The 66,819-nt window shown below is 39.2% G+C and overlaps 1 protein-coding gene across 10 annotated transcripts; it reads right to left on the bottom strand.

The window, feature by feature from the left end:
• Positions 1 to 6,145: 6,145 nt before the first annotated feature.
• BNIP2 (BCL2 interacting protein 2) lies at positions 6,146 to 37,156 on the bottom strand. 10 transcript variants are annotated; one of them, XM_074966177.1, is made up of 12 exons: positions 36,983 to 37,155; positions 32,782 to 32,815; positions 23,699 to 23,832; positions 22,144 to 22,211; positions 20,522 to 20,683; positions 18,056 to 18,232; positions 17,103 to 17,205; positions 16,737 to 16,868; positions 15,420 to 15,506; positions 15,188 to 15,286; positions 12,434 to 12,469; positions 6,146 to 7,968 (listed from the first exon to the last, which is right to left on the bottom strand). In XM_074966177.1, exons 3-12 carry the CDS (start codon positions 23,746 to 23,748, stop codon positions 7,920 to 7,922), a joined length of 963 nt encoding a protein of 320 aa, XP_074822278.1. In that variant the 5' UTR covers positions 23,749 to 23,832; positions 32,782 to 32,815; positions 36,983 to 37,155; the 3' UTR covers positions 6,146 to 7,919. The 10 variants fall into 10 exon arrangements, with proteins under 10 accessions (XP_074822278.1, XP_074822271.1, XP_074822279.1 ...); XM_074966170.1 differs by having other exon boundaries at positions 32,778 to 32,815; positions 36,983 to 37,083; XM_074966178.1 differs by lacking the exon at positions 12,434 to 12,469.
• Between the last annotated feature and the right edge of the window lie 29,663 nt (positions 37,157 to 66,819).

The following is a 66,819-nucleotide window of genomic DNA, read 5'->3' as shown; positions in this document are numbered from 1 at the left end:
TATAAATCGGATTACAGGGATACTAACAAGATGTCGTCAAAACAATAAAAAGCAGCACAAGTGAATGTTGATTTCCACCCTCTATATACTGGCTTTGATTAGTGATATTCAGACCTCAGAGGTTCAGGAGCCAAATTAGCAATTAACATTACCCATAAGAGCCACAGTAGTGTGAATTCATTTACTATACATTCATATTTAAATAGTATGATGGGGAAAATATGTAGAGTGAATATACACACACACACACACACACACAGCAAAACGATGGACCAAGTATTATTTTATCAAATACAATTGGTTACCATAGTAAAAGTATCCTGATTGTTTAATAATTAAATTACAGAATGTTTTACTATCAGTGCTGCAGACAGCTGCACAAGACACATTGAAGAGCTACTTGAGGCTCGGGAGCCTCAGTGCTTTAGATCGTGGCTTTCTGGTGGAGGGACTTTTGTTTTGCAGACAGATGTGAAGACACCAGGCTAACACTGTTTGTTGTTATTCAATCAGGAGCTTAAATAAGGAGAACTTTTAGAGAAGTATTTTCAAAAAAGTATTTATTGAATTTTCCACATTTAACTTGTTATTTTAGCTAATTAAAAATACACGACTCATAGTTTCCAACAAGTGCTAGGGGACGTGTTCAGAAATACAAGCATTCCTCACATTACTCCATGACAATGACAGCTTGTAAAGTTAAGAAAATAGGGAAAAACATTGGTTCATTTGAAAAGGAAGGAGCTTAGTACAGTCATCAGATGTAGGTGAAAAAAGTACTTTCCTCAAACCAGTTGAAATTAAAGGGGCAGAAGAGAAATAGTACAGGTACTTCTGTGAGGAGCAGTGGTGATCATTTAAGACTTGTGCTCCAGATGAAGGTGTTGCCTTTGTAACTAATTCAGAATCTAGAAAGTTAGGATTAAATACTGGGGACTCAGTACTTCAGGCAACGTTACAGCATCTGAGCAATGCATAAACTTTCAAATGTCAGACGCTTTCCACATATGGTTTTGGAGAGGTGAACGTTATTTAAAGATTATATTGCAGTAGTGCCCAGACGCCCCAATGAGTACCCTCATTTTACTAAGCATTGTACAGACACATGGTCCCTGCCGTGAAAAGCATAAAGGCTCAGATGTACCAGATGTTCCATCCTTTAACAAAATGGATCTCAAATGTGAAATGACTCCACACTTCAAAACATATCTAATGTTCAGACCAGTTTAACCCCACTTCTTGGGCTTCTTTATTCTAAAGCACCTTTTTGAATGCAGTAGAAGCGCCTCAGTCATTCCCTTCCCCAATGAGCCGCAGAACAGCATTGACTGAAACATCAAAATTTCTTCTATGAATGTTTACTCTGGATATTTACTCAAAATTTTATAGAAAATAAAGGCCAACCACACAGTATGTAATGGTAAGGCTGTCCAACAAGACAACATTAATGCTGTCTTAATGCACACCAATAGATTCAGTACTGAATAATCAGGATGCCTCATAATACTGATGCACAAAAATCCATCAGTACTCTAACTGAATTGTGAAATTTTGAAGACGACAGTTGTATTTCATTGAAGTGGAACTATTCCCGTTTTGGTCTTAATGCTGTCTCTCAACAATGAGAGAAAAGAAAGCAACTTGAAAGAGTATATACTACAAAATACTGCACTCTTATTTTCGAGGTGCAATTTCTAGAGCTGTGCTAATTGATTTTTCAGCTCACTGGTAGTCCTGAAAAAAACATTCTGCGTAGAACAAAATGTTTCATGCAACTCAACCCAAATTTTTTTGTTTTGATTCAGTTTAGGTTGTTCTTTTTTTCAAATAAACTTGAAGGAAATTTCAGAATAGTTTTTAGTAAAAAACAAAACAAAAAAACAAAAACACATTGACTTCCACAATTTTTTATTTTATTTTTTTGTTTCCTGGCCAAAGCACTTTGGTAAATTCAACTCAAATTTGTAAAATGTTTGGGTTGACCGAAAATTTTGCTCAGCTCGAGCAAATGTATTGCTGTGTTTGCTTATGTTGTACTGAGGATTCATATCAATGGAAACCTTTTAGCACAATCTAGAATTCTTAAGTTTTACAAAGGGGCAAAATTCCTATCTTGTTATTCATGCTGAGAGAAATTAATCCTTAAATTTGAGCGCTCCTCTGAGGAAAATGGGTTCAGTATCTTTTAAAAGAAGTGCGGTATAACAGATGGAAGCATAGTTCTTCAGAAACCTCCTAGGATCTGCTCATAGAACTAAAAACCTCCAGAAAATGACCTGCATCCACATGGATAATTCAGTACTAGAGTTCTAATGGGAACTTTATAAAACATCAGTAAAAACATACTAGCTGCCAATTACTTATTGGCCACCTCTATAAAGGAGATTAAGAAGTCGTATACTTTTAATCTTCAAAGCATTTTACAAACAAACAATAATTTGTGTTCCTGACAGACTACAGTTAAGCCATTTTCTAACAGCAGAATATACACGCTGAAGCTCCATCCGCAAAGAATGTAGAGATGTTAATCTGAAATTGAAGAAAAGTTATATCCTTGAGCATGAATCTGCTGTTGTGACTCCATAAAGCTTAAATTGACCCGGTTTACATCACTTCCCCACCTCCTTTTTGCTTCCTAGAAATCCTATTTAAATCTCTTATGCTATATCTCACTAGAGAATTTTCCAGCAAATTGGAGATTAACTGGCCAAAACTTGGCAAATGAGAGCTTTTATACTTTGTGGAGGTAGATTTTTGGATAATCATCTCAAAAAGGCTCTATTAACTCCAAATCGGTCTTACCTAGTCTTAATGAAAACTAAACCTTTACAAAGTTTAAAAAGTCTGAAGCAAAAAATTTCAAACTTTGTCAATGCATCAGTAATCCTTATAAAGTCTGTGATGCTCAGTTGGCACAAATAGCTTTGCTGACATTTGTTCAACCGCAGTAAGCAACAGACAGTGTTTTACTAATTTACTGTCTAGAATGTAGTCTGCAATACATACTTCCACAGAAAATACCATCTCTTTCCCTTGATCACTGAAAACAAAAGCAAGTCACAGACCAGAAAATATATCAAGAAGGGGTTTAAGGCTGTGAATACAAATTACAAAATTTTTAAAGTAACACTATAGTTATGTGTTTGGAGGCCAGTAAATTCCAAGTGTAAAAAGGAACATTTTAAAAACCCGGGTGCTTCATGATCAGGGTTTCAAATTGACTAACTTTGGCTGTGTCTCAGTGCTACCTCTTAGTCTAGCCAACATCTTTACACCTAGCCACCACGCAATATTACTACTGTACTTCCAATGGAATATCAGCTACAAACCCTTGCTTACCATACAGGGTAAATTTTTCAGAAGGGCCCAGATGACATAGGAGCCAAAATCCCACTGATTTTCAACAACACTCAAACTTCTAAATTCTTAAGTCACTTTTGAAAATGTTACCTATTGTAAACACAAATCTACAAACATCTTATATCCATCACCATGGGCCATCAGCCCAAATAAGATCACCTCCACTTCAACCATACTGATAGCAGCAAAATAAAGTTGTTAACATTTTGCTGCCACATACTTTATATTCCAGAAACACATTGAGCAGGTCAGCCCAAGTTATATAATGACAGCAATGCCTCTTTATTTGCCTCTTGACAGAACTCAGAATCCGCACCCGTAGAAAACTATTCCTGCATCTCCTGCTGAAAGGAAAATTCACATTACAAGACAACACAAATCCAAGTCTCCTGTCAGTAAATCATGGGACAGTGTAAAGCAAGTGGGTGGGAATACTGGTTGAAAATGAAAGTTGAAGTCTTAGCTGTAAATCTTTCCTGTTTTTAAATAGAGATTATGACTTTCCAATAAAGTTTGTCATTATTATAATTTAATTCCATCACAGAGATGTCATTAAGAATATAGAAAAGTTTTAGACCATCAGAATATTTTGACAGCTGCCTGCTGTTATTGATGCTGCTGTTTCAGCAAGTATTGGCATTTTGTTGATACTTCAGACTGATCCAGCTGCTGGGAAATGAGTTGAGACTAGTATTTACAGCTTACCACTGAAATGCATGATAAAGTTTTTTTATTTGAACTACTGATCGGCAAAGTCTTTGGATTTTAAAAGAAATCTGGCAATTGAAATGAAACAGAAGTTCTTATTTTGAAACTGCCTTTGTGTTCCAGTGGTGAGCTGCATTTTCTCTACATCAAACAAACAATCATAATGGTAGCTTTAGAGCATTTACTATGTGAAGTGATTTTTTTTTTTTAAATAGTCAGCTGTTTGTAGATGTAGCCTTTGGAATCTCATTGCAATACAGCAGGACTTGGTTTTGAGTATAATACCCCATGTACAATGTTTGAGAAAGTCCCAGAATTCATTTAAAATAGCTTTTTAAAAACATGCACTTGAATACTTCATCATTAAAAGTGAGGGACTGGGTGGGAGGAAAGATTCTTCGCAGCAATTGCCAACTTGGTTCCCAAGCTATGTTGCTTTAGAAGGCAGTAGAATTATGAAAATGAACATTTCTATTTATACACAAGCTTATAGAGAAATAGCAAGTGACTATGGATCAGTGTGTGCATACATTTTACAGTTAGTATTAATGCAACATTAAGATTGAGAATCAAGTACTCATTCGTCAGGTAATACAGAGCTGAACTTGAAAATTCAACCTTGTTAGGTACCTCATGCAGTTATAATTGAAATCTAAGATGTAGCCTTCAGAGAAGTGTGTTTATTATCCTTCACTAGTGCCTGGTGCATGAAGTTTAACAAGCAGCAGATTTAAAAAAAAAAAAAAAAAATCTGTATCTAGTCTTTGCTTCCTGGTTTTTGCTGGGATTCTCATAGAAGTCCCAGAATACTAAACCCTCAGTGTGTTGGGGCGAGGGAGGTCTGAGTCTTAAAAGTTTCTCCTGCAGTTTGTTAGGCATTTGAGTTTAATTGAGGAGAAAATTTTATTTGGGTTGTATAGAACTCGTTTTTCAACACCTAATCACATTTTACTTCCTTTGCATCTCTGCTATCATAAACCAATTAATGCTCCAGTTTAGAGAATCAGTCAGAAAAACAGCATAGACAAAACTTGACTTTTTTACACATGAAAAAGCAGGCAGAAAAAAATACCCCTCAGACTTCCTTTAATCACACAATAAAGTAGAAGAAAGGTACAAACCTTCCCACCCTTTGGAAGTCACCTTTAAAATTACTGAACATTTGGTCAAGTACAAAATACAGCATGAACTATGTTTTCTATACAACATATGTACTGTTTGAACTGCTGTTTAAGATTCTTGGCATGCAACTTTTGTAGAGGTAAGAGGAAAGGAGAAGCAAGCATGGGGTTAAAGGAAGCAATGAGGAAGATGGAGAAATAATGTCTATAGCCAGTAGAAATTCTACCAACGTTTTTCTATTTGAAACATCTTTAGCTATTGTGTTCTCCACTACATACAACAAATGACATCTTTCAATAATCTGAGAGACTGATTTAACTGTATCACACTATATCAATGCAAGTCAACTGTCAGACCCTACTTCTAGAAGAACTGCTTTTGGTAGAAGTCATCTTTATCTGAAGAAAAAAATCTGAAATGAGATGGTGATCCCTTCTTATTCTCCAGGCTTTTTTGAGATCTAAATCTATTCAGCTTTAAGGCCCGAAAAATGAAATCAAAGATTCCCAATTTGCATGCATGCATACACCTTGCACTTGGCCAGTATTGGAATTTTATTTTCCAGGCTGGGGAAGGTTTCAGCCAATAAGCTGGAGTTGATATAACTTGAAAAATAGAACGAGGAATAGAAGTGATAGCACCTAGCACTTATGTAGCTGTTTTCATTTGTAGATCTCAAAATGCTTTAGAAAAAAAAAAAAAAGGTGAGTATCATCATATCCATTTTACAAGTGAGGAAATGGAGGTATAAGATGATGAAGTGACTTGCTCAAGGTTGTCCATCAGGCCCTAGCTCCAGAAGAAAGTATCTTCATTTAGGTTCTTTGCTTTCAGACCAAAATAGAAGCCTTACAAAAATGCATATAGGGCAACTTCAAAATAAGGTCGCCTATTTAGGCAGACGACATAGCATATTAATCTGCACAAACTGTTGGAGACAGACGTTGACCCTAAGCAAAATATGTATGCCTTGAGACAGATTCCCCTGAATCATGCATGTTAAACAGATCTCTGTTAAGTTCAGATGCAGACTACTGGCCTGACCTGGCATCAGAATTAGCTAGTACTGCACCTATGCATAGTTGATTAGAGACGGCGAGGAGTCTGCAAGGATCCAAAGGTTAGTAAGTCCCAGTTGTATGATTAGCCTATGAGTGTTATACCTCACTGATGAGTAACCATCTAGTTGAAACCTACCTTACTTTTGTAAGTATACCGGATTTATTTTGATTGTGTGTAAGACCTGTGATACTACTACTATTTCCAAGAATATACTGTTTAGAAGTGTGGAATAATATCAGATGGGGATTTTTGATTTTATTACTAGGACAAAAGTAGTGAGCACTGCAGTAAAAACAGAAATGAAAATATTTAATGCTTGTTTCAATGTCACTTAAATGTTTAACTTCTTGAATGGATTTATTTGCATACACCAATAGGCAAAATAGGCATGATTACCAAAAAGAAGATTTTAAAAGTTCGACATGTTTTCATTACATGATTCACCCAGAACATAGTATAATTTAGCTATGCTAATAGAACCTACGAAAGTCAATTTATGTGCCCAAGAACACCAAGTGAAAACGTGTGGACACATCTTGAATAACCACAGCAAAAAAACAGACTCATTACATTCTTTAAAGTGAATTTAGTGCTTGTGAGAAGTGCCAGATAACACTGGAGATGGAAGATCTCCGTCTACAAAGTAAAGGCGGTGCAAGATTTTCCACACCTCCTCTCCAGGGTACTTCAATCTTGGCCTGAATGGATAACTTTTATGGTTGAAAGGACAGTTCAGCTCCATGCCCAGGCAATTCTTTGTGTGTCTGCTGAGACTGAACAGAGGTTCAGTTAGTGCCAACTGACACTCATCCAAGAGTAACAGGACTGAGCTCATTTCACACTGATCACTGACTAGACAGCTTTTATCTACTAAACACCTGAGCAGAATTTAAACTAGTGACCTAATGGTGAAAAGCTCATTATGCTATTAGTCATTTGAACTATTTAGTCCCCAGTATGGCTTAACTAGGCTAAAAGGTGGTAGCCAATAAGCTGAAATTCACAGAGCTACAAATCTGTACGTTGAAGAAAAACAAAGACAAACCAAAGCTCAAACTCATTCTGGGAGTGTAAATGAGTTCTACTTGTATTAGATACATAATCATTTTTGTTCATCTTCACATTTATGAGACACAACTGCACTATGTGAACACATAAAAATCATTAGGTTTCTAAATCACTCAGGAAACGTATTAGCTATTTACAGCAAAAAACATTCATCATGCACTTTACAAAATAACGACAGCACTCATTTATGGCCTTGTCTATCTGCAAAAGAATTCATTTTGCAGGTAAACATAATAAAATATTGCTCAAAAAGTCATAAAAATATATTATCTCTTTCCTTTAACATTTAGGTATATAAATATTTTACTGAAGAACATGCATCATTTAGATAATTGCAAGAATGCCTCCTATAAACATACGGTTCTTTGACATTTAGCAGTATAAAATGATTACATGGTAAAGTAGCTATTAAAGTCAAGAATTAAACCCGAGATTTGCAAATCAATACTGTAAAGAACAGTCCCTTGTGTACAAGTCCAGAGATATATCAAGGCACCTTTTATAACAGGTTACATAATAAAGGCTAGTGAATGCATTGTAACTGCAGAAAAGAGCATCATTCCACCTGCACAGTCTTCAGTCTTGTCTGGACACCAGACTTACTGTTCACTTTTCTGTTCTTGTTTCCCATCAAGCTCTTGGTCAATTCTGTTTAATAAAAAATGTCAGAATATAAATTACAACTTCAGTAGTGTGTTACTTTCTATATTAGACAAAAAAGCTGATCTTAATAGGAGAATTGAAGTTTTTATATAGAAAAGGTTTTTAGTAAATATCATTCAACTGTTAAAAACAAAGATCAGTGAAGTGGGTTCAATTACAGCAAAATGTTAAAGATCCACCTTGTTATTGCCCCCTAAAATTATAGATTTTAAAGATGGTCAAGAAGTGTTTTCAAGCAACAACTGATATGGTATTTGGAAGAAAAGTATTAGGAAAATGAAATATCAAATTTGGCCATGTTGCAAGAGAAGCAGGTTACTCTTCCATTTATTAATAAAGTGTGACTAGGATGTAAGCCTATAAGACATGCAATAAAATGAAAGATGGTTTTAAGAACAGAATGCAGTTTATATTGTAGAACTTGAGCCTATCAAAACTGTAAACAGTGGGTTTGGTGGTGTTTTTTAGAACAGTTATATTAAATATTAAGCTGAAAGAACAGTGTGGTTGTGCCAACACTGTTTACTTTACTACATACATTTTTAAAGTTTCACAGAATTGTTTTCTAAACAATTATTACAAATAACGTGCATTGTCTTGATCTGTGCTATTCTGAAATAAGTTGTATTCAATTAATTACTATATATAGTTAGATTTATTACAAATATGGAATGCATTCTTTGTATCTAGTCTGTGTGTATACAGGATAGCAGATAGCAACTTTAGAGTCACTCAGGTAAAATATGTGCTATTCAGCTAGAATGCAGTGTGGTCTAGCGCACTGAACATGGTACTGTGTAGACCTTAATTCTAGTCCTGGCCCCAAGCACTGACTCTTTGGGGAAGTAATTTAATATCCATTCCTCTTATCCTCATCTTGCACAGGGAAAGCTGATTGGTTACGGGGTTTTTTTGTTTGTTGTTTTTCAGGGGAGGAAGCCTCCAGGCCTATTATGCATCCTCTTGCTTAATCAACTGGTGAGTGAAGGAATCTACATCAACAATTTCTGCAAAATTTAAGATTTCTTTTTAGTGAAGTTTCTGGCTCTTATGGCTGCTAGGAGAACCTCTGAAGTGTGAACTGACATGTTCTGTCCTGCTGAGTGTGCAGCCAGCTTCAGTCTACTGTTTCTCATGACAGTCCCAAAAAGCGGAATGAGGTTAACAAGACTCAGGCAAGTTTCTGCCTACAGGATTCTGAACAGCAGTTGTGAAACAGACAAGAACACTGCCAGTTTCACTATGTTGCAACTAGGGAAAAATATGAACAGTGAAAGTACTTACAGGAAAATGACTAAAAAAGGCTTGGGAAAGAGTAGAGTAGCAAACACCCTTCTTACTCTCCATCAGCCAAGAGGCTCTGAAGTTGGAGGATGAGAAAAAGCTCCTTCCAAGCAGCTAGAAAGGGACAACAGTTTTTAAATCCATCAGCCAGAGACCCACAAAAGAGAACAAGGTGCCGTCCTTGCTTATGAATCCCAGTGCCCTCTCTGTTCCCAACAACTGGGGCAGAGTTATTGGCTTCTCACCAGGCCATTGTCCACTGACATGTCTGGTGCGTGGGGGCATTCATCTTTCATGCTGCCTAAGCTTAGTTCACTTAGTTCTCTGGCTAGTAAATACCTAACAAGTTTTTCATGCCCAGACTGAGCTTTCCTTTGAGCTTTATGAAATAAAAGTGCTATGTAAGCACTGAAAGCTTCAATTACAATTATTACAGGCAGAATTAAGTCACATACTATGATCAAATATTTTTCCCTTCCAATTTAGTTTTTGGATATATCTGGTTTGTGTTAGTATTTATGAGTGCATTTTACCAACATTCCTGGCTCGTTTTAGAAGAACCTATCAATGGATTTAGAATTCTAGATCCAAATACTGCAAACACTTACATGCTTAACTTTACATAATCAGCAGTCAATTCTTCAGTGAGACCACTTCTGTACATAAAATTATTTTTTTGCAGGACTGCAATCCAATCTGTAGTACCCCTGGCGCATAGCCAATTCTGGGACTCAAACTGTCAACCAGGCAACATTTATCAGGATGTTAACAAATGACAAACAGGGCATCGGTTAAAGCCAACTCTGCGTTTCAAATACTCAGATCAATATTTGTGTGCAGAAAGATAGTCACCTAACACTTCTGAGAGATTTGTGTTTTTCATCTCTGCACACTACTAGCTACATAGTACCAAATACATTGTTGCAATGGAAGTTTCCAAAAAAAATCACCTCTCCAAAGTTTATTTACATGTACTAAACTGCATTCTAAAATCAATGCAATAAGGGTAGAGGTTCCATAAATAAACCAACATAAAGGAAATGTTGAACATAATGCATTGCCTAAAACACCAGTGACTTAATTTAAGACTATGATTGTACTTTTGTCACAGAATAACTCTTCTGGCTTAATCTAATGGCTCAACTGCTTCAAATTTTACTTAAAGCGATTACTTTTTCACAAGAGCTTTTATTGTACATGCTTACTACATTTATAGCATAATCTGATGGGGGGAGGGGAGAGTCCTCTCTTTCCTAGCCATTTGCTCTTTCGCTTTTGCAACAAATAAATGGTTTAACTGACAGACTGTTCTCTGATGTTGATATAGTCTTTGGTGAATGCAGTAAAAAAGGATCCATAGCTCCAGTGCTATGGTAGTAATACTCGCAATAGCCAAGAGCCATATTTTCATGTATTTAATATGTAATTGTTTGGGATGAATATTCTGCACCAAAAGTGATGGGGGGAAAGGGAGACTTTCATTTGGCTGTTTCGGATAGTAAATAAAACACTGAAATCTGAAGAAACAGGGTTTAGAAACTGCATGGCAGTACCTGAAAGTGTTGCTCTTTACTTGCACAGTATGTTACTCTGCAACATTTCTCAATCCAGTAGCAGAGTAGATCATCTATTTATGTGATCTCTGATTGTTTCTTTTAAAAGCGAGTTAAATAATTCCCAAAGGAAATGATGTACATCAAGTGTAACAGGATACTGGCAACTTTAAACCAAAAGCATCCACAATGATTTCTGAAGAATTTTTCATTACTGTTATTACAGTTAACTCCCATGATTATTATAACAGACTATGGGGGAAAAGTACTTGTGTTGTCAACTACACAAAGTAAACACTATCTAGTTAGTTCCATTTTTACTCCGCTATAATCAGATTTTCACACAGCAACATAAAACAAACATTTGAGAAAAAGTGATTGTAGGGGGATTATTGAGGAGAGGGACTCAATGTATGTTGAACCTGAGACCTGGAATTTAAAGTTGATATCCCTTTTAAGGGCTCAATTCTATACCCACTGCAGTCCATGGCAAACCTTGCCATGGAGCAGGATTGGGTCTACAGACAGTCAAAATACCAGGCATTAACAAGGTGAAGCAAGTTAAAGTTGCTGTGAGAACTAACTGAATTTTCTGTAGTTGGTACCTTTACAATCTCAGCTATAATACTGCAGAATTAAAGCTTACAGTTTTTCATACAGACTGACAGTTTTATGCTTTTCCACTAGCTTTTTACTTTCTTGTTTTTTTATGAAAGCTAGTAAAATCCATAGGGAAAAGTTATTTCTGACAGGTTTAATTCTTAATACCTTTTCTCTTTTCCATCTTCCTACTTACATTGACATGTTTACAGAAAGTGACTTATCCCTAAAGAGTTTATTGTTTTGCACATAGCAGCAGGAGTGCTCAGAATAAAAAGTTTAAAGTTAGAAGCAGAGCGTTTTAGTGAGGTTATTGGTAGACACTGAATGGCAATTACTCATTTGTTTTAAGTATTTTATCAGATGCGAGAATTGCTTGAATTGTTAGCAGGCCACTTAAGTTACAGCATACAGAAAATCCAATCTTAATTAGCAAGGAATCTAGGCACTGCAAATACAAACAGCACTGAGCAAAATATAAACTAATTTAGGGCCTGTGCAAGTTAGATATCTTGAAAATAATTAAAATTAGTGAATACTGAATAAAGGAAGATAGAAATTCTAATCCTGAAATTTGTAAGAAGCTGTTTTCCAAGTAACTTCTACAATTGTAGCAGTTTGGCATCTAGAAATTAAGCAAACAGTTAATTGTTATTCTTAACAACAACAAACTTAGTTTGTTCAAGCAGGTTCAAAAATGCACACGACTTTTTGCCTTTTTGAAGATGCAGCTCAAAGTCAACACATCCCCTTAATAAAAGCATCTCCAAAATGATAAAATATTGACAGATTACAAACCCATCCATGGTTTACACTTCTACATGGAGCGCTCTTACAAGTTATATTTACTGTAACTATTTCAAAACAAGCTTAGTCATTAGTGCATGTTTATATTTACAAATGCTTATTCATGTCTGCAAGCCAACCAATTGGGAAAGAGTTAGTTTGTGCAGTGCAAATGGTCTTGTCTAGATGCATCCCTAAGTAAGGTGTGCACATATATACATATATACCTTTTGTGTTTCTTTCTAAACTTTTCTTCTTCATACCTTAGTGGGGAAAAGTTTGATTTCAGTAAGTACAAGATATGAAGGCCAACCAAACTCAAAACAACAAGTGTTAAATGTTCCTCATGGAAACAGAATATCAAGTCTTGAAACTAACAGTTATTTAGCGCATAAAATCATGAATATATACCAGCTTGAAATAAAATGACAAACTAGCAGAGATTTATCTATTTATATGTTGCTGTGTGGTAACAGTAGTAATGTACACTATTTAGTCCATTCTGATTGCAATATCTACCTCAAAATCCAGAGACCTTATGACCTAATTTTGAAGTACAGCTCAAAGTGCCATATTCTCCAAAATAGAAGTATTGCAAAATGTTCTAGTATATACCTTGCCCTGTGGACCAGCAAGCTTGGTCTCTGCAGAAGATCAGTGCTTGATCATTATTGCAGCTGGTTGCGTCAAGGCTGTCTTGTAAACCTTAGGCGGACATAAGTCTTTTCATTTCGTAAACAATCTCTACTTACAGAACCGTCCTCCTTCAAATCCTGTGCTTTTGAAGAGAATTTGTTCCAGGCAGAGTGTCAGATTTACAAATTTATGTTAATTTCGTTTCTGCCTTTTCCACAGAAAGCCACATTCTGCACGTGTTACGAAATGTTTAGTTTTGCAATTTGTACCAGCTAGACATTTATTCCTGGCTATGTCTACACTACCGCGGTAAGTCGACCTAAGTTACGCTACTCCAGCTACATGAGTCGACGTAGCTTCGATCAACTTACTGTGGCTTCTACACCGCACTGGGTCGACAGGAGACCTTACTCTTCTTGTTCAGGGTGGAGTACCGGGGTCGACCAGAGAGATCTGCGATTGATCTGGTGGGTCTTCACTAGACCTGCTAAAAATCAACCCCCAGTGCATTGATCGCCAGAGCGTGGATCCGGCTGTAGTGTAGACATCGCCCCTGTGTCAGCCTTTCAACAGCAAACACATGCCTTGTGACCATGAGGTGTGATTATTCTAATGCCTTCCTTATGTGGCTTTCAGTTCAAAGTAATAAGCAACATTGCCATTACATTTTGAGTGAGCTAAAAGAAAAGGCGCACCCTTACTACCCTAGATCTTTAGGCCAGTTGTCTATGAAGTAAAAAAGTTCAACTTCAAATTGTCACTATAGGTTCTTAGGATCCTTAACTGTTGCTCTGGATGCATCAGCTCTACTTTGTGCACATTGTACTATTGAGTAACCACACAGAGCCTGGTGCTAAAAATATTCCACCCTCATACCTGAAGCCGGAAGGCAGATCTGTTTTTTCTGTGGTGGGCCAATTGGTTTGGAATGCACCCCTTTGACAGCTCTTATTTCATTGATACCCACTTCAAAAAGGGCCTTAAAAGCTTCCCCTCCCTCCAAGGATTTTTAGAATCACTATTGTTAGGCTTATGTTTATAGTCTTTTCCATCTCCTATCTCATTGTCAAATGGATTCCTTATTCGTTTGTTATATACTTGATTGCTTAGCCCAGGGGTCTCAAACTCAAATGACCACGAGGGCTACGTGAGGACTAGTGCATTGGCCCAAGGGCCGAATCACTAACACCCCCCCCCTCGCTGCCCCAGCCCTGCCCCCACTCCACCCCTTCCATGAGGCCCCTTCCCCGCCCCCCTTTCAAGCCCTTCCCCGAAGTCCCCACCCCAACTCCGCCCCCTCCCTGCCCCCAGGGGGTGCAGGAGGGATGCATTGGGGGCTCAGGGCAGGGAACTGGGGTGCGGCAGGGGGCTCAGAACATGAGGTTGGGGTGCGGGCTCCAGCCCAGCTCTGCTTACCTAGGCACCGCTCCCTGCCTGCCTGCCCTGGCCCCGCGCCGCTCCAGGAAGCAGCCAGAACCACATCCCTGCAGCCGGGGGGGGGGGGGGGGGCGGCCACAGGGATCCATGCACTGCACTTGCCACTCCCCCAGGTACCTCCCCCGAAGCTCCCATTGGCCAGTTCCCCATTCCTGGACAATGGGAGCTGCGGGGGGGCGGTGCCTGGAAGCAAGGGCAACGCACAGAGCCCTCTGCCTGCTCCACGCCAGGGCCGCAGTGCCAGCCACTTCAGGGAGCGGTGCGGGGCTTGCAGCGCCACGGGGCCAATCCCGCAAGTCGGATCTGGCCCGTGGGCTGTAGTTTTCCCACCCCTGGCCTGGAGGTAGGCAGAGGAGAGGGGGGGCGCGCCGGGAGCTTGGCAGGCCACACGAAAGAATCCCACAGGCCACTTGTTTGAGACCCCTGGCTTAGCCTGTTCTGCTTGTATTCTGCTGTACAACACCTCAAATGCTTTGGCTCAGTACGACATAAAAGGGGCTTATAATATAAGCACCTGCAAGACCAGCATTTCTCACTAGCAAGTCAAATACCGAAGGAAAAGAAGAGTTTCATAGAGGTCTTTTGTGCATTATGATTTTATGATTCCACAAGACTAGTTCATACTCAGTATAATGTAGCAATTATATAAACCATAGAGCTAAGTATTATTTCATTGCCATGCTCTGGGTACCATTATGTTGCTGCATGCAAAGTAGAAATTTAACACCATCACAACTCTAGCAGAGAGAGAGAGAGAGGGAGAGGGAGAGAGACTTTGCCTCGACAGCAAGGGTACCACTCTTCTAGATCACTGCCGATCTACAGACATGTTGAAAATCCACATATAAGTTTTCACATTTGTGCTCTACACCAAGCACACCTTTGCATGTTTGAATAATAAAACGTACTGTTTTATGCATTCTGGTATGCCAACGTATTCCATGGGGATGAGTTCAGCTAGCTCTGCCAGGGTAAAGACATATCTAATTTTTTGGCTGAATTTTGAGCTGTGGAAGAACAAATGTAAAGAACAATTAATAAAATGTTGAGTACATCTTTAAATATTAAGAATTACTTTCTGAAATTTAAGTACGAATACATTTGTACTTGCTTTAAATGAAGTAATTTCCAGAATATTACCTAATAAAAGGTTTTGTGATGGCCAGAAGTGTTCTGATAAACCAAGAAGGATGAACTATTATTAACGATTTCAGGTTTTTCCTTAACCTAAAGAATTCAAGTATTGAACACCAGTGTTAAGGAACAAAATGAGTCAAAAAAGCATTGCATTTTTAATATAAAAAAGTACAAGTGTCCAGTTATTGTATAATTGCCACTTCTCTGTGTCATATGTAATCTAATGAGTAAACTCCTAGTGAACAGAGACTCCACTGTCATATTCTTGTCTACCAAAGTTGAATAGAAGTTGAATAAAAACTAGCAAAACCAGGTTATGTTGAAATTTGTCATGAATAGACAGTTGGAGTATCAGATTGTGATGAGAAAGAACGAAGAAAAAGTTAGCCAATGAAGAGTTTTTTGACCAAATGTTAGTGGCATGCATCAAGGACCATAATAGCTAACTCATGTTTCCACACACGAGAGAAGAGAGCGAGGTTCACTTGGGAAATGGTTATCTGTATAATGAATGAGATAAAGGGCAATAAGGAAAAGAAAGTGGAAAAGGGCTGCTTTAACGATGATATGCGAGACCAACACCAATATGTTTTGCGGGGGGAAATGGACTGCTAACAGCAGCTTCCTCAGTATTTTGGCATCTGACACCCCATCTAACGTTGCAGAGTTGCGTATCCACTTGTCAGATAAGTTAAAGTTAAGTAGACTTTCAAATCCAGATTTGGTGTATAAAACTCCCTCCTCCCCATTTGTGCAACTCCCACAGAATACATGTAATCTAACTGCAAGCTCAGCAAATGGGGTCTGCTTAGACTTTTTCTGTAAACACTCATGGGAAGAGTTCAGCTGGAAAGAAGCATTTTTTGTTGCCTCTTATTACAGCTGTGCAAGAGGTTACAAGTACCTTTTCATTCTAACTAGTCTTTCCTTTTACAGTTGACACTGACCTGTTCAACTGTGTAACAACTTTCCTGCAAGATTATTCAGGAAGCTCACTTTAAATAAGACCATACAGTACATGGTGAAACCTTTATTCAGTAGTATTTCACAAGGCAATTGTACGATTGAGGGAAAGATAGTGTTGACAAGCATTTTCATTTGAAATTAAATGAAATTCTCCAGCAGTATTTCTGCCCTGGGGCTTCAGTGCCTAAATCATACAAGTGTGAAACAGGACAATTGTTGCAGGGTTCAGCATTCTCCAAAGCCTCGCAAACTTAAATTCACAATATGCTAATTAACAGTTTTCACAAATTACAGATAATGAAAGAAAAGTGATAAAGAGATTTCTAGATATTATTGTAATAGAATTTATCTTACCTTCTATCAATTTGCTGGTAACATTTCCTGAGCCAGCCTAAACTTGGCATTTTTCTCCGTGTTGTAGCACCATTTAAGTAAACTATCATATAGTTCTCTGCTACTAACAGTTCCAAAGTGCCAATAACATATCTGTAACAACAAGTAAGGAGAAAGCTTTCAAATGACAAACTGAGTGACAGTTAATGTGCAAATGAAAGAATTTATATTTTGATAAAGGCTCAAAGGCTACAGAAAAAATTCACAATTTCCCAAATATAAAATTTCATGTAAAAAGCAGAAGAGGCTGGTAGCCCTTTTTGCATTGATGGAACTCTACTATGAGATCATTTACTGACAATTCTTAATGGCAAAAAGACTACTTACTTAAATAGATTATCCATTAGATATCTGTAGTTAGGCTGATTGCTTTCAGGCATAAAGCAAACAGCAAACACAACGATCGCATTTAACCCATCACCATAATAACCTAGAAGGGGGAAAAAAAATTATTAATAGCAATAAAGTAAAAAACAAAAGTAAAAAGTAATGGAGAAGTCCGAGTACACTGATCAAATTCTACAGTAGTAAACATTGTGCTTTTTAATCTATTTCAAAGTGCTTTACAGATGGAATAATGAAGGCACAAAAAGGCTAAAAAGACCGCATCAATTTTTTAAAAGTTTGATTCCACCCCCCCACTTACTGTTACTCAGATAGCTACAGTTTACTATAAATGAAAGATGCTCTCTAATTTCTATAGCATGTTTAGTTTATGTATTTTATAGCATTTTCCATGTAGTCAATTTCCCTTCTGAATGGATTTTTACATACACAGCAGGGGAAGACAGACATTAAACTGGACAGTGACTGTAAAACCATAAAAGCTGTTACGGGGTCTACAAAGGCTGCAATAGTGCCCAAACCTATATTTACTTTTTTAAAAACTGGTTAAATTGGCAATCCACATATTTAAATCCTGGTAACTAGTCTGTCACTACAGCAAGTGTTCAGTTTGGAAGAGTTGAACATACTCCACACGTTCTGATGTTCTTTTAATTTATTTTAACAGTCACCTCTCGTTTTTTGTCCCATTTCGGTTTTCATTAGTTAAAAAGATACAATACTATCTTCATCAAGACTAGGGTAGCTTTCTTTTAAGCCAATATCCCTAATATACCCATATGCCTTGCTACTGCAGCTCAGGACGTGGAAGATCTGGAGATTCCTCAATACCTATGCCTTACCACAACTTACGTCTGTCCCTCCCCCCGAACCCTCCTCTGTTGGCGGTCGTAATTTATAGGGGCTACCCCTCAGCCCATGTCATTAATCCTTACCTCCGTGGCTGATAACCTTTTTATAGGGTTCAATTGCCTTCATGTCCACCCTGTGATCCTGTTCTCCAATCCTGAACATACGCCAGCGTCGCCCATCATCTTTCTCCTCTGCAGCAGTGTATTCAGGAAGCGATCCTTTTCTAATTACTTCAGTAGTTTTTGGTTTTGGAAGATCATCTGTCAACATTAAAATACACCTGTTATGCATGATGATCTTTAACATGACAGTACCAATCAGATTGCAAGTTAACCACTTCACTCTGTTTGGATTATTATAACTTTCTATACCACCAGCCAGAAATACCTGACTTAGTTCCATCACTAGAAGATGGACATCTAACACAGTATCTGCCAATAAATATTGGGCTTAGCATTTACATGAAGAAACTGGTCCTCTTGGCTGTATTTTATATGTAGAAGGCTTTTTACGGAAAGTACATATGCTTTTAAACATTCATTACCATAAATGCTGCCAAATTAGATACAAAGTGGTTAACTTCAATTATGTTTTGTTTGATCAGAGATTTACATGATAAAGCATAATTTAATACATTGATAATAGCTGGTAAGCAGACATGCAAATAAATCTCGTAGAAATTAAAGCTAACTAATACATATGTTCAAAATAATTGAAATTTATGCTAAAAAGAGAATCTTCAGAAAAGATTTTTCTAATAAAATCATGATTCTTTGAATTTTAGTGGCACAGACCTTACCAAAAGTGAGAAAAACCTACTGCATGTTAGTTGTCTGTTTCCAAGACAAAGCTGTTAATGGAAACTATCCTTCCAGGAAAATGAAGACAGCAGCATTAAAGGAAGAAAAGACAGAAACCCTTTTCAGCAACTTTTTGTAACAAATGAACTGGAATATTTCCTGAATCATGTTATAAAGTTATCCATAAACACCAAACCATATTCCCTAAGGCAGTAAAATATGGCCAGCCCACCACACACGTGCACCCATATATTCCCTACTCTCACTTCCAATGCATTTAACTTAATCTAAGATGCTTAAAAAAAATTAAGCTTTTTTTAAAATGGTTTCCTAGTTCACATTACTCTTTCCTTCCCTTCCAAAGGATTTTTTCTCCTCTGTCCTGCTATATTAAATGCAGTAGCATTCCTATTTATGCAAGAATGAATTAATATCTTACAGTACAATAGAAGTATCTAATAGGAACAAGCTTTTAGCAATGTTAAAGAATTATGGATTTAAAATTTCACTTGACATTTTAATAGATACATTCTTAAAGCAAGAAGAGAAATTATCAGAATACTGAAATATAGATAATTGTCAACTTCTGTATAAATTCTTAAGAGTCCCAATGCCAGACAGAAGGATTCTTGAAAGATGCCCTTTAATGTAACCATATTTTGATAACATAAAATGCACTTAAATTTAGGTCCCAATCCTGCAGTCTGATCCTTACATGTGGATTTCTGCACCTGTGCGGAGCCCCATTGAATTAATGGAGATTTGGTACAGGCATAAGGTTCACCTCTAGGAATCAGACTGTGGGATCAGGGACTTACTTCCCAATTTTAGAGTAACCATATCCAGTTAAATAGAGCTTTAGAAGTCCAACAGGAAATGAATTTTCTATTATCTTAAAGATTTTAAATGCAAAGGCTGTATGCGTACCTGTTCCACGACCACTATTCTGAAACTGAAAAGCAAACTGTTAATTAAGTTCTGTAAAAGCTACTGACCATTTGTCTTGCTTATTAGTGAACCAAGTGATCATGTGTTACGTTAATCAATTTTGACATGTTTCCCAAATATTTTTTAAATGGTAGTTTACATCTTTTCAGCAATTTTTTATACTCTTGCAAAAAGGGAAAAGTAACTGCTCCTTTTTTGTTCTATCTGAACTAGTGATTGATTTTTAATTTTTATTTTTTTAAAAACTGTGGCCAACTGAAGACTCAAAGAAAGTGTAGTAGTAATTACCATCCCATAAAACTAATTTCTATCCTTTGAAAAATATTACCTATTAAAATTATATGGTCCATCTCCTAGCCAATTCAGAAGTGTGCCCTACAGTTCATTTTCTAGTGTTCTGTTCAGTCCAGTTTTGGAAATACAAAGTCTCCAGTGACAATTCTGTAACTTAATATGACTTTCACATAGCTTCTTCTGACATTCAGCCTAAAAAAGTATTAGTTTTAATTTCATACAATCACGCTAAATAAACTTTGTCCCTTGTTTTCTGTTCTGGCCAATAGTCTTTATAAATCCACGCTGTCTATTTTTCATGATTGAGTTTTCCTCAAGGTGTCTAATGAGCCTTAATAGTTTGCTTTCCATCTCTAAACTTCTGATGCTTGGAACCTACTAGCTCTCATCCTGTACATCTGATTCTTTGAATCTTCTAGCTCTTGCCCACTTTGGAATACTGTGTACCTTAGCATAACCATCAGAAAACATCTACTTAAATACCAAACAGAAGCAATGAACCCTTACCTTCCCATTCGAACTCATTACTGTTCTCAGATGGAGTATCATCCAAATCGACCTCCCCACTCTCATCTAAGTCATCAGACAATACCGATTCCTCGCTGTGATCCAGTGTTAAACTAATATCTGGAGCCATTAGTTTCTTCCTAACTTTGTTTCCATTCACTTCTAACGGGTTTGGGAGTGAAAGAAAAGGCAGGTTTCTTAATTTGTAGAATACAATGTATGTAGAAATGTTTATAACAAATCAGGAAAAAAAAAAAAAAACACAGTCCAGTGCTTAGAACAAAAAAAAGTCTCATTAATGCTCATCACCTCACAAACAACAATATTCCAAACGCCTCCCCCAAAATACATCAATAAAATTTTAAGGTTGCAAGAATCAGCGCTTGAGAGACCAGAATTTTCAAGTTAAGGTCGTAGATGGTCCCTTAACTGTGCCCACTGGTGTACACACGATAGTCTTTCATTATATGCAGTGCTGCTGTAGCTGTATTGGTCCCAAGATATGAGAGAGACAACGTAGGTGAGGTAATATCTTTTATTGGAGCAACTCCTGTTGATTGAAGGTACAAGCTTTTGAGCTACACAGAGCTCTTCTTTAGGTCTCGGGAAGGAAGCAGACCTGAAGAGCTCTGTGTAGCTCAAAAACTTGCACCTTCTACCAACAGGAGTTGCTCCAATAAAAGATATTACCTCACCTACTCTATCTGATTATATAATCACAGTATTTCTCAAACATCACAATACCTATTTTTTTTTTTTAAAACACAACCACAGACAGAAAAATATACAGTACTCAACATACTTAACTGGCAAGGGAGTCCAGGATACTTATCAGAATGTATATGGTAGACTGTGTTTACACAATACACGACATAAGTATACAATAGTACTGAAGTTGGGTACGTGTAAAAGACTAGTTTAATGTAACCTACTGTGTTAACTAGCTCCTGCTATTTTCTTCTATTACAGATTAAATACAATTGTTACTATAGTTAAGAGTTATATAAAGTTATTGCCTTTGAAAAGTCTTCATATGAACATGATATAATGACAGATTTCAGAGCGGTAGCCTTGTTAGTCTGTATCAGCAAAAACAACGAGGAGTACTTGTGCATCTGATGAAGTGGGTTTTAGCCCATGAAAGCTTATGCCCAAATAAATTTGTTCGTCTCTAAGGTGCCAAAAGTACTCCATGATATAATGAGTAATGGCTGACAAACTACAGTAAGATGGAAGGTTAGATATTAGGCAGGTGTATGCTTAACATGCTTTAAAAGGTCAAGGCAGATACCTGCATAAACACCACATCAGTTGAAAGCAGGGAATGAAATAAAGCAACTGATCCAGCACTGGAAATGCCAAAACTAAAGCAGACTGTCATAGTCCAGGAAACCCCAAGTTAAAAGCAGGAATATGTTAAGAAATAAACTACAGAAGCCAATGTGTGATTTTAATTGAGCTCTGAGTTTACAGTGGAAGTGAAGACAACACCTTCTCGGCCCAGTCTGTATTATAGTAAACCCATTTTGTCTCTACTACAAACTTTGATGGTATTCAAACACAAATATACTGATTTGAACACTGCTTACCCAAAACTTTCTACTATGTTAAGAGGTTCTTACCATGTGGGCCTTGTCGATCAGCTGCAGCTAGTATATCTGCTTCAACATTATCATCCTCTGGTAGGGGCCTGGTCCAGAAAAAGAAAGACACTTGTTGCAGGAAACGCAAATTATTTAGTGAAAAATCCGATATTAATCTTTAGACCAACACATATAAAGTGACATTGTGGGTTTGGAATCAGATTAAACATAGCTTGGTTTAGACCACAAACATCAGCCAAGCAGAGCATTACCATGGCTGAACAGTGATTTGCAGTTTTCAAGTGAGCCTTACCTGCTGATGTAACAAAAACTCAAACCAGTAGTTACTGCCAGTTATTATTGCAAGCACTGGATTGTTCTATGCTCTTATTAAAAATGTGATGTTTTAGAAGTTAAGCAAGACCAGAAAAGTACTTAACTTGTATTTTATTATGAAGCACAAAAGGTGCCTTAGAGGCAAATAATTTAGTTAGATGGTGCTTTAGAAACCCTATGTCCTGCTAAAAATGCACAATGTCCTAGTTTCCATCCAGGCAATCTTAACAAGATACCTATACACTAAGATGAAGCAAAAAGGCGTAATTATATATATATATATATATATATATAAAAAAGACTATTTTAACTGAATAGTTTAATTACAACTATTAAAAAAACCAACATGCCACACAAAATTGGAGGCTAAAGTGAAACAAGGTTTCTTCAAGTCTTGGGCCAAGCTCATTATGAAGCAATAAAAGGAAAAAGAGCAAGGCTGGGTAAAGTTTTAAATGACAATTTATAAAAAACAGTATATAAATGTTTCCTTCTTAACAGCTTAAACTATCCACAGTGTACATTTCAGGAAAATTTATTGTCCTATTCTAAAGCACACCTGAAAGCTCCAATTTGAAGTTCTACCACCATATCAAAGATCAAGCTCAAAATTTGACCTGATTTATATTTAAGTCTTTTTCCCTACTTGCACAGTGTATGTAATTTTCTGGGGTGTTTTGGAAGTGTTTTAATGAATTTTCAAAAAGCTTGGAAGTGTAGACAGCCCAGAATTGATTTTCAACTTAATTTCCACCCGTGCATTTGAGCACATGATACTTTTTAGTCTTTGAAAGCATTAGTAAGAATATGTAGCACTTCAGAATTATGCAAAGTTACCTTAAAGCTTTAAGGTATAGTTCTCATTGCATGAATGTGGGAAGTTCACAGACTAATATTCCTCCTTGCTTACGTGTTGCTAACAATAAGAGCCCTTCCCTACTCATTAAAAGGCAAGTTCATCCATTAAGTTCTGAGACCCTTTAAGCCGTACTATATTAGTAGAATTAGTTTTAAAAGAACATGTTTCTAGTGACTAGTTCACATGAGATCATATTAACAGCAGGCATAGGGGCAAGTGGCCCATACTGCCCAAGGAGCATACAAAACACAAATATGCTGTAGAGGCAGGATGAATGCCTAGCTGGCCCAGGTTGAAGTGCTAACTAGACTGCAGTTGATAGCCTTTGTTCTAAAGGGGCACAATTTCAGTTTAACAGATTATTGGAAAAGTTTTACAAATAAAAAGAAAATCTCTCACCTTGGAAAGTCTTCATCTTGCCACTCTTCCTTAAATTCAACACCTTCCATCCTCAGCCTTGCCTCAGTAGCTAATATGGACTCCTGGTGAGCCAGAACCTCTTGTCTTAGATATAAGGAGTTAGATGAGAAGAGCTGTGGACAAGACATTTTAAAATGTTTAACACTGCCACGTTCTCTCAATTCCCACCCACCCACTCCAAAAACAGCATTTAAGTAGTGACAGTGCACTAGACACTCAAATGACAAATGAAGAACAGTCTATCCTAGAAGAGTAAGATAGTAAAAAAATCAGACAGAAAGGCGCTAGGAGAGAGAACAGCCTTATGGTTAAAACACTGGACTACAGTTCATGAGTTCTGCATTCAGTTTTGCCACAAATTTCCTGTGTGATGTTGGGTAAGAACCTACTCTGCCTCAGTGTCCCATTTTTAAAATAGAGATAGACTTGTCTATCTCACAGGGATGTTGTGAGGATCTGATGTTTTAGGAGATACTCAGAGAGGAATGGAATAGTATAAGTACCTACAAAGATCAAATGGAGATTACTTAAATTTTTTTTTTTTTTTTTAAATTGGGATGTTGAGATGTTGTCATGGGTTAGTGTTTGTGGGCCTTCAGTTTTCAGAAATCAGTTGACTGAAAACAGAGATCTTAGCACGCTGTTCCTAACATTGTGGGCAACATTATAAGAAATAAAGGAAACAATGAGAACGACATGAATAGCAAGAGTATAAGGGGAACAATGGGAAAAGAGACATCAGCAGATACACAAACTGCGGGAACATTATGCAGAGAACTAAAGAAAGGATGAGAGCATCAAGTTTGATTTGCTTAATGAAGGAAAGCCACAGAAGAATGATATGAAGAGGGGGACATCTGATCATGGGACAATTATGATTTTGATAGATAAAACCAGTTCTCTTCAATGTCCCTGCCATGATGGTATCTCCCATTCCTGAAAGGTGAACAGTATATCTGAAGAACATACGTAAGTATTTTTTTGGCCTGTCCATTTTAGTATCAAGTTGTAAAATAAAGCAAGAACTTAGCCTTCTGAAGCACTGTTGGCCTGTGTGTCAGTTTCTGGTGTTCTAAATAATATCCTATCTGCTGGATTTTGGAAGTTATCCTAGTCTTCAATAATAGTAAAATTCTGCTCTCACAGCCACAATCCAGCTTTCAAATCACACCTTGTCACCCCTACATGGACCTGCCTCACAGATGGGAGAGCAGAGTTTAGTCTACAGAACTGCAGAATGAAGGAATTAAAAGGGATATGAAAGAATGGACTACTTGCAATTAGTCACATGAAATGCTCCTGGGGAAGATGCCTGACACTAGCACCACATGGGAAATCTGGAAGCACAACTTGCTTAATTTTATGTCAGTCCCCTTGCCCCCCCCCCACCTTTTTTGGAAATTCTATTGGTTTAATTCAGCAAAATGAAAACTGATATTGAATACGTAATCTCTTGTAATGCTGATGATTTCTTAGAATTAGCTCAGCACAGCCCACTGACAGTTTTAATATTGCTTTCTTTGTTCCTTCCTCTCCCCCCTGCCTTACTGCCATCATTGCAGTTTTATCTCAACATCTTACTTTCCAAGACGAACTTTCACCACCTTCTCCCCTATGATGCCCCCCTAAACAGCAGCAATGGTGTAAAGGAAGGAAGCATTATATAGAAGATTTTAAAACTACTTATTCAAATGTGGGAAACAAAGAACAGAAGATACGATTTTTTTCAGTCTTCGCAGTGCCTTTCATTTCATCTGTTAGAGGTGGTACAATCAACTGAAAATCTGTAACGACTGATGGCTTTAAGATTTCTCTAGAATCTTTACCACAATTCCATCTCTGAAAACAGCATTTACTTAGCATGTAAACTTGAATCATGTGATTTCATCAAAAATTACTAATGCAAATATTAAGCTGATACACCTCAGAGTTTAGTGATGAGCTGACAGCTTAAGGGATAATTGCTAAAATGAGAATTGAGGGAAAATGTTACATTGAAAACTTGAGAATCCTGGTAATTTTGCAAAGCCATACAATGTGTTTTGGACCTTCCTGATAATATAGATCAAACTGAACTAAAGGTTCTGGCCCAGTGAATTCATGTACTGATTTAAGTCCTCTCGGTAATACTTCGAAGCTTTATATGCACCCCCATTGGATCCTCTTAATGATTTTGCTACTGTTTCTTTAGAATCTACAACTGATTGTAAATAAATCATAAGTCATATTTGAAAACCAAGGGCAACATTTTTAATGTTGTATACTTCTTCCCAGATGTTAGTAAGCTGACTGTTGTATAATTTAATGTCAAAGCTAGTTAAGAAAGACAAGAGGTTCTTGTATAGCTGATCTAAGGATTTCTTGTCATTCTGATTTCATAAAGGAAGAGTTCCTAAGTGAATCAAAACAGTAGAGGATTCAGTCTTACCTGAAGAAAACTACTAGTTTTTATTTGTGAGGAAGTAAACCTTCAAGAGATTTTATTCTTGATAGTTAACAAGAAAAGGAGATATCAATACTAAAGCACATTAAGCTTATCAGCTCCTCTCATGCTGGAGAGAGAGAAAGGAACTAAATGATTATCTTTATTTCTAGGATTTGTGCTCACCTTGGAGGTCTGTGACTTTGTCAAAGGTGACCTACATATATATGACACTGACTGCTGAAGGCTTTAACCTTTATATTTAATACACAATTTATTATAACTTTATAAACGTTATATGACTATGTTGATGAACTGCAGACTACAGCCAGGGTTAGGAATAATTTAACATGTCTGATTCAGAATATTTTCCTGGCATCTTTATAACTACGTCTCCTTTTTCATGTTAACTAATCTTGTTTTGTAAGCCACAACAAGAATGCAAACATTGCTTCAATGTGGGGAAAATATCACCCGTATATTTTTAAATTAATATCTGCTCACTGAAGCTTCCATAAGCTCCTAGCATTTTTGCAGGAGCAGTCCAAATCAGGTGCCCAATTTGGACAAAAGTCATTCCGCAATTTAGGCCAGAGAGATAGAATACTATCAATACAAAGGTAAAGCACCTGCACAAAAGGTGCTTTAAAAAAAAAGTTCTGCAAGAACTAAAAGTGTGAAAGGGTCAGATCAGCATCTCTATAATGTTTCCACTTGCAAACAGTTTCAATCATCTGTTGCTTTGCCACATATCTATATGGCATCTATTCCTTCGAGCTGACCCAGATGTTAGATATTATATAGTTAATTTACTAACAAGTACAACATGTTCGCTTAAAAACCCCTGAGAGATGCTCTAGCAGGTTGAACCTTGTAGGGAGACACTTTGCTAAGTGTCACAAGTCAACCCACAGTGTCCAGCCAAATACTTTTATGGCAGACAGCACTGAAGTGTCTCACCTGAAAATGAGAATATGAACTGAGAATGATTAGTACTAGTAACTGTGGATTATTATATCAAATAAGTTTCACTTGCTAGCTGTCTCCTAATTGTTCTGCTGGTAATTGATTAATACTTATGAGGAAACTGTGCACCAGTTAGGTTTTGAAAAAATGTCAAGTATTATTGTAAGATATTAATAGCTTTTAGTAAACTGGATTACATCAATCCATTATTGCCACAAACTATCAAACAATAGAAATCTCCCAGTAATTCTGGAAATGGTAATAAAGTTATTCTCTTCTGTCTCAGATAAAATAATGCAAAGTCTTATGGTCTAGTTCGATTTTGAACAGTGCCTTAAAGGTTTATTGGAATTCCACATTTATCTCAAAATTAGAACATTTTTTCAGATAGTTAATTTTTTTTTAAAGCAAATTCATTCTGGGACATTCAAATGAAGCTGTGCTGTTCTTTCAGGCTCACACATCACCAGTAACAAGGAGTCACATACAGAATCCAGCTCAGAATCTCATAGCTATGTTGATTTTACAGGATTGACAGGAGTTTGCTGCAGTAAGAACTTATCACTGAAGAAAGCATGAGATGCACAAGAGTCAAATTTATTGATTAAGAAGGTGCCATTGGACTGCACTTTGAGTTACATACCACCACAATGGAGAATAAACTTTAAATCTGATCATGCAGCTAAAGCAGCCAGACTAATATAAAGGGCTAAACTGCCAGAAAATTGTTTTGTTAATTCTTATTAAAAGGCACACAAGAAGTGATGGCCCTCCTACACCGAAACAAGAACCATCAATGTACAAAATGTACAGTCTTCTCCATTCCTGAATGGCATACAATTGGTAGATGCAAAAATTTTCTGCATTGTTTGAATCACAAACAATCCCGATGACATAAAACCAATTTCTACATTTGCTACAATTATTTTTAAGGGCTACTGATTTTACGTAGCACAGCAATGTCAAGTAGACAAAACTGCAGAGTGAGACCAAAAGATTATTAATATGATTCATTTAGCCAATGAGCAAACTCTCAATAGCTACCCCTTGAAGAAAGCAGTGCACTTTCACCTGAAAATTCAGCTGTGTTGGATACAACTTTATTACCACAGTTCAGTTACATCTGAGACACTAGTTTCTTAAACATGTACTCCAGAGGGTTCCCTTTCCAGGTCATAACAAACTTCCCACTACAGTTCTAAAAAGTCATGACATAGCTCCTGGTGCTTGAGTCAAATTATTTTCCTTATAAGGTTTAGTCTCTGTTACATTTTGAAACTGGACACTAACAAATCAGTGTCTCCTAATTAATTAAGTGATCAATGTTTCTAATAGACAGTAAATATCAAACATTTGGAAGAAAGTTACATGATTGGAGCTAGACATTCCTATCAATAAGGGCAGGTACATTTTGAACACGGCCTTTTCCGTAGGAGTATTTCCCTTCTGGAGAACCTAACTCAATCAAAATATTTCTCAATATAGACTGCAGAACAGAAGACTATATACAAAGGGAAAGTTTTGTAAGAGTAACAACCAGCAGAGAATACTTTGCGTGGAGTAAAAGATAAGAACAATCAAGGTTAATGAGAGAAAACTGGAAAGAGCCTGCTTTAACATGAAAATAAAAGATAATTAGAAATTAAAAAGAATAGGGGAGATTAAGAAATGAGAAACTCACGTCCATGCAGTTCCTAACGTGGCACTTTCAGATGATGCTCTTTAAGAGATTGTATACACTGCATTGACATTTAAAATCCCAAATACCATGAGCAAGTTTTCCTCTCACTACATGCGTGGAGTATGCTGTGTATCAGCTGACAACTGTTCTTTACCTCAGAGGTTGCTGCATTTCAATGGGCAAGCAATCCCTGCGTGTACACATTTTATGAGACATTTGGATAATCTTGAAAGATATTACTTAAGTATGTAACATGAACAGGGTTTGAGTATTTGCTCAAGATGCAGTAAAGTTTAGAAGTTATTCTATAAAAGAACTTCCCAGATCTATTAACTAGGCAGGAGGGGAGAGATGATTGCAACTGGATTCTTATCAGCAATATTCTATTCACTGATGAACATGTAGCTATATTTAAGAAGCAGGTATTTTTAAGGACTGTATAACACAATTGTAAGTCATTTACAAGAAGAATTTCAAGCCCTGCATAAGATATTGTCTGCAAAATACATGCTGATTTAAGGGAAGACCAAATTAAACTAAACTTCAGTATCTCTTTAAACATTCATTCACATTAAATAGTCAAGATAGAACAGTCTAAGTGAAGCTTCATGCATGAAAGCACTATCATCTAGAAGCTACAAGAACATGAAACTAATAACAGGAGTAATAAGCAGCATCAGTTTGAAGGAAGTCAGAATATTGCTGACTTGCGAATTAGCTACAGAATAATTTGACACATTTTGCTCACAAATGCTTACAAAGCAGAAAAAGAGAGCCCACTACTACAATTTTCGCTTATGCAGTTTCTAAACAAAAATCTTCAGTACATGATCCCCAACCTGCTGCTCTAACAGTGTTGGACCCACTATGTTATTTTATCTCCTAACGTACTTCCTTAACAAAGCACCTCAACCTATATTTTTATTTCAGTAATAGAAGAACAAATTAAAATTAAACTTAGCTATGTTTAGTATGCCCTGATAATGCAGTTCACGCTCAGTCAAAGGTCTAAGGAAAGACTGGGGGGAAAAAACCAATAACAATTTTTCTCTGGTTCTCACCCACTCCTCCCCACAAGCAGCCACAAGTACTCCTTTTCTTCTTGGAACAGTGAGCTTCGTTTTCTTTCAGTACCTCTCCATCACTTTACCTGTATAATTAATTGAAGCTTGATCTCTTAGAAGCTAAGTTTGCTATATAGATAGCTACAGTAATGAAGGTCAGACAACTTCCAAGAGATGAAATTCACATCACATGGCTGGTGTGCAGTTCTGCTCCCTTACAAGAGCCAAAGTTTGGCTTTTCAGTGACTTTCATATTCCAGGTGTCTCAAAGCACACAAATTTGGATGTCAAAACCAGATTTTCTGCACAGGAAAGTATCATTAAAATCCAATTCTTACTCTTTTGATAGAGGTACTAGCAGCATTAATGTTTCAAAATTAAATATACAATTGTTATTTGAAGGTCCATTTCTAGAATCTATGGACAAAAACACTTGGCCACTGACACGGTAACAATATATCAGTTTGTTTCATAGTTTGGAGTATCAGTAAATCAGCTATAGATTGAGTCTTCACATCCTATCAATTACTATCTCATTGTTTGAGGCAGGTCCTTTAGATCAGGGTTCAAATAAACTAGCAAACCAATATAGTCAAGTTTGCCTTCCTACTGCCCTTGCTTAACCGGGTTTGTGGTTAAGTAGCTCAAATCAATAGAACTAGAGATTGGACACCTATCCAAGTACTAAAAAACAAAAAAAAACCTTGGTACAGAGATTGTGTCCTTCCTCTCTTTGGAATCTATACCACAATTGGTTCTATAGTTAAAACTAGAGACCATCAGAAGTCATAAGATTCACAAGCAAACAGCAGATGTTTGTACATAATTAAGAGTGTGGTACAAGGAAGAGGACTTTATACATTCAGTCCTGGATCAGCATAGGATCACTTGGAAGTAGTGGTAGCTTTAAAGTACATCTTCTGAACCCATATGGCTAGAACTAAATATTGTGTAACAGAAACTAGACAGTCTTATCTTTCCACATGTATAGAGCATTCATTTCTAGCCCTAGCAAGCTCTAATGAACTTAGTCACTACCTTGTCAACAACTTGATGCTAAAGGATTATGCATCATGTTAGATGGAGTTCAATCTTTCAGATACAGTAAATCCATTCCATTCTAACACTAGCAGTGATTTTAAAGTGACTTCACAGCAAGACAGAATGTGTGGTGGATTAACAGTAATGGCTTCAGGTGTAGTAAGTTTTTCCTAAGTACTGGCCCTGGACCAATGATCAGATAAAAAGTTCTATTCTCAGTTTAGAAAAATTGTTAACTTTTAGTTCCAATCTCTTTTGATCACTAATACTATCTAGAAAATACTGCTTTACATTTTTCCACAGCATGTAAGAGAGAACATTAAGTTAGTTATCTTACCAGCTAAGCATGAAATTTCAGTTCAAGTTGCCTTTAAAATTTATAAACATTTTCTAACGACAACAACACTATTTTCAGCTTTGGTAACACTTTCAGAAGAACTGTGACTAGAAAGAAAAGGAGTATTTGTGGCACCTTAGAGACTAACCAATTTATCTGAGCATAAGCTTTCGTGAGCTACAGCTCACTTCATCGGATGCATACTGTGGAAAATACAGAAGATGTTCTTATACATACAAACCATGAAAAAATGGGTGTTTACCACCACAAAAAGTTCTCTCCCCCCACCCCACTCTCCTGCTGGTAATAGCTTATCTAAAGTGATCACTCTCCTTACAATGTGTATGATAATCAAGGTGGGCCTTCTCCCCCCCGCTCCTTTTTTCCCCACACACACAAACCCACTCTCCTGTTGGCAATAGCTTATCTAAAGTGATCACTCTCCTTACAATATGTATAATAATCAAGGTGGGCCATTTCCAGCACAAATCCAGGGTTTAACAAGAACATCTTGGGGGGGGGGGGGGGTGTAGGTAGGACAAAACAAGGGGAAATAGGTTACCTTGCATAATGACTTGTAAGGAGAGTGATCACTTTAGATAAGCTATTACCAGCAGGAGAGTGGGGTGGGGGGAGAGAAAACCTTTTGTAGTGGTAAACACCCATTTTTTCATGGTTTGTATGTATAAGAACATCTTCTGTATTTTCCACAGTATACATCCGATGAAGTGAGCTGTAGCTCATGAAAGCTTATGCTCAAATAAATTGGTTAGTCTCTAAGGTGCCACAAGTACTCGTTTTCTTTTGGCGAATACAGACTAACACGGCTGTTACTCTGAAACCTGTGACTAGAAAAATAGCATTTCCAAATTCAACCAGGTGGCAGAGAGTTACCCAAATTAAAACACCATTATATGTTTTACTGCACCTGAGCAAAACCCTGTTTGAATTGCTTGTAAGTTTGTGACATGAGGTAAAAAAAAAAAAAAAAGAAAAAGAAATAACCATTAATCTTTATCAAGTACTAACTACCTGTTAAGTTTCAAGTCCTTCCCACCCTTCAGAAAGTAATAAAAATGCCTTGCTTCATAAGCATCTTGTAACTCTAAAAATAGCTTTCACTGATGAGGAAATTGCATTAAATTCCATTTCATAATAGCAATACTGAACTCTAGGTAATGCACTGTACAGCAGTTATTGCTTTAAGTTGGGTAAAGCCACTTTGGCTTTGTGCCTCAGAATATAGCCCAAGGCGTTATAATCATCTTGAAGCTCACCACCTAGAATGTCTTATTGCTTAATAAACCAGTCATTTAAGGTGGCTAACAAGAACACAGCTGTGCAATTAACAGACTTGGCACCAGATTAAGCACAGATATGCTGGAAGAGATGGAGTTGTTTATGAATTTTATGCTGAAAATACTGTTAGAAGATTAGTAGTAATCACTTTAAATCAACATAATGATCATTAGTGTTTATCAAATCATTAGTGCAAAGAACTTTTACTTGGAAAACAGAGGAGAGAGTTGCAAGTTGTATGTACTCACCTACCCTGGTAGTTTCCACTGAAGAAACTTGGGCATAACTGAAAAACATCTTAAGTGTCTGTTTCAGTTGTTAAATACATGTGATAATGCAGCCACTCTGTATCTATAGCCTAACTAAACACAATCATCATTTAAAGGAAGATTTAGAGTTCAGCCAGCAGTTCCTCAACTGTGATCCACCAAGACTTGATTCATACATGGTGCTGGGCTCCTCCTCGTTTCCAACTATTAAAATACACTAGAAGTTAACACTAATTTCTTTCCTCATATTACTTTTTGATGTATGCAACTGTTCTAGTTGGGATACAGTTATTTAATATTCAATGGCAGGGGTAATCCATTAAATCATGAGGGAAGAGAAGGTGGTCCATGAGACTAGTCTCTGAAAAAAATTGGGAAACCTACATTAATACAAGGCCAGTGGAGTTTTGAGCAACTTCTATTGCTGTGCTGTGTAGAGAGCAAGAACATAAGCATTCAGCTGAAGTTTGAAAAAAATTTAAGTGAATTTAGTATTCCAGGGGCCAATAGATTGAACCCAGCTCACTATTTCCTGTAAGTTAATGTGGTGTATCCATCTAAATATTCAGAACCTGTTACTATAAAAATTGAGACAGCCAACATTTATCTATTTTAATCTAGCAATCAACCCAGGATTTTTTTATTTTATTTTTGTCAGTTTTGACAAAAAAGGAAGCTCAAGATTAACAAGTTTCATCTTTTCTGCAGAGTAACCACTAGAAGCTATTCCTACTCTCAACAGCTACATTTTGGAAATAAGGAGTTGTCTGTTCATATGATAGTAAAGCACTGACCACGCTCTGAACTTTGTGATATCGTTCTGTTCTGCCTGCTGCTATCTGTTGAATTGACTGCGTATTAAAGAACACACTCCACACCATTTCAAAATATGATTTTTGTATGTTTCAATCAAACCTACTCACAAGAACAGAGTAAGACTGAGCGGGAGGAACAACTCTGATATCATAATCAAAAAGGCTGACAAAGGAGGTGCTGTCGTCATAATGAATAAGTTGGAATATGAACAAGAGGCTGCTAGGCAGCTCTCTAACTCTTCTACAGGCCATTATCCTCTGATCCCACTGAGGATTACCAAAAGAAATTACACCATCTGCTCAAGAAACTCCCTGAAAAAGCACAGGAACAGATCTGTGCAGACACATGCCTAGAACTCCGACCAGGGGCATTCTGTCTGCTTCCCAAGATCCATAAACCTGGGAATCCTGGACGCCCCATCATCTCAGGCATTGACACCCTGACAGCAGGACTGTCTGGCTATGCAGACACTCCCCTCAGGCCCTAGGCTACCAGCACTCCCAGCTATCTTCGAGACACCACTGACTTCCTGAGGAAACTACAATCCATCGGTGATCTTCCAGAAAACACCCTCCTGGCCACTATGGATGTAGAAGCCCTCTACATCAACATTCCACACAAAGATGGAATACAAGCCGTCAGGAACAGTATCCCCAGTAATGTCACGGCAAATCTGGTGGCTGACCTTTGTGACTTTGTCCTCACCCACAAGTATTTCACGTTTGGGGACAACGTATACCTTTAAGTCAGCGGCACTGCTATGGGTACCCACATGGCCCCACAGTATGCTAACATTTTTATGGCTGACTTAGAACAACGCTTCCTCAGCTCTTGTCCCCTAACGCCCCTACTCGTGCTACATTGATGACATCTTCATCATATGGACCCATGGAAAAGACGACCTTGAGGAACTCCACCATGATTTCAACAATTTCCATCCCACAATCAACCTCAGCCTGGACCAGTCCACACAAGAGATCCCCTTCCTGGACACTACAGTGTTAATAAGCAATGGTCACATCACCACCACGCTATACCGGAAACCTACTGACCGCTATACTTACCTACATGCCTCCAGCTTCCATCCAGGAAACACCACACGATCCATTGTCTACAGCCAAGCTCTAGGATACAACCGCATTTGCTCCAATTCCTCAGACAGACGCAAACACTTACAAGATCTCTATCAAGCATTCTTAAAACTACAATACCCACCTGCTGAAGTAAAAAAACAGAACAAACAGAGCCAGAAGAGCACCCAGAAGTCACCTACTACAGGACAGGTCCAACAAAGAAAACAACAGAATGCCACTAGCTGTCACCTTCAGCCCCCAGCTAAAACCTCTCCAGCGCATCATCAAAGATTTACGACCTATCCTGAAAAATGATCCCTCACTCTCACAGATCTTGGGAGACAGACCAGTCCTCCCTTACAGACAGCCCCCCAACCTGAAGCAAATACTCTCCAGCAACCACACACCACATAACAAAAACACTAACCCAGGAACCTATCCTTGCAACAAAGCCCGATGCCAACTCTGTCCACATATTTATTCAAGTGACACCATCATAGGACCTAATCACATTAGCCATGCTATCAGGGGCTCGTTCATCTGCACATCTATCAATGCGATATATGCCCTCATGCACCAGCAATGCCCCTCTGCCATGTACATTGGCCAAACCGGACAGTCTCTACGCAAAAGAATAAATGGACACAAATCTGACATCAGGAATCATAACATTAAAAAACTGGTAGGAGAACACTTCAACCTCTCTGGCCACTCAGTAAAAGATTTAAGGGTGGCAATTTTGCAACAGAAAAGCTTCTAAAACAGACGAGAAACTGCTGAGCTTGAATTAATATGCAAACTAGATACCATTAACTTGGGTTTGAATAAAGACTGGGAGTGGCTGGGTCATTACACATATTGAATCTATTTCCTTAAGTAACCTCACACCTTTCTTGTCAACTGTCTAAATGGGCCATCTTGACTTTCACTACAAAAGTTTTTTTCACCACAAAAGTTTTTTTCTCCTACTGATAATAGCTCATCCTAATAATTAGCCTTTCACAGTTTGTAGGATAACTTCCAACTTACCTGCACGTGTATCTCTTACTTTGGATGGGCTATTACCAGCAGGAGAGTGAGTTTGTGTGTGGGGGGGGGTGGGGGCGCGGAGGGTGAGAAAACCTGGATTTGTGCTAGAAATGGCCCAACTTGATGATCACTTTAGATAAGCTATTACCACCAGGAGAGTGGGGTGGGAGGAGGTATTGTTTCATGGTCTCTGTGCGTATATAATGTCTTCTGCAGCTTCCACAGTATGCATCCGATGAAGTGAGCTGTAGCTCACGAAAGCTCATGCTCAAATAAATTGGTTAGTCTCTAAGGTGCCACAAGTACTCCTTTTCTTTTTGCGAATACAGACTAACACGGCTGTTACTCTGAAACCTATCTTACTACATGTTTCATTCTATGCATCCGATGACGTGGGCTCTAGCCCACGAAAGCTTATGCTCTAATAAGTTTCTTAGTCTCCCATAAGTCCTCCTTTTCTTTTTGCGGAAACAGCCTAACACAGCTTCTACTCTGAAAGCAAAGCACAGCGGGGGGTGGGGGGGAGGGATAGCTCAGTGGTTTGAGCTTTGGCCTGCTAAACCCAGAGTTGTGACTTCAATCCTTGAGGGGTCCATTTAGGGATATGGGGCAAAAATTGGGGATTGGTCCTGCTTTGAGCAGGGGGTTGGACCAGATGATCTCCTGAGGTCCCTTCCAACCCTGATATTCTATGATTCTATGAACCTAACTAATGATCTAGTACATATAACAGTTTTGCTTTTAAGAGTTTATGTTAGATACGTTATTATTGCAGTTTCATACAGCAGTTTAACGTATACGTTACTGTAAAAGCACATCAAAGGCCAGTTCCTACCTCCAAACTTACGGAGAGGGCGCCCAACAAAGAGCCTGGGCAACCCAACTGAACAGTGGCCAAGGCTAGTTACATTTACCAAGTACGACGTTATCCTAAGCCACACGCCACTGAGCGGCCGGCCAGAGACAGAGCAACCCCCCCACCCTGCCCCTGCTCGCAGGATGACCCAAGAACGGGGCCGCCCTCCAACAATGAGCAAGGGACTGTCCAGCCGCCCCAGCACCCCCCGCCTCAGTCACACCCCTCCAGGGGGCACCTCTCTGCTCCCGTCCTCGCCCCCTCCCGCCACGGAGAGCTAGCAAGAGCAACTGGCCTCTCCCGCTCCCCGGCCCCCACCCCCGCCGCCCGGGCAGCCCCTCCTCAGCCACAGCGGCGTCTCCCAGACCCTTGGGGGCTTCCGCCGCTCCGGCGGCGAGCACGGGACGTACCGAACGGGGAATAAACCCTTCCAGGCGGCGGCTCCAAGTCGCCTGGGGCAGCGGAGAGACCCCGACGCCTCCCGGCCCCACCACTGCCCTGACCCGGAACCGGATAGGAGGGGCGATGGGAGGAAGCAGAGGCCGGAGAGCGGCGGGTCATACGGCCCCGCGGGGGGAAACGGCCCGAGGCGTTGCACGTTGGGCGCATGCGCAGTGAGTTCCGACCAAACCACCTCGGGCCGCGGGGAGAGCGAGACGGACGCTGCTGTGAAGCGAGGCGCCGAGCGCTGTCAGTGGACGTGCGGGGGAATCGGCCGCCTCGCTACAAGATGGGGCCCCTGGGCGGGCGGCGTTGTGCGTCCACCTAGCTGGGCAGCTGCCGGAGGAGGGAGGCTGGGCTGCGAGCCCGCCCCAGCCTTCCTGGGCGCGCCCCCCAGGGCCGAGATTGACAGGGGTTGAGGCAATGAACGGCCCAGTGGGCTGCACTGGGAGTTGGGTACCAAACTCCCACTGCAGAGCTGGGCCTCAGCGGCTGCGGTCTCCAGCCCTATCTGTAAACAGGGCCCTGCGTCACATGGAGGGGAGGGTCTCACGTACCCTGCTGGCAGGGGTGCTGGAACCCTGTGTATAGTGGGGGTGCTGAGAGCCCTTGAACCAAACTGTAAACCCTGTACGTGCTGGAAACCACTTCAAACCAGGGAGTTCCAGCACCCATGCATGGGGGGGGGGGCGCATCAGTGCCAAGGGCAGGTAGCTAGGAGTCAGGCTGGCTCCAGTCTTCACAGGGATGAAGCCGCTTCTCTCCCATTGAAATCAGGGAGAATGAAGCGCCTAAATACCTTGGAGGATCTGGGTCTTGGTGCTCTACTCTCTACCCAAGCCCCAGGGGACTTTGTGACTGAAAAGCAGTAACAAGGCTCAGTGCTTATCATGCCAGTGAGAAATTATTCCCTATACTGCACATCAATTTAATAATAAAATTATAAACATTTACAAAAACAAAAAAAGCAATGTATCAGTCTTGTATCTCTAGAAGCTGGAGGTTCATATGAGGCTAGTGCTGTCTACCTTCAAGGCGTGGGGCAAGACCCACTTCTTCACAAAAGCATTTTCCAAAGGATGAAGTGTCCCTGCCTTGCCCCTCCAAAAAAGCAAACAAACAAAAATCACCCCTGGAAAAAAAAGTAGTGGTCCATGCTTCAGTCAGACAAATCTAAATAAATGCATCCACAAAGCATTTTGATGGGTGCTTTAGAAATGTGTGTAATTATTCTCAAAAGAGGATGGGCTCTTTTCCATAGAAAGGAAAAGTTTCTACATATTGATATGTATCAAGGTTATAATTTTTAAAATAGCCACACACTTGGAAAATAAAAAATTAAGATGTTTCAGTGGGTCAGGAATTGCATCCAGAATGTCCTCCTACTGCATGAAATAATGTTATGCTATTGCACTTTGAGGAAAGGAGAAATACAAGTACAGGTGGTTAGCCAAAAGGTCGTCTTCATCATTATCACATTCCTTTCTTGTGGTGGAGGACAGGGGAGACCAGGGTCGAGGAAAAGGAAAACTGTGCTCAATTGGCTGGTGGCTAGAACTGGGTCTGAAAATCAGGATAGCTGTATTCTATTCCACTTCTGGTGCTGACTGTGTTCTTGGGCAAGTCAGTTCAGCTTTCCCATTTGTAAAATTGATGATATGTGATGATATGTGAGATATCAGAGATGATATGTGACACTTGTGCCAAAATTATCAAATTTGGGTCCCAAAAGTTAGGCACCTAAATCCTTTCGGTAAATAAGTGGCCTAATTTTTTAGAACTGCAGAGTCTCAATGTATACTTTTGAAGTCAAAGGAACAGGAGGGCACTCAGCACTAAGTCATAGCTAATTTAACTTAAAGTTAACTCACATTTAAAAACTGTTATGAGATCTTTGGACTTCAACCATTTTAGATGGCTAGCTAAAACACTTATGCCACTGCTATATTAATCATAAATCTTTACAGAAGTTACGTTTTTCTGACCACGCACATAGTTCCAACTAGGACACTGATCTATTACCACATTATCCTCCACCCTTTCAAAATCTTCCCAGTGAAGTCACGTACCTTGCCCATCATAGACTTTGAGGTAGTCCTCCCACACAGGTCTTTATGCAAGAAAATCATTTTTGTCTGTAATCTGTGTTCCAGCACAGGTGCAACTGCAGCATTGCTCTCAACAGGATAAAAATGCTAGTGTAAATGGGCTCAGGCATTTTTACCACCATGTCATGAAAACCTGACGAGCTCGCTTCCTTTCACATAAGCAGGTTTTCATAATGTTGGGTAAAAACTCCTGAGCACTGTTTACACTAACGCTTATATCATTTCTAACCGTGCAGCTACATTGTTGCTAAAAATGGGTACAAACTTTTCTAGGGCAGGTGCAACGGAAGATTCAGATCAACACAGTGTCACTCAGACTATTATACTGTGAGTGGTCAGATTTATAAAGAGCTCAGCACATTGCCCCCATATTGCGGCAGCTACTAACCCAGCCAGTTTCTCTTCACTTCCCCCACCCTAGGTTGCCAAGGCAAGGGTGGAAGGGTGCAAAAAAATGAAGTCTGTTTCAGGGCAAAGAGGAGGGTCAATATAGAACTAGGAATAAACAAGTAAGAATGAGGGGGAGAGATGGAGGAAAGAAGAGGGGGGAATGGATTTAAAGGTGTGGAGGAAGAGAGGAGCAATGAGCAGAGAAAAGTAAGAAAAGGAAAAAGAAGACAAAGATGAAGAAAAATATGACAGAGCACATAGACAAAAGAAGAGCAATTAATAAGGTAAGGTCCTGAGGGTGGTGACCACATTATCTTATGTGTTTGTACAGAGGTTAGAACCATGGGCCCTAATATGTATTGGGGCCTACAGGCACTACCATCATATATATGTTTAGTAATCAAATAATAATTATAACTCAGGGCAAGAGATGGTTTAAATAAGGAAGAACTGCGTGTACAGATACAGGTTGGAAAATGCAAGAAAAGGCTGAGACTTGAAAAAAATAGCAAAAGGGACACAGATGGTAAATACTCACCTCCTACCTTGATTGTACGTCCCCATTTTGATTCTGGGAAGGTGAGGACATCAAAGAACAAGTTGGATGGGCATTGCTTGGTTGTAAAGTGCACTGGGATACCTTTTTTCTTTCTCTGCCCCCATGTCCTTTATACACCTCCTTGAATGTCAGTCACACCATTGCTTGTGCACCTCACTTTGAAATATCCTCCCATCCATATGATTCCAATGTTCCACACTGAAGATCCAGTCACCTTACTTATTTGATCAGTTCCTATTGGCCCAATGCATGAAGCATCTTCAGAACTGGGGGGAAAAAGATTGCCTGTAGGCTGATTTTCCAATGAGTCACTTGTCCAGGTATTGAAGACAGCCAGCTTGGGGCACTGTGAGCTTATTTGGAACAAAAGACTCATTACCATTTGTGGAAGATTGGAGTCCTGAATAGCACAATATACTCTGCTATAGTAGAATATCCATGAGTACTATTGGAATTATGCCAGTCTCCTGGGGCTGAGCCCTGTAGTTCAAAGAGCTCTATACCTCTTATTCTGGGACATTATACTGAAGGAAAGTGGCGATCCATCATTCAGGCTGTTAAATTCCAACACTGCTCAAGACCTACTTATAGGTCTAGTAGTTTTTATGTTTGAAAATCTTTACTTGTGGGCAAATATAAAAATCAAACCCAAATCTGTTGCAGGTTTCCATGTCAGTATTCTTCTACCATGTTTATCTTAGGTAAGGTATAAGATCAGATTAATAACTGATACATTCTCTCATGGAGATTGTTCCCTGCACTTTCATGGATGGATGTAACAACATACAAAGTTGGGTTTTTTACCCCTATAAGTAGGGCCCTACCAAATTCACAGGCCATTTGGGTCAATTTCACAGTCATGAGATTTAAAAAATCGTAAATTTCATGATTTCAGCTATTTAAATCTAAAATTTCACAGTGCTGTAATTGTAGGTGTCCTGACCCAAAAGGGGTTGTGTTGGGAGTCACAAGCCTATTCGGAGGTGGGTTGTGGTGCTGCTACCCTTACCTCCATGCTGCTGCTAGCAGCGGCCCTGCCTTTAGAACTGGCAGCTGGAAAGCTGCAGGCCAGGAGCCCAGCTCTGAAGTCAGAGCTGCTGCCTGCAGAGCTGGTCCCTCAGTCAGCACCCACTATTCTCCAGCTGCCCCCTCTGAAGGCAGCAGTGCAGAACTAAGGGTGGCACGGTATGGTATTGCCACCCTTACTTCTGCACTGCTGCTGGCGGGGTGCTGCTTTCAGAGCTGGGTGCCTGGCCAATAGCTGTTGCTCTCTGGCCACCCAGCTCTAAAGGCAGTGCAGAAGTAAGGGTGGCAATACCGCAACCACCCCTAAAATAACCTTGCGATCCCCCCCGCAACTCCCTTTTGGGTCAAGACCCCCAATTTGAGAAACACTGGTTTCCCCTGTGAAATCTGTATAATATAGGGTAAAAGCACACAAAAGACCAGATTTCATGAGGGGAGATCAGATTTCACAGTCCATGATGTGTTTTTCATGGCTGTGAATTTGGTAGGGCCCTACCTACAAATGACCACATGGCGATGCCATTTTGGGACTCCATTAAGACTAGTCAAAACCTTTCTATCAAAACGGTGTTTCAATTGAAGATTGGGTGATTTCTAAACAAGTATTTTCATGAAAAGTGTCTGCTTTCTGCAGAAATTTGAGTCTCCATTGAAAACTTTTCTTTTTTGGGCCAAAAGTTTTAATTTTTTGATGAAAAGTCAAAATTTTAAGTGGAAAGTTTTGATGAAATTTTTTCTTCCCCATAGGGGAAAAAATTTTGTTTTCTGACAAGCTCTAGAGTTTGCCATTTATGACATGCAGTATTTCACCTTTTCCACAAGGTGGCAAAAGATAGCTGGAAATCAATCAGGGTGTTCAAATGTAACCTAGAAAAGAAGCAAAGAAGGGGTCAGAACCAACTGCATAACAAATGTTGAATAACTCTATTTTTAAACATCAGAAAGTTGTAAATACAAGCATATACTTACATGAAAAGTGTACCAAAAAGAACTAGTTTGTAAGAATAAAGCTGGGTCACAAATTTATCCTGCATGTTTGCAAAAACAACTGTTATACAAGTTTGGACGTGGGGTGATTTATGATTAATCTTTAGACTGATAATTGCCATTGAAAGCAACAATTTAAGACAATATGTACATCTGTGTGTGTTCTTCTTTTAAACATGGCAGTAATCTGTTTTTTTAAATACTTTGTTACAAAGAAGATAAAAACTGCCTCTGTGAGATGGTTAGTGTAAATAGCTCAGTAACCTAGGAATTTAGGAGTATTCAGTTGAAAGTCTGTGCCTGCTGGGCTGGACACGGAGAAATACTCTTGTTTGTTCCAGAGTTCTTATCTGAACAGGAATAGGATGAGTATTTCCGTTCAAAACATTGAAGAATGGCCTGGTGTTCGACGCACTGAACTGGTGGTATTCAGGGAATTTGTGTTCAATTCCTGCCTCTGCCACAGATCTTGGGTGATCTTGGGCAAGTCACTTTGCATCTCTCTATGCCTCAGTTCCCCATCTGTGAAGTGAGGATACTATTGCTGCCTTTCTTCTACCTTGTCTGTTTAGACTGTCAGTTCTCTGGGGGCACAGATTGCCTCTTAATCTATGTACATAGAGTACCAAGCGTAAATGGGCTCCAATTTAGGTGCTATTGTGATATGCAATAATGTGTAACATACCATACAATAATTTTCAGTGTGTAAGAGCTGGATAGGGTTTACAATCTGAACCACTTGTAGTATTTCTATAGGGCACAGAAGCAACTTACAGAAGCCCTGCATTTCTGCTACATAATCAGAGTTTCATTGCATTTTATATTAAAGAGAAATCTCACCCAATATTCATTTCCAGAACATATCGATTTAGTGGTACTTGTATTGGAATAGAAAACACAAATCTAACATCTGCCATTTCTGAATGGGGTTAAATCATCCTTCCCTGCACAACATTGAAGAAAATGAGCATTGTGCAGCAGGGATCAGATTAGCCCATACTGCAGAGAGTGTCTGAGCTGGCACTTACATTTTTTAATACTTGGAACCATTTTTTCCCATCTGGGGTAGAGGATTATGACGTGCAGGATTTAAGAGGAGATCGAAAATTGGGGCCCGGATTTGGAGTATAAGACTTTGAGACGTGGGTTATGGAATACAGCAGCTCAGGCAAGTTGGGGTACACATTATGGCATCATGAGTGGGAACTATATCATGGCAGAGGTTGGGTTATGGGTGGACCTCTTGTGATGAGCAAACCTTGGGAGAGTATCACTAGTTTCTCCTTCCTCATTTGGCTCCTGCTACATAGACCTTCTCTGCAGGGGGTGAAGGAACGCCATCCTCCCAGCCATACAGCAGATTGCTTTGAGTTGCATCCACTTTTTGTGTAGGCGGGGGGAGAGCTGTGCCTAGTCACTAGCCCTTGCTATGTTTCTATATACCCTAACCTTGTTCCAAAGCTCTCTAAGCTATTTTAGATGGAATCACTGAGGAGCATGGCATGCATGGGTTGTGAACATATTCTGTTCTCTGCAGGCCTTTATACTGCACCCATCTCTGAAGTATCTGAGCATTGGACCTCCTCACCACAATTTTGCCCCTTCCCATGCAGTAGGCCTGCACCTGTTCGACCTTTTGGTACATACCTGCAGAGAGGAGGACAGGCAGGAATCAGCCTAAGTAAGGAACAGCATCCTCATCAATGATTGACAGGATCTCATGCTTGACACTAGAGAAGTGAGAATATTATATATAATATATAAAAAGAAAGAATATTATATATACTCTATAAAAATGATGAGAGAAAATAATTGAACCTTACCCTGTCAAGGAAATGTCTGTTATTCACATTCAGTAGAAAAACTATTCAGCCTGTTCTGTAGGAGGATTTGTAGCCACTGTAACAGATTTTCCCTACGAGAGAAGGTAACAATTTGCTGGTTGCAAACAGCAAGAGTAGTGTGAGCCAGACTGGGGCATGTGGTTACAGTAAGCAACTGGAGGTCAGGAGACCTGTTTCCTATATCCAGCCTCTGCCGCTTCCAGCCGTGTGACTTAAGCAGGCCACTTAACTTTTGCTTCTCCATTTGTGAAATACTTACCTATTTCACAAAAGTTATTGCGAGCCTTATTATTTGTAAAGCACTTTGAGATCCTCAGGTGAAAGGTGCTAAGTGCATTCTTCTTAATAATTTTTTCACCACTCCTTCCTCAGGCAAAACTGCTATTGACTCTAATTTTTGCCTGAGTAAAAATTAAGGAGTACAGCATGTTGGTAGAACTCTCTGAGGAGTATGTGGAAAATGAAAGATAAAGAAGATCTCTTGCTTGTGCCCCTTCCAGATAAAATCACTGGGCAATTGGGCTGAATCAGTATCTATAAAAGGCAAAATTTGTCTCATTGCTGTTATATTACACTTTTTAAATATATACCAGTGCTTGTTCTTCTCAAAAAAGGAAATGTTTTTCTCTGAAAATATTTCTGCATAGCAATTCACGACTTGGTAAACACCCTTCTTTTATCTTACATTACATAGTAAAAATGTCTGATCTCCACCAATTGCAAAGTCTGTGTACGACCAAGTGTTAATGGTGATAAAATACCCAAGAAGCCTAAATTCAACTCTGACGTATATGACTGCATCTTTCCGTGATCTTTGAAGTCAGCTGCTTTGCTAACATGGACAAGTACAGTGGCATATTAAGAACATAAGAACAGCCATGCTGGGTCAGACCAAAGGTCCATCTAGCCCAGTATGCTGTCTTCCAACAGTGACCAATGCCAGGTGCCCCAGAGGGAATGAACAGAACAGGTAATCAAGTGATCCATCCCCTATCACCCATTCCCAGCTTCTGGCAAACAGAGACTAGGGACACCATCCCAGCCCATACTGGCTAATAGACATTGATGGACCTATTGTCCATGAATTTATCTATTTATTTATTTCTGAACACTGTTATAGTCTTGGCCTTCACAACATCCTCTGGCAAGGAGTTCCACAGATTGACTGTACATTGTGTGGAAAAAATTCTTCAAGAAATACAATTATACCCCACTTACACATCTCTGATCAGAATCCAGCATGAAGGGAGGACCTGCAGCATTGGAAAAATCCTTGTGCATAGTCAAATTAAAAATTTACACCTCCATCCAATAAAACTATTGAGCGCTTCTTTCTTGTCTGTTCTAACAGTCAGGCTGTTATTTCCACTTGCATGCGTATAAATTCAGTGATGTTTGGTTCAGTTAACTTCTGACAGTTTTTTGAAAAAAACATGAAGCACCCTGTTACTTGGACAGAAGATATCTTTGCTGGTTGAGCTTGAGGGGGAAAACTGGATACAATTACATATTCTTTTAATTATTCATAGCGCAAGTCTGAAGTGAGTGTGTATACGTTTTTCACTTATTCACTTTATAAAATTCAAAACTAAGCCCAGCAGCAGTTTTGTTCTTGGCATTGTGACAAGTTTCCTTTCCTCAATGAAGCAGTCAAAGGAATCGTTCCCTGGAGAGTCTGTCATTCCCCCACATCCCAGAGAGTTGAGGGGGCAGCAGCCACCCACTACACACACACCTCACCCCCAAACCCACAACATGCACATCCCAGAGGAACAGGAGTGGTCACATTTTTTGCATACATTTTCATTTCTGTAGCTGAGTTGCAGTTGTGCATCAGTCTGGAACACCTTTTGTAACGAGGACTTAAACTACCCTGATTCCTTCTCTGTTCATCCCCTCCCAAAACACATTTTTTAAAGAGGGGAGTCAGCCCTGTTTTGGGGAACAGCCAGTTTGAAAGCAGCACAGATGCCAAAGCCCATATAAACATACATTAGGAAATTATTTTGATCTGGCCTCTCAGGTGGCTGGCAACACATTGTGCTTCCATGAGAGAAATGCAAATTTATGGCACACAACTTCTCATGATTAAGGCAGAGCATCCAGAGGAGGTGATTGCCCTTTGGCAAAAGAATGACATCTAGAAGAAATGACTCTTTGCAACAGAGGTAGGATCATGGAATTAGGGTCCTCTTGGAGATCCATTACAATTTAGATTTCATTTTAAAGAACCATTAATTTTTCCAGCCATTCTGACAGTATTATTATTATTTGTATTGCAATCGCAACAACGGGCCCCATTCAAACAATAGCCTTGAAAGTCTAAATCTGTATCTGCTGATACATGATTGCTTGTTGGGTTTGGAGGGGGATGGGGAAGACAAAAGCAATGCCACAGGGAAGCATCAACTCTGTTCATTCTTGGCAGTGGGGTCTGCCCTTTGAAATTTAAATATCAGTGAAAGTGACCGTCCATGATAACAGAATTGTGGGCAAATCTCATCTACCTGGCTGAGTGGAATCCAATTCATTTTGTGCCGCAGTTAATGAGGAATTACTGATTCCTGCTTTGGAATTTAGGGGCTGAGATCTGCTGATTTTAAGATGAAAGATTCCATGTCATATTACAAGTCCCTTGAGTCAGCCTACCAAATGACCAACTGTAATATCATAATTAGCCATGTGTTAGTATCAACTCCATCCTCCTTTGCAAGCCTAACACATGGCTAATTACATTAGCTTGGTGCACAAAAGAACACAAGGGAAGCTGGCAAAAGTGCAGTGGTGGAGCAATTAGGATTCCCACTGTAGTATTTAGCAAAGCAAGTCTCTGATGGCTATGGGTTGATGTTGTGGAATTGGCATCTTTTAATTTAATGCAAATATAATAAGGGAAAAAACCCACAACTCTGTCTGATTGAGTACTGCCCTTCTTATCTCCTGCATCAAAGGACAAAGTGTTCACTTTTCACAAAGCAGGTAGTTTTGGCATGCTCATTTTTTGGTAAAATAAGACCATTGGAAAGACATTTTGCAGCTACAGCAACATTGTGTCTTTCAGGGCTTGTCTATCCTTAAAATGCTGCAGCTGTGCAACTGCACCGCTTCAGTGAAGCCACTACCTACTCCAATAAGAGGGCTTCTCACCTCTGAGAGGTGGTAGCTTGGTCAAAAGGAGAATTTTCACATTGGCCTACTGCTGTCTATGCTGGAGGTTAGGTCGGTTTACTTGGATCATTCAGGGATGTGGATTTTTCACACCCCCGAGCAACGTACTTATATTGACCTAATTTCCTAGTGTAGATCAGGCTTTACACTTATATATGTATAAATATAGGGGTAGATTCTCTGACCCATTTCACTTTCTTTGTGTTATTTTGGGTCTCCAATAGGCTTACAGTTACTATAGCTGTCCCCAGTGAACCATTCAGTACAGGGTGCATAATGGAAAAGTGGCTGGAATGGGTTCATTTGGTAGATGATCCCTCAGGGATTCTTACCAGCTGGTGCAGATGGAAGCAGCCCTTAGACCATTTCAACCTCTGGAAGAAGAAGGGACCAGTCAAAGTATGAGGGAACTTGCACTAGTTCCTTGGTGCAAATCTCACCTCTGCTTCACAAGTCCAGTGGAGACATGGGAAAGCAGGGGAACTGGCCCAGTATCAAAATCATCTTTACTAATCTGACCATGTCTCTCACACATCCTCTAAGACACTTAACTGGCTCCCCATTACATTGCACACCCAGTATCTCCGGGCTTTCTCCTATGCTGCCCTTTTCGACTGGGACAAAGCCCAATACTCAACTGCTGGAAAGCTGGGTTGCAGCCTGAGCAGGACCTTTTCCTCTTGCACCAAAATCTACAAACTGTGCTCCCCAAACCTCACTCTTAGTAAGTTTGCTTGGGGAAAGAGACTTCTGTGGCCCTCTCCAGCAGCTCAGGGTCTTTAATCTTGAAATCTTTATCTTGTAGGAATATTTAGTTTTTATTCTATCTATTAATTTTAATTTTCAAACAGTAGTCTGTGAAGATTGGCTAAATTAAATCATTTTTGCAATTAGTGTCAAATGAATCCATTATGGGAGGTAGATAATGGCAGAGATACAGAGGTAGTTACATTTTGACAGATACCCTCATTGGGTTTAATGTTTTGTATAATATCTTCTGGAGCGAACAGAGAACTCACCTTCCTGCCAACCTTCCCCCCACTTCTACCCATCTCACCAGGTTAAAACAACATCCTGTATTATTGGGGCTATTGAAGGATTTAAAACAAAGCTTTCTTTGGCTCTCTCCATACTGGAAAAAAGCATTGTTAACCTAGGATGATGTTAAACACCATTTTTCCACTAGTTGACCCTGTGGTTAACCACAACTAGCTAACATGTTTTTAAACATGACTTGTCCACACTAGGAGCTAAGATGTGTTTAATTAGCATGTAGTTAATTCATTTTATAACAAAATACATTTTCTTAGCATAGACATGGTTCATTTACTCTGGCACTTGGTGTTAGCACCTAAATTAAGGCTAAGTAATTGTTTTAGTTATACCCCTTTTTTAACGCCTGATCCTGAATTCAATGGCAGCTTTATCTGAATTGGGACTATGCAATCAGCCTACTAAAGGATTGTATGAAGAGTTTCTTGGGATGATATTTTGTTTAAAAAAAAATCAGTTTTGGCATTTCTAGTTTAATTCACTTTACTCATTATTCATTTTTTACTGGTTTCAGATGCGGTTTTGTCAAGCGTGTGTGTGTGTGTGTGTGTGTGTGTGTGTAACCTCTTTAATACAACATTTTGTAAATACCTTGGGCCTGATTCTGCACTCCGACCATAGTAAAATTCCCACAGGCTGCAGTTTGATTTGGTAGGGCTTTTTAAAAAAAAGCAAACCTGATTCATGAATATTTTCACAAATAAAAGTACCAAGTTTGGAACTATGTGTTTAGAATGATGGGCATGAGTAAAATTTTCGAAAGCACCTAAGTGTCTTAGAAACCTAAGTCCTATTTTCAAAGCAGTTTAGGATGTTAGAAGTCTAAATTTCTTTGAAAAATCAACAGGACTTAGACCTCCTGAGTGCCTAAATCACTTTTGAAAATGTTAATTAAGTGGAAATTTTATGGCTTGGGTTTAAGGCATTGGACTAGAACTCAGGAGATCTGGGTTTGATTCTCAGCCCTCCCAGCATGTGAGACACTGGGCAAAAGAGGTCACGGTCTATCTGTGACTCAGTTCCCCATTTGTAAAAGTATAGTACTTTCCCCCCCACACCCTTTGTTTTGCCTATCTAGACTGCAAGATCTTTAGGGCACAGGTTATTTCTTACTGTCACAATTAGAGCCTGTAAGTGGTATTATACAAATAAAATAAGTAATGGATGGGATCATATTATTCATTCATTGTTTGAGTATTTTTGGGACCACAATCTATGCATGAAAACATTCACAAATCTTGCAAGTGACACAAAGTTTTGAACAAATATTTATTGGAAAACTCATGCTGAGAATGTGCTCTGCAGTATCCCTTAATATTCACTCTTTGAACCCTTCCATTGACTGCAGTTGGTGTTAGGTTGGGCCCGAGTACTTTGTGGTGATAATACTTGAACTCTCTGAGGAAATGGGCTGTCTCCCTGCTTTACTTATAGATTCATAGACTCCTAGGCCAGAAGGGACTATTGTGATCATCTAAACTGACCTACTGTATAACATAAGCCAGAGAACTTCCCAAAAATAATTCCTAGATCATATCTTTTTGAAAAACATCCAATCTTGATTTTGAAATGATCAGTGATGGAGAATCCACCATGACCCTTCATATATTGTTTCAGTGGTTACTTATGCTCACTGTTAAAAATTTTCACCATATTTCCAGTTTGAATTGGTCTAGCTTCAACTTCCAGCTATTGGGTTATGTTATACCTTTCTCTGCCACATTGAAGAGCCCATTATTCCCCATGTAGGTACTTATAGTCACCCCTTAACTTTCTCTTTAGGCTACATAGATTTTTCTCCTTGAGTTAATCATTAAAAGGTGTGTATTCTAATCCTTTAATCATTCTTGTGGCTCTTCTCTGAACCCTCTCCAATTTACCAGTATCCTTGAAATTGTGGACACCAGAACTAGTAACAGTATTCCAGCAGCAGTCGCACCAGTGTCAAATACAGCGGTAAAATAACCTCTCTATTCCTTCTTGAGACTCCTCAGTTTGTGTGTCCAAGGACCACATTATAGCCCTTTGGCCACAGACTTGCACTTGAAGCTCATGTTCTGCTGATTATCCATGACAACTGCCAAATCTATTTTTAGAGTCACTGCTTCCCAGGATAGAGTACCTCATCTTATAAGTAAGGCCCATGTTCTTTGTTCCTAGAAATATACATGTACATTTAGCCATATTAAAACGTATACTGTTTGCCTGAACCTAATTTACCAAGCAATCCAGACTGCTCTGGACCAGTGCCCTGTCTTCACTATTCACCACTCCCTCACCGCAGACTTTTAGTGATGATTTTATGTTTTCGTCCTGGTAATTAATAATAATGTTAAATACTGTAGTATATGGCCAAGAACTAATCCCTCACTAGAAACACACCAGTACCATGTTTACAATTACATTTTGAGACCTATCAGTCAGTTTCTAATCCATTTAAAGTGTGCCATGTTAATTGTATATTGTTCTACTTTTTTAAATAAAAATGTGATATGGTACCAAGTCAAATGCCTTACAGAATTCCCGGTGTATTCCAGCAACACTGTTATCTTTATCAACCAAACTTGTAATCTCATCAAAAAAAGATATCAAGTTAGTTTTCCATAAACCTATGGTGATTGGCATTAATTATATTACCATCTTTTAATTATTAATCAAATCCTATATCAGCCACTCCATTATCTTGCCCGGGACTGATGTCAGGCTAAGAGGCCTGTAATTACCTGGGTCATCTCATTTATCCTCTTTAAATATTGACACAACTTTAGCTTTCTTCCAGTCTTCTGGAACTTCACCAGTGTTCCAAGACTTATTGAAAATCAACATTAATGGTCCAGCAAGCTAGTCAGCCAGATCTTTTAGAACTCTTGGATGCAAGTTATATGGACCCACTGATTTTAAAATGTCTGATATTAGTAGCTTGAGTTACTGTTGGAACGGAAAGTGTTTCATCACATATATGACATGACTATATAACCTATTTTTTCCCCAAATACAGAACAGAAATATTTCGTGAACTCTTCTGTTTTCTGCATGATGAATGATAATGCTACCATTTCCAGGTAATAATGGACCAATGCCATTGTTAGGATCCTTTTTGTTCCTAATATACTTTAAAAAACTCCTCCTTATTATCCTTAATTCTGCTGGCCATAAATTTCTCCTTGTGTCCCTTTGCTTTTCTTACTAATTTTCTACAATTCCTATCTTCTGATTTATTCATTACTATCAACTTTCCTGGTCCTCCATTTGTTATATATTATATCTTTATTTTTTATGACTTCCCTTCCCCTCTAAATCAAGTTGTTTTTTTAACCCATACAGCCTTTTTCCTTGATTGTGGCTTTTGGGGTATCTCGTACAGAGTTCTTCAACAATTACTAATTATCATTCACATTTTTCTGATTAAATTCTTCCTTCCAGCTAATTTGGCTCATAATTGTTTTCAGCTTTGTGAAATTGTCCCTTTGAAAATATTTATATCTATACATATCACTGGTTTGGATTTCATTCTATTTGCACATTATAAATGTGACCTAGTCATGATCATTGGTACCTATGTTATCATTAATTTTTGGTTCTGTGATCAGTTTCTCTGTGTGTGGCAACTTGAGGTCTAATACAGAATTCTTCCATGTTGGATGTAACACTTTTTGAGTTAGGAAACTGTCAACAATAATATTTAGAAATCCCCAGGATGTTTTTGTACTGGCAGCATGAGACCTCCAGCATGTGTCCCTCAAATTAGAATCCCCCAGGATATTGTAGCATTTTTTCCCGTACACATTATAGATAGGCACAGAAGGAGTCCGTTATCCTGTTTCTTAGTGTGATTTGGTGGTCTGCAGCAAACCGGTCTTGTGCTTAATCTGTTAAGACACTGACCCATAAGCATTCAAGATAATTTTCTTCTGAGTTATCCGTGACTGCGAAACAGGTAATGCCATTTTTGACCAAATGCCACTCCTCCTCCCCTTTTTCCTATTTGGTCCTTCCTAAATAGGATTTTTAATATTCCAACTGTGCAAATCATCCCACCAGGTTTCACTAATACCAACTAGATCAAATTTATGCTCATAAATGAGTAATTCCGATTCCTCTTGTTTGCTACCCAGGATGAGTTACATAACAGAGTTTCCCCTCCTCCTGGCTATAGAGAGCCCTCTATCTAATATTCCCCTAAAGCCCTCCACAAACTCACCTATCAGTTCTGGATACGTACCCTTCTCTCCCTGAACCTCAAGGATCTGAAGTTGCCCAGGAGTTTAGGAAAGGTGAGGGATGAAAATTTGTGCACCAAGACTTGCAGCCAGAGGGCCACAGGTGTGCTTGAACTCACCCAGGCTGTGCTTATTACCTGTGGGGCTCTTAGCAGCCCAGAGATTGCAGATCCTTTGTGCCACCGCAGCTCACTCAGGGTAGACTGTCTACTGCTGGGAAAAGCAGATGTTATAACCTGGGACTAAATATCGCCTGAAAAGCATTAAGGATCAGTATTAGGAAAACACAAACCACATCAGCATTGGGCCATCCAGTGTAACGCTATTAGAAAATGAAATAATACTTACCAAGATGTGCGGATTGTGCTACACAGACTTTATAATTAACTTTTTTTTAAAAAAACCCACCTTTCAGAAGGAAGCAATGTAGTCTACTGCCCTCAATTTCCAGTGCATTTATAAACTGGCAAACTAGCTATTACTGAATATGACTCATCAAGATTAAAAAAAAAAAGTTAATTTAGTCAGAGCTGTTGTCAAGTCACTGTTTAATGTTACTTTCTATATTTGCTGTGATAAGCATTAAAATTTGCACACTGGTTGATAAATCATTGTTTAGCAATGTCTAAAGGATCCAGTAAATGGTTTGAAATTGCCACACTGTAATAAATGGTTATTTGATAATGAATGAAATTGTTTGAAAATACTGTTAAAATGTCAAGTTTTAACATACAGATCATTACTCAAAAGGAATGCAAACATGGAAACCATAGTGACACCATAAATATACTGCCACAAATGCATTTATTTGTACAGGGCAAATAGTAGGTGCTCTATACAAACTAGTATAAATTGATACATGAAGTTAATTTCAATCTGTAAAAGTAATTGCATTGGTTTAACTTATTTAACTCTCCTTACAATAATATTTATTGCAGAGCAAGAAAGTAAAGAAATAAATGATGATGAATAGATAAAATACATAGGAAATGGGAATTGTTTTCCAATTTAATTACACTGTCACATAAAATTATCACACAAATACACCATGCTGACAGGAGGAATGCATTAAAACTCCATTATGCTATGTAGAGCAGTCTAGCTTTTGCTAGTGTTTATTCCATAAACATTTTGTTCATTTAAACTAATCTCTCCTTTTCAACAGTTAGTGTTACATCCAACACGGAAGAATTCTGTATTAGACCTCAAGTTGCCACACACAGAGTAACTGATCACAGAACCAAAAAATAATGATAACATAGGTACGAATGATCATGACTAGATCACATTTATAATGGGCAAATACAATGAAATCCAACCACGGATATGTATAGATATAAATATTTTCAAAGGACCAATTTCACAAAGCTGAAAACAATTATGAGCCAAATTAGCTGGAAGGACAATTATAAAAAGCTAAAACTCTTTTTACAAAGCATAGCACTAAAAAAGGGCAATACTTATTGTCAGCCCAGGGTAGGGAGCTGGAGGGCATTAATATGACATATCTTCTCCACAGACATGCCGGGCATCTGCCACAAAAAAATCCCTGCCTCACATTCAGGATAAGCACTTTCCATTCTGTTATATTTTCTGCAAACACAGGGTCTGATCCTGCAGTTCCTACATGAGTACAACTTCCATAGAAGGAGCTCAGGTACTATGGAGAGAAGTCAGTACTATTGGAATCTGAGCAGACAGGCAGACTGCTTGATTGGAGCCAGGCTGTTGTAAAACATTTAAAAGAAAACAGCACCTGTTTTGCTCTTCCCAGAGGTTTGAAGTTTCAAGTTATAATGCCATGTTAATTTTCATAAGATTTCTTAGCTCTATTCATGAAGAATAAAGTAACATTAGCCACTTGCCTCTTTCCTGCTTTCTGCTGCTGGACTTCTGCCTGCATGATTTTTACTCTTGCAGGTTTTGTTGTTTAATTATTCTGTGTGTGTTATTTGAGAGTAGGGGTGGGGGAGGGGGAGGTGTTAGTGGCCTGAGTTTAGGGAATGTTTGTTTGGTGCATCTGGCTCTCATGCTCCCTTACAAAACTCCCCTGTTCACTAGCTCCTTTGGTCACTTAGGACTATCTTTTTAAACCCCTTGTTCTCCCTGAATTAACCCTGCTCTCTTGTCAGGGGATCCTAAAGGGATTAGGGATCAAAAGGATGGCAGGAGAGAGCCCCATTGGGAAGCGCTCAGCCGTAATCAACTTTCTACCTGCAACACTCAAAGCCATTGAGGACACTCCAATACTCAGAATCCATTTGCCAGGAAATTATGAGATTTCAGAATTGTTTCCTATCCTGAAATGTAATGAACACAAAATATTTTGAAATTTTCTGCAAAACAAAACTCAGAAAAAATGAGTTTGGAGTCAGGGAAAGTATTTTCTTTTGATAAAATTGAAACATTTTTTTTCTGATTTTTGACCTTTTAAATAAACCTTAAAATTTATATAAAAACCAATTTAATTTCAAAGAGACATCTTGAACTGAAGAATCAAAATATTCCACTCTGAAAATGCTGAAATGAGACATCTCAACAGTGTAAAAATGATTCATTTTAAACAAAATTTGGTCAAAATCGACAGTGTATTCCAAATGTTTCCAATCAGCTCTACTCATAGTCAAGGAAAGACACTACTGTTCAACAGATCTGAAAATCCATCCCAAGGTGTCTCAGAAGTCAGGCACCCAAATTCAGTGGTCATTTAAAAAATATGTTCATGGTCACTTTCTGTTAAAAAAAATACTGAGGGTCCATTAACTGTAACATGATGATGATGATACTTTAATAGAGCTGTATGAAACTTACTGGAATCCAGACAGATGAGATTAAGTAGAAACGGTTCTCATGAAGGTTGCCTTTAGGTTTGGCCCATATGAATTCTCTCATGGCAATTTTTGTTTGGAGATTCAGATTTGAACAAACTCAAAATGAAACTCCACTGAAATGGAAGAATTTCAGCAGTTGTCAGTCAGAAACTTATCCAGTCATAAACTCCATGATTTTGAGGTGAACACCAAGGTTCTCTTGGGAGTTCGTGTGGTTTCAGATTTCACTATCAACATTTCATAAAGACTTTATCAGTAACCCAATAGATTAGGCTCTGTCTACACTACGTACCTTACAGTGGTACAGCTGTACCACTACAGCTGTGCCGTTGTAAGGTCTCCCATGTAGATGCTCTTTGCTGGCAGGAGAGAGCACTCCTGCCAGCATAAGTAAATCACCCCCTACAAGCAGTGTTAGCTATGTCGGGAGGAGAGCCTCTCCTGCCACATAGCGCTGTCCACACCAGCACTTTTGTTGGTGAAACTTATGTCGGTCGGGGGGGTGGGGGTGGGAAAGGGGATGCTAGTGTAGGAAAAGCCTAAGTAACACTGAGATACTAATGATAGCCAAGAATTGAGTGATAGGATGAAAGAATCTCTTTATTTCAGAACGTGAAGTCATTTGAAAGCATTGAAATGCTGGGGAGGGAAAGAGCTATTCTCAGAGCCTTTTTGCATCAATACTTCCAGGTTGGATAGGCTGCAGGATGATGTAAACTTGTATGTGACTCTTCAGAATAAAGAGCTGTTCAGGCTTGTACTTATCTAGACAATAATGCTTTCTATAACTCAGATCTAGAAGTAAAAGGATAGTGCTGCAGTTTGCATGTATTAATCTTAACCCCACAAACATCAGGGTAACAAAACAAGTAGCCATATATTTATACTCCTCAAGTGAAAGAGGAGTAGCTGCATCAGTTCTTTAGCTTGAGTGATCACCGTCAATATGTGACTTCCTATAAGACTGTCATCATCACAAAAAGTGCAGAAATTCTCCACAACCATGCTCTAAAATTCAGGCTTATTCAAAGGCTACCAATTATCTTCCACAAGCTTGTTTATTTTTATGTTTTCTTTCTACTTACTTATCGCTTGGGCTGAGTTTCACTCTCATTGAAGTCAATGGAAGTTTTGCCATTGGCTTCTATGGAAACAGGATTGGGACCTTAGTTTGTAGGTAGGTTTCTGAATTTTACAGTTTTTAGGTGCAAGGTTAAACTAAGGTCTCCTTTAGAATTCTAGATACAGCACTTTGTGATTCATCAATCAGATATATGGCTTTACTTTACATACGTACAATTGACATACTTTTCCAAGATGGGCATATCAGTCTTCCAGGGCAGGGCATATAATCATGCTTTCTTTCTCTCATATATCTGCACATGAACATACAACCTTCCTTCCATAAGAGGAGATGATTAACACAGTCCTCCTCACAAGGAGGAGCAGAAGTGCAGAACAAACTTGCTAGTTTTTCCATTTCTAAAAAAATTAGATCATAAAGAATCAAGAGAGACTGGGAAAAGAGCAGATTCTTTTTAGTCTTGACATGGCAGGAAATTAGAGAAAGGGAACTAGATCTCAGGGGATATTGCTAATGGGAGATGGAGCTTTTCACCTCTAGGTGGCCATTTCAAATCCAGCCCACATCAGTAATAACAGAGTTGTTACCTGTAATGCCTAATCAGTGGCCCATGTGAAATCAATTGGTGGTTTCAAGCAGGTTCTTAATGGACAAGTGTCCACATAACAAAAAATGCCACTGCATCACCTCACAAACTTGTTAACAATCTTAACAGAGGCCAAAGATAGAATTGGCTCTGGAGGATTAACTGCCCTCTCACTCCTAGAAATAATCCCTCCAAAGAATAGTAGAAATACTTTAGTAGGGCACTGTCTACTTTAGTAGGGCGCGGGAAGTTTGCCCAGCCACTGACCCTATTCAGTCACGAGGGCTGTCAAGTTTTCACTTTTCATGAGCCATAAGTGTCTTTTGAGAAAAACAGTGAGAGAGAACAGAGTCCTTTTAGTGTAAAAGGTTTTGTTTTCACCTCTGCTGTGCACAAGCACACCATAAAGTCTAGTATGACAGGAGAGAGGGGGCATAGAATAGTCCTGCATAGAGGCCCCTGTTCACCACAGAACTTAAGCAAGTGAGCAATTCCATTAGAGCAAATAGGAATATTCACTTGCTTAAAGATTAGTGCTTAAAGACCTTGCTGAGTTTGGGCCAAAGCGGTGACGTGAATATACATCTAACCTTATGGTGTAATATGTATGCACATCATGTCAATTGTGCTATGACTTTCATTTCCAATCATCTTTTCTTTTTGTGAAATAAATGTTGCCACAGGCTCGCATGGCACATTATGCCTCTGATATCTTGCCCTTGTTTGTCAGCTGTGCATTGATTCAGACACAAATAAGCCATATGTTAGTGAACTAGGCTCTTACATGACTACTTAGAGAAGTTCAGCTGCAGGAATTTTACAAATATTATAGGTTTCAGATCTTCCTTTGAACTGCATTATCCATAAATATGAATTATTCCCGTAGGTTCTATATATGGATAATTCAATCTGCTTTAAAGATTCAGCAGTAAAAAATAAACATAATGGTTTCCCAACCAGATAAGTGAGTCACTTTAGCTAAGAAAACTTCATATTTTGAATAGCTCACATGAAGTTAAATATTCCCATCACTGTCTACATGAAACTTTTACTCTAACATATACATAGATGTAGGTATACATATACTCTCATTTCCAGATTTTACACAGCTTAACTGGATCAAGTTGTTTGAATAGCAAAGCATTGAACAGCCTGATAAATGAAAGGATAATTCAATTCCACTGCTAAAAATCAAGTGTAAAGTTATTATGATTGTTTTCTGCTGTGAATAATAGCTCTGTAAAAATATTAATTTATGAATTTTATTGAGTAGGTGACCACCCAGTGCTTAATGGGAACTAGCAATTAGTGTATGTAAATCAGCTGAGCCAGAAGTATCTCAGTTCCTGTTCTGAATAGAGGAAGAGTTAATTTGTAAGAATACATGTCCCAGCCCCATCTGATTTGAAAAAGTCACGTTCTCGACTGCTGAAAATCTGAACACCTACAATATTTGTTGTGCATTTTATGATTACTCTTAATGCCCTTGCAAATACATATAATAAAATGCTAACAAACCATCATCCATTACCTAATTATATTTATCCAGATAGATAAAGTTGGGGGGGGGGGAAGCCTACAGTAAAAATATTGTTTCTCATTTGGCAAACAAAGACTAAATTTACAGCTTAATTATTCCTTGTAGTGCTGTAGAAAGATTTTTCTGTTAATCATACTCAGATCCTGAGATGATTTTTTTTTTGTAGTGAGGTTTAAAATGTGTATTGACTCCCAATTAAATCTACTTCCGCTCCAGTAGGGGAGTCACTAATGGGATTTAAATGTTTGTGAGGTTTCATTGGGACCCACAGAGGGAGATTTTCTGACATTGATGGAACGCCTTTTATAAGGCAAGACAAATACCATGCAAGATAATGTTATAGCTGCTTTGCGAAATTTTGCTTATGGAAAATATCAGAATAATTCATCTTAATTAACAAACATCCCTCTAAAATTCTACAGCTCAGTGTAAGAAAAATAGAGCTCAGTCCCACAAATCCTTACTCATGTGAGCAGCCCCACCAAATTCAAAAGGATCACTTATTTGCATATTGGTACTCAAGGGGGTAAGCATTGCAGCCTATATTTGGACCCATTTACACCCATGTGTGTATATACACACGCACACACACACACATATATATATATATATATATACACACACTTCAAGAGAATTTAGTCTGAAGCTTCATGTAAGACCACAATAGGCATTGTTTCATCAAAGCCAGCCTATGAGCCCATGGTCATGACACTGCCTCCTTTGAGGGAACTAGAAATGCAAAAGAGAATCTCAGCTTTCATTTTTAAACTGAGTAGGTGTCTAGTCCTTTACCTTAAAGAAATAGCCTAGAAAATAGTCATTGATTGCTAGGGTTGAAAGGAACCAGAAACAAGTCTCCACTTCTGTAGCAGATAGCTGATGAGGTTGGACATGGACACGGACATGAACAGTCTATACATATCTAAAATAAATACAGTTAAATTTGGGCTGTGTCCCAGTGAATCATCTCATTAACCTGTCTCACAATCCGCTGGCTCTGTGATACTTTCTTGGAGTGCCCAGGACTGAGAGTCACCTTGTTACTCTCCTGCCTCCAGTGAGAGAGAGAAAGACAGACTTGCTGGTGCTTAATTGAGTGTCAGCGCCCTGATGCCTCTAGCCTGTTATCCACCCAATCTCCTCAGAGCCATGCTAGCTCTCACTTTGCTTTTCAGGTTAACAGGAGGTGCACCCCAGTCCCCAAGTCCCTTTGAAGCATTTCCCTGTCATATCCAGCCCCTGTCACTGGCCAATCACTGAAACACCTGGTTTGTACCAGGGACTGTGCACACACCAGCTTGTTTGATTCAACTAAAGAACATATCCTATATAACAACACAGCACTGAGGTATGTTTATAGTGAAAACAATCATAAGTTTATCATCAAAGGCTAAGATTTAAGAGATAGTAAATAAGGACAATGGAAACAAATGTTACACATAAAAGCAAAGTCAATACACACTTTCTAGAGACTAAAGTATAACAGGCTAATCACATGTCTAAAAGTCATCAAAGCTCACCCAAAGTTATATCCACATTGCTTCCAACCAGGGCAGGCTGGGATTCTGTTTTCATGAATGCAATCACACTGCACAATTACTTCCTCAGGTGCAGGATAAAGAGGTGTCCTTTCGCCTTCGCCTTATATTCCCCCCCCAAATTCATTGATGGTGCCTAGAGTAAGGAGGACTCTCCAGGTTTATTACCTGGTTTGCCAGCTTCACATCCTCATATTGACTTTGTATGCAAATGGGGCTTCCATTGGGTAGGCTTACAATGCTTAATTTACACATGAACAGAGGCAGATATGTGACTGTGCATCCTCTGTTGGGCAGAAACCTATTTATCAACCCTGCATCCCTGCCTTGATTCAAACTTTTAGGAACATATTTTCTGTGTGTACACAACCACACACACTTCTTACATGGTATTTGTACACACATTTCACACTGATATTAGTGACCAGTGTGATTCTGGCTTTCATGATAGTCACATGATATTCTTCATTTCACATGATATTCTTTATGGATAAGTTTTATGGAAGCGAAGTGCTAGGTGCAGTGAATTGGTCAGGCCTGTTAGGAGATGCTGTTACAGAATGGTGAACTATTTGCCAGTTGGCATTGATGGTTTCTTAGGGTCCCAGGCCCACAGTATTCATAGTTGTGGGATAATGTTGGACAGGAATTGGCTACATTTGGAACCCAGCAGATAACATTCCAGGAAGGCTGGTGAAACAAAGACCAGCTCTGATTTGATTAGTTTCTATATTTATCTAGCAACTAAATTATTATTCTGCGCAATTTGAAATATCTTGATGAGAAACTCTAATATAGCTCCTTTCATGCCAAAGTACCTTCCAAACTATTGGCCTAGCCCTGCTCTCATTGAAGTCAATAGCAAAAAGCACTAACTTTTAAAAGATTCTAATTGGGCTGTGTATAAATGTTTAGATACAGTCACTTAAGGAAAGGAGGGAAATAAACCAGTGGACACCAGGGGTGACTTCTAAACCAGTGGTGGGCAACCTCTGGCCCAACAGGGTAATCCGCTGGCAGGCCGCAAGACAGTTTTACATTGATCATCTGCAGGCACGGCTGCCCGCAGCTCCCAGTGGCCACGGTTCACCGCTCCCAGCCAATGGGAGCTGTGGGAAGCGGTCGGGCATATCTAAGGGTACATCTAAGGGACCCATCCATATGGTGTCAAGTAATACATGACAGACAAGCAAACAAAATAATTCCATAGAGGTCACAGATCAAAAACAATTAACCATCATTGTAGAGAAGCATCTGAGCATCCAACCAAGAATATATGGAGGCACTCAGGGGTAAAAATGAGAAGGTCAAGCGGTCTGGAATATCAGCATGCACACAGGGGCAGATCAAGACTCAACACCCAGCTACAGGGGTAATTTCATTGTAGATCTGCAAGAGCAGCCTGGATTTAGAAGGACTGATCAAATAGTGAACATTTTCTTAGGAGTCCTGTTTATGTGGGAGAGATTGTGCCAGATAGCATGACTAACAACAACTGCCTACATCACAGGGGTTACAACACCTAATTCATTATATGTTTGGGAACCCTTTGAGTTTCCAATATGAAAAGTACTGTAGACGTTCAGAGAATTGATACTGTAATTCTCATTGTTAAATAGAAACTGGATATTGGAAAATTAGATTAAAAATCCTTTTGTCATGAATATACACTGGATCATGCCATTTGGGCTAAAAAAGCTTCTTCACCATTTCAGAGACTCAAACATTCTTCTGGCAAATTAAAAAGGTAAAATCTGCTATGTTTATATTGGTGATATAATAATTTTCTCTTAGAACTTGGATCAGCATTTAGTTAATATAACAGCTGTACTATGAAAATTACAGTCTCTGGGCCTTACTGGAAATCTTAAAAATGAAAATGTGGTACTATATAGATTAAATAGTCTGTGGCACATTATGTGGAAAAAATTTAGCTGTAGATCACAAAAGTTGTACTTGTTTGTATGCTTCCTGTGCCCTGAAGTATGAAGCAAATCCAGCTCAGTCTTGGTTTTACAAAATGGTATCATCTATATACTGTAGTTCTCAACCCTTGAAGAGCCTCTGAATAATGTTCTGGGGGAAAAAATCCTTATCAGATAGATAGATGAGCACTGAACAGTTTTAAAAACCTCTTAAAACCTGACTAATTATTAATCTTCAGAGTTGGGCTTCCTGGTTACACACTTATTTGTATAAATGCTACGTGAAAGGCAATTTATCAGAGTTGAGAGGTTTCTGGTTCAATATTCTGACAGTCATTTAAACCGGGCTGACAGACACCCAAGTACCCCCTCATGGTCATGGGTGCCTCTGTTGTGCCTTCCCTTGTTTTCCCTTTCACTGTGGCTCCTTCAGCAAACTTCACAGCCTCTTTCAGTCACAGCCCTTCTTAAGGTCTGTGATTTTTATTATGAAAATTCTCAAACAAATACAACAATCTTCCAGCCAAGCTTAAACTGAGGGACTGTCCCTTCCTTGGGAACCACTGCTGGAGACCCTCTTTCCCCGTAGCTTCACTCTGCAGACCCCTCACAGCAGCTTCCTGCTGCCCCTTACCCTAGGAGTACCTGGTTCAACCCAGGTGTGGCTCATCTCATAATCAAGTCTAGCTTAGCCCCAACTTCTCCAGCCCATGGGAAGCTACCCTGTTACATACCCTGCTCCCCTCTTTAGAATCTTACCCACCTCAAGGCAAGTTCTACAGTCTTTATTTATTTTTTCTTTAGCTCTTGCAAGTCTCCTTCTCAGACCACAAGCCCTCTAGTTCTCTCGTCAGCTCACTAATCATGGTGAGCAGATCTTTCTTCTAAAATGGCCTGATGCTCCTCAGCAAGCTTATCCCTTTCTTTCAGGACCAGCTGCCTGGCTGCTTTTTCCAAAGCAGCCAGTTCCTTCACGTACTTCTCCTTTGAGGAGAACAAACCATTAACATGTAGGGTATTTACACCCTTTTCATACCCAGTACCTCTGTCCTGCCACCCCGTTGGTATTTCCATGCACTGGTCATGCATTTCCAGGATTGGTCCTCTCTCCAACAACTTAATGTCCTTTATCCAAGACTATGAGCTCGGTTTTCTCCTCCTTGACTTGGTGAATTACCCTATTGGATAGCCAAAGGGACAGCTGTGGCTCTCTCAGCCACTTCTGGCTCCAGCTCTGACTTCCAGGCCTCAACCCTTCCCCCAGTCAGGGTTTGCCAAAGGAACTTCCAAATTTCCTTGGTATCAGGGTCTTCTCTACAGAAGCCTTCCTCACTCTTTCTAACCTGGGAAAGGGCTGGTCTTTCCTCCCTTCCCAGTTCAGATACCAATACACCTTGCAGTAATTTGCAGGTCTGGTGACTGTCTTTTTTGAGTCTAGTTTTCCCTGTCTCACTGACTCCATCTATAATTTCCCCATCGCTGGGCCCACTGTGTCTTCTGCTCCTGCTCCCGCAGAATCTGTAGAAGGACTGTCTGAGTTCCCAGTTGCTGCTTAGCCAGCACACTATTAGCTTTCTCAATCTCATGCATTCAGCTTCCTTCCTTGATGGGAGGGGGTCTGCGGGATCCTGCCAACTATGCCAGTTGGAACAGGACCATCTGCCACACAGGCAGCCCTGCATAGCCAGAGGTGTGCCTGCGGTGCCCAGCCCCTGTTTCCCCTTCATCATCCTTCAACAAACTACAGCCTCCCTTTCAGTCACAGCTCTTCTTATGTTTAAGATAACCAAGTTCTCAAACAAACAAAAACAATCTTCCAACCAGGCTTTAGCTGGGCACAGCCCCCCTCCTTCCTGAGCAAGTGTCCCTTCCTTGTGAACCACTGCAGGAGACCCTCTTTCCCTGCAGCTTTACTCTGCAGATCCCTCACTGCACTTTCACCCTGGGATGACCCAATTCAACCCTGGTGTGGCTTGTCCTGTAACCAGGGCTGGCCTTCAGCTGGTCCATACCGTAGGAGCTCTGAAGTCCAGACACCTCTTCTGGGGATGTATCTACCCTGCAAAGTTTCTACTTCCAGGACAGGTACCTCTGCTTTTAACTTTAACAGCTCTTCAACTATAGCCTCCTTTACAGGCTGCTCTGTAGCAGTTCCTGCTCTCAGGAGATCCCAGTCCCTTGAGGCTGCTGCTGGTGCATGGAGAATAGGGAATTTGGAGCCAGCTTGAGGCAGCAGAAATGGGTGAGGGGATCCATCAAGGGGAGTTAGATACCCAGGGACTTCTATCCAGGTGCCAGTCTGCATCTTTAGGGGCCTACATACCTTTAAAAATATGGCTCTAAGTCACTGCTTTTGAAAATGTTAACCTATGGCGTTTTGTTCTATATAAATAGAAATAGTTAAAGCCCTGATCCTGCAAGCTGGTCTGTGCAGTCACGAGGGGCTGTGCATAGTGAGCATCTTGTAGGGTCAGACCCTATACATATTTTTGAGCGCTGTGTCTGCAAATTAGATCACAACTGAAAATCTACTCCTGCGAGCCTGCTGAAGGAGCGTATTTTCCTGGTGTGATTAAAAGTCTTTTTTTTTTTTTTAAAGGCTAGGCCAACAAATGAGCTTATTTCATCTGTCAGTACTGATAACGTCAGTGTACAGCGAGATTTTAGAGTACTGCATTTTGAGATATGCTGACAAATATGCTTTATTGCACTGAAAGAGCAATAGTTTTGCCCGAGATACGGATATTGTATCTTTACATTTAAATGTAAAAAATATTAACATGATACTGAATAAATTTAAACATGCCACTTTCTATGATAAACACATATAGACACAGATCATTGTATGTAAAAGCAAGCCTGTTTCCTTGTCATCAAGAAACCAACACATCAGTCTGTACACTCAAATATTTCTGGAGAATTGTGATGGAGGTTATTATAATGGCCATTTCTCAGGAACATGACATGGTAATGACAAATAATCTAGGGAGCAGCAAGCACAGCCACATCCTCAAAAGTATCAGAAGTTGATCAGTACATGGTTAGGTTACTGTCCACTACTGTCAACTAAAGGAGTAAGTTCTTTAAATCCTTGATCCACTGTGATGCATACAGAAATTGGCCCTGGGCTTTGTGAGGTTATGCTTTTATAGAGTGAGATGATCAAATATGTGGGTCTTACACAACATGTCTCTATATTGAAGATTTTAAAAGTTGGGTTTTTTTTAAATTGAAGAACTAGATGTTGTCAGACACACTGACCTACAAGCAAGGTATTTGTGCTATTTCTAGTCTTTGTCCTCTAGTTGAAGGGATAATGAGATGTTCATCCTGTACCACAACATTTGGATTTACTGAGTAGCTGAATTTGGTAGTCCACTTTAAATCAGTCCAAAGCTAACCGTCAAAAACTTTTTGTTCAATTCATATGCCATAAAGAGAAGATGACACACAGAAGGGAAGGTAATTACTCTTCATGAAATCCCGTAGCTTGCTTTCATTTTACATAGACATTTCAGTGGGGCTCTAGTTATGCTTGAAGAAGCATTAAGTCAAGTCCACGTAATTGATGCATCTTTCTATCAAGTCAGGACCAGTCTCTTGGTCCCAAGGGTGTTTTACAGGTAAGATCTATTGTCACTATTGTATTCATTCTTATGTGATTGCAGAAAACTAACTGAAAGATTGAAAGCCTTGGTGCTAGGCAATGCAGGTGGGATTGTTTGACAAGACAACGCCAACAGAAACTCTTCCTTGTGATTGGAAAGAAACAAGTCACCCAAGAGATTTTTGTGCATGTGGAGCATAATCCTGAACTCCTTACTCATTTTTTCTCAGGCAAACTCCCATGGAAGCCTGTGGTAAATAGTAAAAAAGCTGAGGGCAAATTTCTCCTCTCTGATCTGCCTCCAACCTCTTACCCCTCACAGTGGGGTTGTTGCATATTTTGTGTTAATTCTAAGCAGGCAACTTTCAGGCTATGCAGTGAAGGAGTACCAAATATGCAACAGAAGCTGGCACTGTGAATCAGAGATGCCCTGGGCAGGTCAGAGGAGAATGTTGTCCTTATGAAGCTGGTATGTTTCAGTATTACAGTTTAGGCCAGATTCTGCATCCTCTCTGCAGGCAAGTCTCACAGTGAAGTCAGCAGGAGCAAGGACTACAGGACTGGGCTTTTAGGGAATATAATCTAGTAATTTAACAGTCATAGAAAATGAACGACATTTTGCCACTTGTTTACTTAATTAATGTAGTGATTGATGTGTGTGTGCCTATCGTCATAGCATCTGGATGCATTACGCAGATTAAATGCAGCATCACATTAAATTAAATCCACAGTGGCACCCCTACATACACTTAAATCAATCCTAAATACACCTACAATGCTTGAACCATGCTTTGAAGGTCAGAAAATTGGGCTCAGGTGGACTATCTGAGGGAGCCTATTCACTGGCAAGGACCTTCCACCGAGAACACCCAGTCTGCTGTATTTTGCATACACTAGCTAATGCTTTTGAGTATCCCCTGCTGTGGTGCATTATGGTAGACCAATCAGACACCAAAGGCATGGGTAAAGTTGTGGGGTGGACAGGTTTTTAATACATTTTAAGCATATGATTTCTATAGTTTTGACACTCTGGGTCCAGATACTCCAAGGGGAGAACAGAAGGTTTAACACCCTTCCCCTCACCCCCCAAATAAGCAGTTAAACCAACTGACTGCATATCTGTTATTTTACTGTAAAAGCATCTAGAGTAAAGATCTTGTTTGAAAGCTTGAAACACAGTGAATGTAATAGTCATTATGAGTTATGTATAAAGGTTATGGCTATGAAGGGGGGGATGTGTGTGTGTGTGTGTGTCTAAAACTAATTGTAATTGTTGTGTGACTTCAGCATCACCTTACAACAGGGCAGTGAAGCAATCAGGTGCAGGGAGGGAGGGGCTA

Source organism: Natator depressus, chromosome 10, assembly GCF_965152275.1.
Source record: "Natator depressus isolate rNatDep1 chromosome 10, rNatDep2.hap1, whole genome shotgun sequence".
Lineage (NCBI taxonomy): Eukaryota > Metazoa > Chordata > Testudines > Cheloniidae > Natator > Natator depressus.
This window is presented reverse-complemented; position numbering and strand designations above follow the sequence as displayed.

Bases quoted from the DNA above. Each gene is read 5' to 3' on its own strand.
- BNIP2 (XM_074966176.1), bottom strand. From the start codon at position 23,748: ATGGAAGGTGTTGAATTTAAGGAAGAGTGGCAAGATGAAGACTTTCCA. The intron at 18,233-20,521 runs GTAAGGGTTCAT...TAATGTTGACAG, and splicing joins TAATGAGTTCGAATGGGAAG to ATGATCTTCCAAAACCAAAA. The intron at 17,206-18,055 runs GTAAGGATTAAT...TCCCCCTTCTAG, and splicing joins AAAGGTTATCAGCCACGGAG to GTTATTATGGTGATGGGTTA.